The sequence below is a fragment of the Petromyzon marinus genome, chromosome 36 (genome assembly GCF_048934315.1).
Source record: "Petromyzon marinus isolate PM22_M1 ecotype Great Lakes invasive population chromosome 36, UKy_Petmar_22M1.pri1.0, whole genome shotgun sequence".
Classification (NCBI taxonomy): domain Eukaryota; kingdom Metazoa; phylum Chordata; class Hyperoartia; order Petromyzontiformes; family Petromyzontidae; genus Petromyzon; species Petromyzon marinus.
The window spans coordinates 1,463,325-1,520,595 of NC_133702.1; the positions used below are offsets into that span (position 1 = coordinate 1,463,325).

Genomic DNA, 57,271 nt, shown 5'->3' on the forward strand with positions numbered 1-57,271 from the left:
TATATTTACATTTGAGGTTACCGCAACCTTGATCAAAATTAATATCTCAACGGCGTAATCGAGTGTCACTGCGCGTGAGCACCTTCATCACCGGTTGCTGCTTCCACGCGGACTCAGGAGACCGCAGAGGCAAACACCAAACCAGGGGTGGGATTGTGGGATTAACGCGTTGGCTGCCTCCACCAGTACAATGATTCGTAATACATTTTTTGTCGTACGTATGCATGTTGAACTTCTTTCCCACCGTATGTCGCCAACTGTGATGTACGGTGTGAAAAAGCAGTTTTGTGTTTAGTGAGTGCACCCTCCTCCACGGGACGCAGCCAATTAGTAAAGTTGTCACGTGATGTGTTGGTGGAGCGTGAGCCACACACATTGAGCGATTTGTGTACGGACGTTTCGCTGGTAGTTGCAGCCGCCATCATCAGGCAGTTACCAGAATTGCAAAATTGTCGTCCAGTGTTGTGAATCGTCCGTGTTGGGAGGAGGAGGGGTGTACGACACACATTTTACTGACGAAACCCGATCCAAAACACCAATAACTCAGCATGGCAGGCGCCACCGGTGAGTACAGGTATGCACAGATATTTATGTATGTAAAAACACATCTCCGTGTGCAGACGACTGCCATTCAGGAACACTAACTCTAATAATTATTAATATAGCCTCTAAACTTGCTGCTGTAATATAATTTGGAACGAGTCCTAAAAAATAAGTGCATTTATATATTTATTTAAAAGAAGCATCTTTGGTGGAACACACGTGTAAGGCGGCAGTACAGAAAGCAGGTCACCCTATCAGTGTAGACTCAGGATTTGCCGCGGGTGCGCTGGCTCCTTCCCACACGGCCAACCAAACGGAGAGCCGACAGGCGTGGCAAAGTGTGGCCTGCCTTGAGAAATAGTCCTGAGACTCTGCCCCACAAGCACTGCTTGTTTGGATCAAAACTCAACGTGTTTAATTAAACCGAAACATTTTCAACACGTCGCCTTTCGTGGCCAATTATTCACGATGAACTCTGGCCATCGCCAGCGAAACGTCGTACTCGTTTGTAGATGTTGTGGGTTTGTTAAGGCACAACCGTGTGGGGTGCTGAAGTAGTAACCAATTGGCACGTTTTGTTCACGTGACAAACCTTACGGATAGGCCGTGCCGGGTGGCGTTGGGTGTACGACGCAGTTACATTTACGCGATCTAACCCAAACAACGTCACCATGAATAAACAGTACCTGGAGAACACCCTCGTCTCAGCAGCACTGCTCAGAACCAGTCCAGGATGACAATCAGCCTACTTGCTCTACTACCACCTGCTGGTCATCTCATAGCCATACATGGGAGAGAAGTCCTGCAGAATTGGCCATAAATATGCCCCGGGCAGGACCCTCCTGAAATTGAGTCTTAAGACTCAGCAAGGCCTTCCTATGTAAAAACGCCTTTTTAATGTAGAAATCGCGAGTGCAAAGTACAAACTAAAATGTAATCCTTAAAATTATAAAACGTTAAATGGGCTCTCAGTATGGCCAAAGAAACACAATGCACGCACGTGGACGCGGCTCGGAGATCAGAAGGCCGGGCAAGCGACCTACTTGCTGCACTGCCTCGAGCACGCACGACCTCGTCACCCTGCAGACGGACGCCTCACAGAGTCTCCATCTCTACACGGTCTACCAAGCCTGCGTCCACGCTAGCGGCACTGCGAGCGCGCGTGGCAAGTCAGCCCCCCGAGCGAGCGAGCGAGCAGAGTCAAAAACGAAAGCAGAACATCGACGTTAAACACCTGGACAGGCGCAGCGACGTCCCAGGGACGGGCCCTCGACAGACACGGGGGTTCTTCCAGTCATCGTCGCATCAGTCCCCGAGTGTCTGGTGCGAGGAAGGGCGAGCGGGCGGTGGAGGCGACGCCACCGGCACGGCTCTCCCGCCGTGTTCGTGAGCCGTGCCGCGTGCCGTTCGTCGTCGTGTCCGACGTTTCGCGACCGAAGCAGCGGCCAAGGCCGCGGAGGAAAACTTCGGGCCTGTCGAGCGCAACGACGACGAAGTGGGCAGTGCAACCTTTGGGACTGTCCACGGATCGGAGAGGAATTGAGGCTGTGGCCTCAATAGAGCCCTCGTTGAGATTGTGGTGTCAAGAGCTCTAAATTGAGATTGTCTCAATACAGCACATAGAGAATCCTGCCTTGATGGAGCTCTCATTGAGATCGTGGTTTCAATAGAGCTCATTGGCACTACTGCACCAATAGAGCTGTCGTTGAGATCACGAGCCCCGATAGCAGCTCTTCGTGAGATGATTTTAAAGGGAGACACAACGCAAGACAACAAATCTCCTCTGGCATACTCGTTTGTTTCGTTTTGCGACTGGATCTGAATTTTAAGGGTGCCCATGTGGGCGATCCAGCGATGGAGCGATGATGCAGTGAAGATGGTGCGGTGCAGCGATGATGGAGCGGCGATGGAGCGATGACAGAGGGTTGCAGTGATGATGCAGCGATGATGGACCGATGACGGTGCGGTGCAGCGATGGAGCCATGACGGAGCTAGCGTTCCGTTCGTTCCATCGTGGCGGGTGGGGCCTGCGGCTCAGCCGGCGCAGAACCCGCAGCAGACCTCCAGGCACTCGTCGTTCTCGCAGCAGGCGGCCGCCAGCTCGCAGTCGCAGCAGCAGCACGCTTGGCCGTCCTCGCCGGCGCAGCAGGCGTCCGCGCCGCACGCCTGCGCGCAGCAGCAGCAGCAGCACTCTTCGCACTCGCCGCAGCTGAGCAGCGCGTTGCACATGCTGAGGAACTCGCAGAAGAGGCACGCGAGCACGCAGCTGATGCAGCAGCCTGCGGGGCGTGACGGGGGGGGGGAGAGGGCAGAGTGAGATGACAAGGGAGTGAGAGACTGGAGATGGAGTGAGATGGAGAGAGTGGGACAATGGGAGTGAGAGACTGGAGATGGAGTGAGACGGAGAGAGTGGGCCAATGAGAGAGAGACTGGAGATGGAGTGAGACGGAGAGAGTGGGACAATGAGAGAGAGAGACTGGAGATGGAGTAAGATGGACAGAGTGGGACAATGGGAGAGAGAGATTGGAGATGGAGTGAGATGGAGAGAGTGGGACAATGAGTGAGAGACTGGAGATGGAGTGAGATGGAGAGAGTGGGACAATGAGAGAGATTGGAGATGGAGTGAGACGGAGAGAGTGGGACAATGGGAGTGAGAGACTGGAGATGGAGTGAGATGGAGAGAGTGGGACAATGGGAGTGAGAGACTGGAGATGGAGTGAGACGGAGAGAGTGGGACAATGAGAGAGAGACTGGAGATGGAGTGAGACGGAGAGAGTGGGACAATGAGAGAGAGAGAGACTGGAGATGGAGTAAGATGGACAGAGTGGGACAATGGGAGAGAGAGATTGGAGATGGAGTGAGATGGAGAGAGTGGGACAATGAGTGAGAGACTGGAGATGGAGTGAGACGGAGAGAGTGGGACAATGGGAGAGAGACTGGAGATGGAGTGAGACGGAGAGAGTGGGACAATGAGAGAGAGAGAGAGACTGGAGATGGAGTAAGATGGACAGAGTGGGACAATGGGAGAGAGAGATTGGAGATGGAGTGAGACGGAGAGAGTGGGACAATGAGAGAGACTGGAGATGGAGTGAGACGGAGAGAGTGGGACAATGAGAGAGACTGGAGATGGAGTGAGATGGAGAGAGTGGGACAATGAGAGAGATTGGAGATGGAGTGAGATGGAGAGAGTGGGACAATGGGAGTGAGATTGGAGATGGAGTGAGATGGAGAGAGTGGGACAATGGGAGAGAGATTGGAGATGGAGTTAGACGGAGAGAGTGGGACAATGAGAGAGAGGGAGACTGGAGATGGAGTGAGATGGAGAGAGTGGGACAATGAGAGAGAGATTGGAGATGGAGTGAGATGGAGAGAGTGGGACAATGAGAGAGAGGGAGACTGGAGATGGAGTGAGATGGAGAGAGTGGGACAATGAGAGAGAGACTGGAGATGGAGTGAGATGGAGAGAGTGGGACAATGAGAGAGAGATTGGAGATGGAGTGAGACGGAGAGAGTGGGACAATGAGAGAGAGAGATTGGAGATGGAGTGAGACGGAGAGAGTGGGACAATGGGAGAGAGAGATTGGAGATGGAGTGAGATGGAGAGAGTGGGACAATGAGTGAGAGACTGGAGATGGAGTGAGATGGAGAGAGTGGGACAATGGGAGAGAGAGATTGGAGATGGAGTGAGATGGAGAGAGTGGGACAATGAGTGAGAGACTGGAGATGGAGTGAGATGGAGAGAGTGGGACAATGAGAGAGATTGGAGATGGAGTGAGACGGAGAGAGTGGGACAATGGGAGTGAGAGACTGGAGATGGAGTGAGATGGAGAGAGTGGGACAATGGGAGTGAGAGACTGGAGATGGAGTGAGACGGAGAGAGTGGGACAATGAGAGAGAGACTGGAGATGGAGTGAGACGGAGAGAGTGGGACAATGAGAGAGAGAGAGACTGGAGATGGAGTAAGATGGACAGAGTGGGACAATGGGAGAGAGAGATTGGAGATGGAGTGAGATGGAGAGAGTGGGACAATGAGTGAGAGACTGGAGATGGAGTGAGACGGAGAGAGTGGGACAATGGGAGAGAGACTGGAGATGGAGTGAGACGGAGAGAGTGGGACAATGAGAGAGAGAGAGAGACTGGAGATGGAGTAAGATGGACAGAGTGGGACAATGGGAGAGAGAGATTGGAGATGGAGTGAGACGGAGAGAGTGGGACAATGAGAGAGACTGAAGATGGAGTGAGACGGAGAGAGTGGGACAATGAGAGAGACTGGAGATGGAGTGAGATGGAGAGAGTGGGACAATGAGAGAGATTGGAGATGGAGTGAGATGGAGAGAGTGGGACAATGGGAGTGAGATTGGAGATGGAGTGAGATGGAGAGAGTGGGACAATGGGAGAGAGATTGGAGATGGAGTTAGACGGAGAGAGTGGGACAATGAGAGAGAGGGAGACTGGAGATGGAGTGAGATGGAGAGAGTGGGACAATGAGAGAGAGATTGGAGATGGAGTGAGATGGAGAGAGTGGGACAATGAGAGAGAGGGAGACTGGAGATGGAGTGAGATGGAGAGAGTGGGACAATGAGAGAGAGACTGGAGATGGAGTGAGATGGAGAGAGTGGGACAATGAGAGAGAGAGATTGGAGATGGAGTGAGACGGAGAGAGTGGGACAATGAGAGAGAGAGATTGGAGATGGAGTGAGACGGAGAGAGTGGGACAATGGGAGAGAGAGATTGGAGATGGAGTGAGATGGAGAGAGTGGGACAATGAGTGAGAGACTGGAGATGGAGTGAGATGGAGAGAGTGGGACAATGGGAGAGAGAGATTGGAGATGGAGTGAGATGGAGAGAGTGGGACAATGAGTGAGAGACTGGAGATGGAGTGAGATGGAGAGAGTGGGACAATGAGAGAGATTGGAGATGGAGTGAGACGGAGAGAGTGGGACAATGGGAGTGAGAGACTGGAGATGGAGTGAGATGGAGAGAGTGGGACAATGGGAGTGAGAGACTGGAGATGGAGTGAGACGGAGAGAGTGGGACAATGAGAGAGAGACTGGAGATGGAGTGAGACGGAGAGAGTGGGACAATGAGAGAGAGAGAGACTGGAGATGGAGTAAGATGGACAGAGTGGGACAATGGGAGAGAGAGATTGGAGATGGAGTGAGATGGAGAGAGTGGGACAATGAGTGAGAGACTGGAGATGGAGTGAGACGGAGAGAGTGGGACAATGGGAGAGAGACTGGAGATGGAGTGAGACGGAGAGAGTGGGACAATGAGAGAGAGAGAGAGACTGGAGATGGAGTAAGATGGACAGAGTGGGACAATGGGAGAGAGAGATTGGAGATGGAGTGAGACGGAGAGAGTGGGACAATGAGAGAGACTGGAGATGGAGTGAGACGGAGAGAGTGGGACAATGAGAGAGACTGGAGATGGAGTGAGATGGAGAGAGTGGGACAATGAGAGAGATTGGAGATGGAGTGAGATGGAGAGAGTGGGACAATGGGAGTGAGATTGGAGATGGAGTGAGATGGAGAGAGTGGGACAATGGGAGAGAGATTGGAGATGGAGTTAGACGGAGAGAGTGGGACAATGAGAGAGAGGGAGACTGGAGATGGAGTGAGATGGAGAGAGTGGGACAATGAGAGAGAGATTGGAGATGGAGTGAGATGGAGAGAGTGGGACAATGAGAGAGAGGGAGACTGGAGATGGAGTGAGATGGAGAGAGTGGGACAATGAGAGAGAGACTGGAGATGGAGTGAGATGGAGAGAGTGGGACAATGAGAGAGAGAGATTGGAGATGGAGTGAGACGGAGAGAGTGGGACAATGAGAGAGAGAGATTGGAGATGGAGTGAGACGGAGAGAGTGGGACAATGGGAGAGAGAGATTGGAGATGGAGTGAGATGGAGAGAGTGGGACAATGAGTGAGAGACTGGAGATGGAGTGAGATGGAGAGAGTGGGACAATGGGAGAGAGAGATTGGAGATGGAGTGAGATGGAGAGAGTGGGACAATGAGTGAGAGACTGGAGATGGAGTGAGATGGAGAGAGTGGGACAATGAGAGAGATTGGAGATGGAGTGAGATGGAGAGAGTGGGACAATGGGAGAGAGATTGGAGATGGAGTGAGATGGAGAGAGTGGGACAATGAGAGAGACTGGAGATGGAGTGAGATGGAGAGAGTGGGACAATGAGAGAGAGACTGGAGATGGAGTAAGATGGAGAGAGTGGGACAATGAGTGAGAGACTGGAGATGGAGTGAGACAGAGAGAGTGGGACAATGAGAGACTGGAGATGGAGTGAGATGGAGAGAGTGGGACAATGAGAGAGAGACTGGAGATGGAGTGAGATGGAGAGAGTGGGACAATGAGAGAGAGAGATTGGAGATGGAGTGAGACGGAGAGAGTGGGACAATGGGAGAGAGAGATTGGAGATGGAGTGAGATGGAGAGAGTGGGACAATGAGAGAGAGAGATTGGAGATGGAGTGAGACGGAGAGAGTGGGACAATGGGAGAGAGAGATTGGAGATGGAGTGAGATGGAGAGAGTGGGACAATGAGTGAGAGACTGGAGATGGAGTGAGATGGAGAGAGTGGGACAATGGGAGAGAGAGATTGGAGATGGAGTGAGATGGAGAGAGTGGGACAATGAGTGAGAGACTGGAGATGGAGTGAGACAGAGAGAGTGGGACAATGAGAGAGATTGGAGATGGAGTGAGATGGAGAGAGTGGGACAATGGGAGAGAGATTGGAGATGGAGTGAGATGGAGAGAGTGGGACAATGAGAGAGACTGGAGATGGAGTGAGATGGAGAGAGTGGGACAATGGGAGAGAGATTGGAGATGGAGTGAGATGGAGAGAGTGGGACAATGAGAGAGACTGGAGATGGAGTGAGATGGAGAGAGTGGGACAATGAGAGAGATTGGAGATGGAGTGAGATGGAGAGAGTGGGACAATGAGTGAGAGACTGGAGATGGAGTGAGACGGAGAAAGTGGGACAATGAGAGAGACTGGAGATGGAGTGAGACAGAGAGAGTGGGACAATGAGAGAGATTGGAGATGGAGTGAGATGGAGAGAGTGGGACAATGAGAGAGACTGGAGATGGAGTGAGATGGAGAGAGTGGGACAATGAGAGAGAGTTTGGAGATCGAGTGAGATGGAGAGAGTGGGACAATGAGAGAGAGAGATGGGTTGAGACAGACAAAAACACGACCAGTGAGTGAGACAAAGGGTGAGATAGACAGAAATGTCAGTTAGACACAGGGACGGAGGTATACAGAAGCCCAAAGATGTACCCATAGACACGTCGGTGAATGATGATGAGTGGACATGATGGTGATGGTGGTTGGCATCGATGTTCGTGCCGAAGATGATGGTAGAGGTGACAGTGAATGTGATGCCGATTGGAAGCGATGGTAATGGTGGTTGGAGGTGATGATGATGGCAGTGGACGTGATTGTAATGGTGGTGATAGAAGTGTACGTATGATGTATCTTGACTCCTTCTTCCACACCATACATAGCCAACCCTGCGAATAGGAGGTTGGAAGTGATCGTGGCGATGGCTAATGTGGTGGTGATGGTCGTGGTGATATTGGTGCAGGTTGCTGTGGAGATTTGGATCGTGATGGAGGACTTGGTGGTGGCAGCGTTACAGGTGGTGGTGCAGCTCATGGTTGACTTGACGCGCCGTCTGGGTGGATCTCAGCGTGAGTGTTCGGAGTGCGCTGTGTGATGATGCAAAGCCCACGTTGTCTCTGCTTGCAGCGGCCAAATGGCTAGAACGGATCGGTGGAAAATACAGCCATGATCGAGCAGCATCATCATCTCGACAAGTGAAAGTCAAAATGTCTGTGGGATTGTGGATTTCTAGTACGGGTTTGTGGTCTCATGGTCCGGGTTTTTTGGGTTGCCAATTCAGGTTTGGGGTTCATAGTCCGAGGAACATGATTCTCAGTCCGGTTTCTGAATGGAAGAGGTGTTCATGGTGCAGGGTGCTGGATCGACGTTGTGTTCAAGTGGAGTGCACGATGGACACCGACTGATACGAGGAATTTATTGCGGTTTGAACAATTTGGCCGAATACGTATTTCATAATCCGTTCTATATTTTGAACTTCGCATATTTTTAACGATCGCGCACATCAATTTTTAATCACGTAACGATCATGTTTGCCCGCGAAGCGCTCCGTGACGCCGTTATTGTGAAGGGCGCCACGTGAAGTCACGTTGGCTAGCGCTCATCACCCGTTGGGCCTAGGCCACCAGCGGTGTGTGGCCTAGTCTCTCTCCAGCAGCACGGCGAGTCCGGTGCCTTCGCACAAGTCGGTGGCGAACTCGTCAACCCTGTGGACGACGACGACTCGTTGGGTTGACCCGTGACCACCGCCTGTGGTGGAGTCACCCCCCAACCCCCCCAACCACACCCCAACCCCCCCCCCAACCACCCCCCCCAACCACCCCCCCAACCACCCCCAACCACCCCCCCCAACCACCCCTCCCCCAACCCCCCCCCAACCACCCCTCCCCCAACCACGAAGCAGGCGTATGTATGAATGTGACACTGCTCACGAACTCAAGCGACTCGACACGGAAGTGTAAACACATTTTACTCGTTCTGTTCAACTTTCAGGGCGGTTTGCGATTGAAAACATTGCGCTCAGTTCACGTTGTCACCGTGCGTGCACATGCCGGGCGGGCGTCTCTACACACACGCAGCCACGGTGGCTAGGAGATGTTACCTACCTCGCCTGGTACACAGGAGGTCGTGAGTTCGACCCTGACGCCTGCTGCTGTATATTTGGAGTTTGCGAGGTCTCTCTCCCCGTGGTCGTGTGGATTTTTTCTCCGAGTCCTCCGTTTTTTTCCCTCCACATTTAGAGACGGACGCGCCTTTAAATTATTTGGCTGCTATAAATGCCCACGTGATAAGCCACTTCGTTGAGTTATCATTTGTGGCCAGGTCGCTTCTGAAAAAGAGCCACATTGGTCGGTGGGCCTTACCTGCTAAAATACAGTTTAGTTTAGGACACACACACAGCGTAACGACGCTAGCCCAACACTTAACAAAGCGACATCCTCACGGAGAGTTTTCATTGTTTATACCGACGGATTTAAAAACACGCACACACTCGCTCGCTCCGTCCCTTGGAGACCGTCTCAAAGCCGGGAATCGCTCACGTGAAGAATTACAGCGAACAGTCCCCGTGGACGGCAGCATCAGATGAAGAAACACACTCAACACTCTCTCTGCGTTTGTGTTGCGTGTGTTGTGTTTGTTGTGTACGTGTTGTTTGTGTGTGTTGCGTGTGTTGTGTTTGTGTGTTGCGTTTGTGTGTGTTGCGTTTGTGTGTTGTGTGTGTTGCGTTTGTGTGTTGCGTTTGTGTTGCGTGTGTTGTTTGTGTGTTGTGTCTGTGTGTTGTGTTTGTGTGTGTTGCGTTTGTGTTGCGTGTGTTGTGTGTGTTGTGTTTGTGTGTTGCGTTTGTGTTGCGTGTGTTGTGTGTGTTGTGTTTGTGTGTTGCGTTTGTGTTGTGTGTGTTGTGTTTGTGTGTTGTGTTTGTGTGTGTTGCGTTTGTGTTGTCTGTGTGTTGTGTTTGTGTGTGTTGCGTTTGTGTTGTGTATGTTTGTGTGTTGCGTTTGTGTTGTGTGTGTTCTGTTTGTGTTGTGTTTGTGTGTGTTGTGTGTGTTGTGTTTGTGTGTGTGTTGTGTTTGTGTGTTGTGTTTGTGTGTGTTGTGTGTGTTGTGTGTGTTGTGTGTGTTGTGTTTGTGTGGTGTGTGTGTTGTGTTTGTGTGTGTTGTGGTTGTGTTGTGTTTGTGTGTGTTGTGTTTGTGTTGTGTTTGTGTGTGTTGTGTGTTGTGTGTGTTGTGTTTGTGTGTGTTGTGTTTGTGTTGTGTGTGTTGTGTTTGTGTTGTGTGTGTTGTGTTTGTGTGTGTTGTGTTTGTGTTGTGTTTGTGTTGTGTGTGTTGTGTTGTGTTTGTGTGTTGTGTGTGTTGTGTTTGTGTTGTGTGTGTGTTGTGTGTGTTGTGTTTGTGTGTGTGTTGTGTGTGTTGTGTGTGTGTTGTGTCTGTGTGTGTTGTGTTTGTTGTGTTTGTGTTGTGTGTGTGTTGTGTGTGTTGTGTTTGTGTTGTGTGTGTTGTTTGTGTGTGTTGTTTGTGTGTGTTGTGTGTGTGTTGTGTTTGCGTGTGTTGTGTGTGTGTTGTGTGTGTTGTGTGTGTTGTGTTTGTGTGTGTGTTGTTTGTGTGTTGTGTGTGTTGTGTGTTGTGTTTGTGTGTGTTGTGTGTGTTGTGTTTGTGTTGTGTGTGTGTTGTGTTTGTGTTGTGTGTGTTGTGTGTGTGTTGTGTGTGTGTTGTGTGTGTGTTGTGTTTGTGTGTTGTGTTTGTGTGTGTTGTGTTTGTGTGTGTTGTGTTTGTGTGTGTGTTGTTTGTGTGTTGTGTTTGTGTGTGTTGTGTGTGTTGTGTTTGTGTGTGTGTTGTTTGTGTGTTGTGTGTGTTGTGTTTGTGTGCGTTGTGTGTGTTGTTTGTGTTTGTGTTGTGCGCTTGTGGAGAGAGCCGGCGTAGTGGCCAGCGTGCTGCGCTACGACACCGGCGACCCGAGTTCGAATCCCGCTCACGGACGGCCAACATCGGTGACGATTATCTGAACCGGTCCTGGGCCTTGCCCTAGGTCTACTCAGCCTCAAATGAGTACCTGGTGCGCTGTGTAGTAAACATCGCCACTAGGGGAGACAAAGGCTGTTGGGCGTGGCGCTGGCCACCCACCCCCTCGTGTGCCGTGCCGACCTTCATAGGCGCTGCTCGCTAACAGCACTTGCCTCTACAGTCTGTTAAGGCAACACGGGGGATCTCTGACTGGTGCCAGGCACACCACCACCTCGCGTGCTGTGCTGACATTAATAGGCACTGGCTAACTCACACACACTCACATACACACACTCACATACACTCACATACACTCACTCACACACACTCACATACACACACTCACACACACTCACACACACACTCACATACACTCACATACACACACTCACATACACACACTCACATACACTCACATACACACACACGCGCACGCCCCGACAGCATCCTTTCTATAATTGCACGCCACGTGGGTGTTTGGGCGAGCGCGCGTGCCAATGTTTCCTTTGTAAGTCAACGCACGGCAAACGGTGAAAGCACGAAAGCGATCGGAAGTGAGGCCGCGAATCGCGAGTCGGTACAGGCGCCCGTGCAGGAGGACTCGTTATTAAAAGTTGTAAATCTCATTACGAGCGAAGGCATGAATCATTCCGGGCGTTCAAAGCGGCCGCAGATCTCAGTTGGGAGGCATCGCGTAACTTGAAACGCGCGAGTCAGCGAGAGGACTCAACGGCGCGGTGGTTTGGGCAAATTCTGCAAAAGTCCTGCCGATGCGGCAGCGAGGAAGCCAAGAGGGCATTTCAAATGCAACCTAACAGCTCACCCCCACGGCGGCTGGCTCGGTAACAAAGGCACGCAAACGCTAACAGGAGAAAGCGGTTTTAACAGAGCGAGCAATATCACGGCGTAGCCTTCCGCGGTTGTGCTGTAACGCCTCTCTCCCAACGCGCGCTCGGGTCGGACCGCGTGACGTTCGGCACGGTGTCCGACGTTTCGCTCCACCCGCTGGGGAGCCTCCTCAGGAATTGTTTAATCATTATTTCATCGAGCCGAACGCCAAGCGGTACGACTCCAGGGACACATCGGAGAGAGGATGAGTAAGCGGGCTGTGTGCAGGACGGGTTGGATGCCCAGCGTACGGCCGGAGGTGCTCGCCTCGGGGTCATCTTGCCAGCGTCAATTTCGATTTGTGATACAGATTCCCACCGTATGGATGTTACATACACGGTGATTGCAGGTTTTTGTCAAATATGGCACTGAATGTTTCTTTTTTGCCTTATACCATGTATTATGCATTCAAACAATCGCCGCCAAATCACCCGGACATTTGGTATCCACGCAGGGGCTATCACGAAGGCGCAATGTTTCACAGACACAATGTGCAGCAGTTCCACTGTAGGGGGTGATGTTGCTATTTGGTTTTACCCGATTAAGTACTTTGCGAATAATTTGTAAAACTTAGCAAATTTGTACCGTGACCCCGGCACACACGGCCCGTTAGAATAATGCCACGGGGCGGGGGGGCTGGGACAACGTTCTCCTAAGTGAACATTAACCCCCCCCCCCCCTTGCATACTCACGGTGAACACATCCGGCAGTATTAACTGGGGCGGCCGACGGGGTTCGAACCACGAACCTGCACGACGAGTGGTGAATGCCCCACCGCCCGCCCGCCCGCCCGGTGGTGGCCCCACGTCGCAATGCGAGCGCACAGCGGCTAATTGTGGTGACACATTTCGGAGAGCTCGAAGCAGATCTCCAGGCAGTCCGCCACCTCCCCGCACGACTCCCCGCACGACTCGCAGGAAGCGTCCTCCGGGTGTCCGCAGCACGAGCCGGCGGCCCCGGCGGCGCCGCCCGAGAGGAGCGGCCCCTCCAGCACGAGGGCGGCCGCCGCGGCCCCTCCGGCGCCGCTGCCGGCGGCTCCGGCGCCGCCGCCGACGCCGCCGCAGCAGCAGCAGAGGCAGCGACAGAGGAGGCAGAGGTGGTCGAGGCCGGAGAGGCAGAGCGAGAGGGCGGTGGTCACGCACGCCAACGCGTTCGTTGAGCAGTGGCAGAAGAGGCAAGCCAGCAGCACGGACACGCAGCATTCTGGGGGGAGCGTGCCCTCCTCCGCCGCCGCCGCCACGCAGCAGCAGCAGTGGAGAGTGGAGAGTTGTTAGTGGGGAAACGAGCAGAGGAAGAAGTGTTAGTAGTTCAGGCTGCCATCGCAATAGTACCACGAAACCCAGCTTATTCGACTGTCTTGAACCAATGCTGCTGATGTTACGCGTTAATCAGAATGGCGTGTCGCTGAAGTTTTTTTAAACGTTTTTTTACGTGGATGGACAGATATGGAAAGGAGGCGTCTTGGCTTGTGCCGTGACTTAGACCCTCCACAGCATAGATTATTATTTGGGTTTATTCGTAAGCCCCGTGACGTAAGGATCAATCGTTGTGAGTGATGTGTCCAGTAACACCTGATGAGGTGGAAGGTTAAAAGTGGTCATCTTATGGATGATAAATCTCCAATGCACCCAGAATGCACCTGATCCCTAGTCTCATCACTTCTCAGAAGTTTATCTGGGGTTCAGCTTGGTTAGTGTTTGGATGGGCGACCTCTGTGCAAAACAGGCGTTAAGGACAACAGACACTTGTCAGACATCACAGGGCGGTGTAGCAAAATCATTTGTCGTGCTGTACTTCTATGCTCCTACTTTTATACTACAGTACCTGCCTTCGTCGACCCACAGTGACTAGTGTGGTTAAGTTCGGTCAAATAACCCCCAAGACCCACGCGGCATGAGGAGCCCCTCATTCAGCAGTGGTTCGACACAAAAAGGGCTGTACACGTACTCGTACAGGAACGGGGAAATCCCACCACCCCAAGCTCATTTTGAGCACGAAAACACTCTGACCGGAGTCAAGTATTACAGAGACAGCGGCTCAAGATTATTGCTAACAAAGAAATACTGAACAAATGACAAACGTACGCATTCATACAAGTGTATTTGTATATTTTTCGTTTCACCTTATGGGCCATCTGGAGACCGGGCGTCATCAGTAGAGTGGGGCTTGTGAGACAAATGCCGTTGGATTTTTAGGCGTCATTGGTAAGAGCACTCCGCCTAAACCGTGGGACCCCCGTGCCGACGCAGTAAAGCAATACGGGCGGGTGGCGACACGCCAACAGTGCGGGGAGCTGATCAAGGAGGCGACTAACAAGGCCCTCGTAGTTTGAGAGGACGCAGTTCAGACCCGGCGTGACACACCGGCACGACTTCACGAGCCTGCGAGGACAACGGGGGGGGGGGGGGGGGAAACTTCGAGCGCTAAAATCGGCCGCGAGTTTCTGCGGCTCCAGTCCAGGTTTCCTGAAGCCATTTTGGCACTGACAGGGTGTCAAATATATTTCATTTTGTGCAATTTTAAGAGCACGAGAGATCAATGTGGGGAAAATACAGAGACTGTATCTGTAAGTGGAGCAAGTTCTGGTAATGTGCTTAGATGTCATAGCTTATTTTATATATGTATATATTCTTCTGTAGCAATACTAATGCGATGGTAATTTCAAGCAGGTGTCATTATATTACAAACTCCATTTTGCGAGGTGAAATGTCAGTTTTCTTTATATCTACTAGGAAAGCTTTGAATATCCTAAGATCAACTTGACTCAATACATTCGAGAATACAATACTCTACAGGCCAATTTAATACGTATAATGTTTTATAAAGACAGGAAATGTATCCGTATTAGGAGTCTTGACTACTAAAAATGTCATCGTGTTTGTTTCTGAAATTATCTGAATACGATTTCCTTGTTATCTGAAAACGAGAGAATATTTAACCTGCGGAAGAACGGTCAGCCGCTCCGTCGTTGCTAACGTAAGATACTGCGATCTAACTTGTAAAAAAATATATTCAATTAATATGTTGGGTATAATATTTTATTAAGAATACATTTAAAGGCTGACATGAGCATTAAACATTCATTTCGGTGGCACTACGCGCTTGTCATTTGTAAAAAGGAAAGTACTTTAAAATGAAATGAAACTACATTTTCTTTTTAGACGTCCACCTTCACGATAAGTACTTAGCGCCGTTGCTCTTACAATCAACGTATCAAGTGATACGTTGATCTTACAATCAACGTATCAAGTGATACGTTGCTCTTACAATCGACGTATCAAGTGATACGTTGCTCTTACAATCGACGTATCAAGTGATACGTTGCTCTTACAATCGACGTATCAAGTGATACGTTGCGCTTACAATCGACGTATCAAGTGATACGTTGCTCTTACAATCGACGTATCAAGTGATACGTTGCTCTTACAATCGACGTATCAAGTGATACGTTGTCTTACAATCGACGTATCAAGTGATACGTTGCTCTTACAATCGACGTATCAAGTGATACGTTGCTCTTACAATCGACGTATCAAGTGATACGTTGCTCTTACAATCAACGTATCAAGTGATACGTTGCTCTTACAATCAACGTATCAAGTGATACGTTGCTCTTACAATCAACGTATCAAGTGATACGTTGCTCTTACAATCAACGCATCAAGTGATACGTTGCTCTTACAATCAACGTATCAAGTGATACGTTGCTCTTACAATCAACGCATCAAGTGATACGTTGCTCTTACAATCAACGTATCAAGTGATACGTTGCTCTTACAATCAACGCATCAAGTGATACGTTGATTTGGCAGCGGTTCCTTTCTCGGTGTGATCAAGCCGGGCTATCGTTAAATTAAACTGCCAGATTTCAGGGCATTCAGACAACAGAGAAGTGTTTGCGCCACAATTGTGGCAATCTTTGGCCGAGGAAGATTCCGTGAACCGCATCGCGGTCCTTACATACGACACCAAAAGTCTCAACAATGGCAAGAAAATACTGTACACAATGTACAGTACTTGATTGTGTGTGTACTTACGATGATACAAATCCTTGTATTTCAGATCTAAGGTCATGCGGCCTTGATTACAATTAATATTCTAATTGTATTCGTGTGCGACCGTGAGTGTGTGCGTGTTATTGTTTCAGTTGTTCAAGTAGAGGACAAAAGCCACAACCAGTTATAGAGTCATGCACGAATACAGATCTGGTATCTGTAGCAAGAAGCCTGCCTGCTCTAAGACGGGGAAAAATGTAACGACATTACAATGGGCAGGAAAAAAGTTTAGAGAATAGAAATTGCACATCGAAGCAATATATCTCTGTATTCTTCTGATTGGCTTAACATGTTCATGGTTGACACTGGGACACGACAATTATGATGCCTTGCCTGGGAATTGCTCTCGCACCTGATCATAGCAAGAGAGCCAAACTCCGACTGCGTTCAAGCGCGCGGGCAGTTTCTGCACCGGAGGGAAAGGCGCCCACGATCGGTTCGCTTGATGGCCGTGAGCCAGTGGCGGGAATTCGACATTTCTACGGCTGGGGACTCTCTCACAATCAGAAAACCGTGGATGATTTCTTACAAATCAGCACATTATATTGACCCCATAGAGATTATTTGTTGCTGTCTCATAATTAATCTGTGTGATTAACATTGCTCTGATTTTACTACCTTTTAAATGCACATTTTAATTATATTTACAATGAGTCCTGAAGACGTGTTGGCTATCTTATTTAAAATAAAACGTTCACATACAATAGAGTGTGACTTGCGTTAGGGACTCACCCCAATAATTGTGCACAAGCTACAAATAGGACTTGTTATAATTCATTATTATATTCTCAAATTGTTTTTTAAAGCACGCTCCAGCGCCCCATTGTCAACCACTGTCCAGCCCCAAGTCACCATTCTGACTTTCCCCTCCGCTCCGCAGGAAAGGATAACACAGGCGGAGGTGATGCCCTTTTGTACCTCACTCACTCGCACGGCAGTGTGAATAACAATGGTGGCTATGCAACTGCAGCGTGCCATCCGCTCCCCGCCCGCGCTTGTCCAACCCCAGCCACAGCCACAACCGTGACACTTCCTGTGACACTTCCTGTGACACTTCCTGTGACACTTCCTGTGACATTTCCGGAGGCACCGCACCACTTGATCCCTGCACGTGACATCACAACCGTGTGGGTGGAGAAGCCTCGATCTCCGGTGCCGAGGCACGGTCAGGCCGAAGGTTTGCCGCGCGCAATCAAGGCAGCCCAAACGCGCCGCTTTTCGGCGCTTAAGGGGCACCCCTGATTGGCACGGCTGGCTACGTACGGTGCGAATTTAGACACATTTTAACACATACGTACAATTTCAGATGTTGAGCCACACGCTCTAATCACAGTCACACCTGGCCCAGATGGCAACAAACTGCATTGATAACCGTGCATGCAATTAAGTGTACACATGCGCACAAACACGTACACATGTACAGTAATACCACGCCAAAAGCAGGGGGTTACGTTCCTGGAAAATGCCGTGTTGGGCAAGACCGCAATTGACGAATAATAGAGCTTATGGGTAAAATAGGGTTTGCGTTCCTGGGTCTGAAATGACCACCCTCCCTTCCTCTTTGTTTAATTAATTCGACAATATTTCCACCCGTATTGTACTAAAGGATGCCAAGTCGCTCTCAAATTCGTGTGTGTGTGTACACTCTTAATTTTTTAATTTCACCTCAACACAAAATTCCCATCTCCAATCCTTTTCCTATACCCGGGCACTCACGCCCAACGCTCGCCCATGACACTGAATTTACGAACCTCGTTCCCCATTCGTCTGTACCTTCATGAACCAATCAACGCTCAGGTTTGGCGCAAATGGGTGCGGTCTGTCTGTGTATATCACGGTCACTTGAAGAACGTTAACAATTCAGCTATCGAGGCGTCCATGTGACCGACGTCCTCATCGAGCAGATGGCAAAACGCGTGCGTGAACTTTTGCATTGTACGTGGCAAAGATCCCCGTATAGCCTTAAGAGACTTTTTGGGCAAGTGCCATTAGCGATCACCTACGAAGGCCGGCACAGCACACGACGGGATGGGTGGGTGGCCAGCACCACGCCCGGCCGCCTTTGTCTCCCCAGTGGCGACGTTTACACGCCGCTGTTTACACACTGATGTTTACACGCCGCTGTTTACACGTCGCTCCAGGTTCAGGCCGAGTCGACCTAGGGCGAGGCCCAGGACCGGTTCAGATAATCGTCACCGGTGTTGGTGGCCACGTCCGGGAATCGAACTCGGGTCGCCCGGTTCGTATCTCGGCGCGCAAACTGCTGCACCACCGCTCCCCACCACCGCCGAGCTCCCACTCACCGTCAGCCGCCTCCACCGGGAATTGCGAGGCCGAGGCGATGCTCTTGCCGCTCGGCTTCCTCTTCTTGCCGTTGGCCGCCACCGCTGTCGTCTTCCTTGTCTTCTTGCGGCCGCCCGGCAGGCCGGCGCCGCGCTGCTCGCCGGCGATGCGCTCCTCCGTGGGGGCGGACGGCGCCTCCGCCTCGCTCCCCCCCGCTCCGTCGTCCGCTCCCCCTCCGCACGGATTGGGCCGTCCTGACGCTCTCGGGGGGACGGTCACCACCGTCCCGTCGCCGCCGCCGCCGCCGCCGCCACCGCCCTCCACGCTCCCCAGGCTCGCCGGCAAGGCCCCCCCGTCGCCGGCTGCGACCGACAAGAGAGAGTCGATCGACGCCTTGTCACGGGTCCAAAGTCAAGGGGTCATCTCGGGCAGGGCCCATGGGTGCCGGACGTGCACAAGTGTCCAGCGATGAACGGGGCTGCCAAGTGTGCTGCGGAGAAAACTAAAAGTGGCGAAAGCGCGTTGCGTGAAGACCACACGCTTCGCTAGGACTCACCGTACGCGGGACGCGTGATGCACCTCTTTCTGGCTGTTGCTGCGGTTTAGCGTGCTTTTCTGCGGGAGTTGGAAATCCGGCAGTTCAATTCTCAGTCAGGGATTAACTCAGTCCTTTCTGCCGCTCAACAGTGGTTGTTACCTAAAGAGAGCGAAGCCCTCAACGTAAACATTTAATTTCCATCACTTGCTCATTTCGCAGTTGTACTACTGTAATAAAAAAAGCCTCTGTCATGTGTTTTCTTTGGGTTGTACCGAACGTTGTTCGGCACGGTGTCCGACGTTTCGCTCTACGTGCAGGCAGCTTCTTCAGGGACTGAGATGAGCAGCTCAATTCCGAATGAAAAAAGAAGCTCAAATACATTTCTGAAGAAAAACATCGCACTTCACAAAACCCGGGCCCTACAGCGTGAACGCTTCAACAATGTTGAACTTAATGCATTATTAAATTATTAAAGCTTTCGGGACTGTTGGCCTGACTGGCTGTGCTTCACATAATGTTTTTTCAGGTTTGTTGAATTCTCGTCTCTCATCTTTTTTGTTGTATTTACCTCCATGATTTGTTCTTGACACCTGATGAAGATCGCTTGTGTTGTGATCGAAACGTCGTGATTGGTTTGTTTTAATATAATTTTATTGTATTTCTACATACGTGACTTTACCGAAAAAAATAATGTTTAACTTGCAGTATTTGCTCGTGCCAAATAAACTTCCAACTAATATTGATGAAGGGATTTTGCTCGCTGTGTGTGTTTTTTTTCCTGGCCAATGACTCATTTGTCTATTCCAGAAGTTACACAGTGAATGCTTGCAACACAAAAATATTCAAGAGCCAATCCAAACGCTTTGATGGAAACATTAATCAAACGACGGATGGGATATTTTACTGCGGTGGCGCTGTTTCCTTGGCACGGCCCTTAAAGGAAGCGGTCGTGTTTTGAATTTACGTCAAGGAATCTGTTAAGATTAGAGATAATGCAAAAATCGGACACAGCTGCAGCTGCAGACGCACGCATTCCACCGAAAAGCACGGCCACGCATGCGTATCAGAGACAGCGGTCTGTGTTTTAGCCTCTTGGGCAGGGCAATAATAAGCAGGACTCCATTCCGTGGCCCTGCGGGAAGTTGCTAAACGTGTAAGAAAAGAGGAACGCTCCTGTGGGAAGGTGGCATTGATGGAGAAAAAAGTAGAACTCTGTTCCGTGTTTACAAGATATGAATACAATTGTGTTTAGTTCATCGGCCTGTTGGATTTCCAGACAATTATTATCCAAATTTGACTAAGTTTGACCTTCTGTGTCTCATAGGCCGTCAGGAACGGTTCAGATAAATCATCACCGATGTTGACCGTGAGCGGGAATCGAACTCGACTGGTCGCCGGGTTTGTCGCGCAGTGCGTCAATCTCACTCAACAAAGACAAAGATCCCGCGTACAGCCTGAACAGACTGTTGGGGAAAGTGCTGTTAGCGAGCACCTATGAAGGCTGGAACGGTACACGAGGGGTCGGTGGCCAGCACCACGCCCGACCGCCTTTCTCTCCCCAGTGACGATGTTTACACACCGCACCAGGTACTCATTTGAGGCCGAGTCGACCTAGGGGAGGCCCGGGACCGGTTCAGATAATCGTCCCTGGTGTTGGCCGTGAGCGGGAATCGAACCCGGGTCGCCAGGTGCATAGCTCAGCACTCTAACCGCTACACCACCGCACCCACACACAGAGACACACACACAGAGACACACACCCTACACCCACACACACAGAGACACACACCCTACACCCACACACACAGAGACACACACCCTACACCCACACACACAGAGACACACACCCTACACCCACACACACAGAGACACACACCCTACACCCACACACACAGAGACACACACCCTACACCCACACACACAGAGACACACAGCCTACACCCACACACACAGAGACACAAACCCTACACCCACACACACAGAGACACACACCCTACACCCACACACACACAGACACACACCCTACACCCACACACACAGAGACACACACCCACACACACAGAGACACACACCCTACACCCACACACACAGAGACACACACCCTACACCCACACACACAGAGACACACACACACAGACACACACCCTACACCCACACACACAGAGACACACACCCTACACCCACACACACAAAGATTCACCATGGACCATTTCACAGACCGTTGGAGCAAGTGGTGCTTCGTGAGCGCGAGGGGGTGGTGTTCCAAGCAACCACGCCCAGCCGCCTTTGTATCTCCAATCTTGGGTGTTTATACACCACAACAGGTACTCACTGACGCCTCGGGTGACCTCAGGGAGGTCGACGACCGGTTCAGACATTTGCCACTCATGTGTGCCACAAGCGGGATGTTAAATTCAGGTCAACGTGTTCGTCGTGTCAGCACGCTAACCGCCGCACGGGCGCCCTTCACACTGCCCACACGCACGCTTGCACGCAGGCACACGCGCACACAACATGCAGACGTATGCACGTGAACGCACGCAAGAACGTTTTACATATGCCCACACTCAAACCCAGCCATGCATGGATGAATACAAACACAAAGATTCCCCATATAGCCTTCACCAGACTGTTGAGGCAAGTGCTGTTAGCGAGCACCTATGAAGGCCGGCACGGCACACGAGGGGGGTGGGTGGCCAACACCACGCCCGACCGCCTTTGCCTCCCCAGTGACGATGTTTACACATCGCACCAGGTACTCATTTTGAGTCGATCTAGGGGAGGCCCAGGACCGGTTCAGATAATCGTCAACCTGGTGTTGGCCGTGAGTAGGAATCGAATTCGGGCTGCCGGGTTTATAGCGCAGTGCACTGACTGCCACGCTACCGCTCCCCGTCAACATACACACACAGGCATGCACACGCCGCTTTCACGAATAAAATCAGTCTTCCAATGTTAACTTTAAACGGGTGGAATAAACTGGAATCTTATCCATGAGACCACACACGAATGATGCCTCCTCCCCTCTCTAACGAGCCACTCACAAGACGCGTGGCTCGAATGGAGATTGTCGACGCTGCAAAGGGGATTCACTCTCCAGTCGTGTGCAGCTCCCATCATCATTCCCTAATGCCGGATAATCAAAGTAAATAGCAGACGTCCTTCTACAGGCACGGACACATCGGACCTTGGTACAGCACGGTCCACGGTACAGCCTGGCACAGCTAACACCGCACAAATTCGCTCCATTGCTTTTTATTATTACGAGCAACTCGCACGTGCTTTGGATGTGATCGTCACTTCATCCGTCTCTCCCAGCCAGCCAGCAAAACTTTTATTCTGATATAGAGCACAGTCTCTCCGCACCTTTCTCTTGCCTTCTCTGTGCTGTATGTCCCAGTGTATCTCGATGTATCGCTCTATCTCAATTTCTCTCTTCCTCCGTCTCCTCTCCATCCCTCCCTCCCTCCCTCTATATTCCTCTCCATCCTACACATTCAGGCAGCAAGCCGCCCCAAAACAAAACGTTTTTCAAACAAATTATAACTCTTGAGCAAATTTCCAAATCATTAGCTTACAATATACACTTTCGGTAATTGTTTAGATTTCTGGGCAAGCTTCTTTGTCCGTACGGAGGTAGTCACACAAAGAAATCCCCTTGTCTGGTGTTGCTTGAGCGCCAACTGAGGCTGCCAAGGCTGGAGGTGGCGGTGGGGTGGCCAGCACCTCCACGCATGCACAGCCACCCTCGTCACCGCGCTCTTATGTAATTGTCCTCCATTACCGCCCCAGGTTTCTCGTCATTATTTTTGGCCGGAGTTAAACTGGCCGTGAGACGCTGCCACATCGGTGTTTAAGAATTAGCAGCGCACTGCACTCGCAACCAGATTCGATACCTCAAAGACGTTGGCACGCCCAGTAGTGAATGCACTATGCGCTGTACTATAAACCCGGCAACTTGAGTTCGAATCTTGACCATGGCTAACATTGGCATCGGGGAAAAACTGAAACGAGTGTTGCCCCTCCCCCCTCTCCCACCTGTCTTCACAAACCCAAGATGGCCAGCATGGTGAAGTATGGTCGAACAACACAAAAAAAACGTACAAGTGGAGAAGCCTTCATCCAGCAGTAGAGCTTTAACTATTACTTTATTTTGACAAAGACCCTTCCTATATAGCCACGAACAGACTGTTGTGGCAAGTGCGGTTAGCGAGCCCCTATTAAGGCTGGCATGGCACACAAGCGGGTTGGCGGCCAACATCACGCTCGGACGTCTTTGTCTCCCTCGTCGCGATGTTTACACACCGCACCTCGGGGAGGCCCAGGGCCGGTTCAGACAATTGTAAACTGGTGTTGGCCTCGAGCGGGATTTGAACTCGTGTCGCCGGGTTCGTAGCGCAGCATGTTAACTGAAGCACCACTGCTCCCTGCCTCCACAGACACGTGCAGACGAGAATATAAACCAAGCTGCATTGCACTGTGGTGGGGTATTGTACGGTGTATCGGTTTGGCAAGTAGACATGTAGCCACAGGAGAGGCAGCTATGCAGAAGCTATCAATTAACGACTGTGTTAAGACAAAGCGCTATTCAAAGAAATCTAAGAGGGCCTTGCTTTGGGAACAGCGTTGCTCTATTGGACTCCTGGCTGGGACCCATCACAGCCCCACACATTCCTCCACGTTGCACAAGATGTCTGCGTGCGTGTGTGTGGGGGGCCTAGAAGCCTTGATGCCGGCTACAGTTGCGCTGCTAAATGACCCAATTCAGAGAGGGCCACGCAGTCACCCAGCCCACGCGGCGCTACGGCTCACACGGCCTCACAGCTCGCTACCACGATACCAGGCAACCAGCGAAAACACCATAGCCGTGAATTTCTTAACATGCCCGAACGACAATACCGTACTTAACTCTTAGAACAACAACACAAACTCAAACAAAATCGTCAATAACACTGTGGCCTTAAATAGAAATGGACCTTCTTCACGGTAAAATTATTAAATGTTCCCGGCACAGTGCAAAGCAAAATCCACCATCGGAATACATTTGTGGACCCAATAAAACATTTTCCAAGGAATTTAACTGCTCTGCATTCCTGGGGTCTGTATTTGTTAAATTTCGCTTGCGCACCACCACTGCTCTACGCATCGCCAATGAGTTTTATCCACAGCGAGGAAAGAGACCAAAATGACGAGGGCTGTGTCAGACCTCGACAATTCTCAGAAGCTAAGCGGGCGTTGAGCCTGGACAGTCCATGGATGGGCGGACACCGTGCATAAACCAGGTTGTAAATACGTAATAAAAGTTTTTGGGTTTGATCACGTAAGTCTAAACGTGTCGCAATACAACCTTTGTTACGAATAATATTGGTCGCGAAAGCCTGCGTGTTAAACTGGGTTGTTATAGGCTGCTGAGGGACTAATGCACTGCTATGTTTCCATGTCTATGCTCATAGCCAACCCGCATTGACTAGTGGTGACGCATGATAGGATGTTACCCCCACTGTGAGTGTAATGTATTATTGTTGTTGGCCTTAATCCTCGTTTGTTCTTCATTCTATCGATGTTGTGAGTGTAGGAGTCATAAATGTTCTTGCAGTATTATTAAAATACTCGTAAGTGTTGTTTTGTTTTAAAGTGCTTTGAGATATAATCAATATGAAAGGCGCTTTATAATATTATTATGTGGCAAAAGCATACCCCATGACCTATGCCACGTGGGGAGGCCCTCATCCAGCAGTGGATTGACAAAAGGGCTGTACGCACACACCCGTTGATAGCCAATTGAGACCAGCAGCCTCTTCTTCAAGGGCGCAATGTGTTGGCGAGTGCAATGTGTAAGACGTAATGTGATAACAAAGCACATATAGCAACACGCTCCTTCTTCACACCTATGAAGAGGGGGCCATGGTAGGGAACGATGCCTTTTTATCATATTTTATTATGTTTTCCATTTGAAGGCCATAGTGTTGCTGTACGTACGGAGGGTGAACTTTGTTCACGCGCCGTACGTAGCCAACCGTGCTGATGGGAAGGTGCGCTTCGTTATTCGTCATCCGTGCTTGTGTGCACCACTGCCCAATGCAGCAGCGGGCAGCATCGCCAAACAATTCGATGTTGTAATCGGACGAACAAAAATAGCTTCCGGTAATCTCGTACTGCATTGCCACCGAGTGAGTATTCAGCAAGCAATGGCATTATAATTACCTAGCATGGACTGGCCACGTGCATGTTGTGATTAATCTGAAAAAAACTTTCATAAAAACCAAGAAGAAGCAATGATAGTGGCAACAGCTTGGCTTAATCTTATACAGATTTACATAGCGCCTGAGTAAGGTCAGTGGGCAACGAATCCATGGAGACCTCACCACAACAGCCTGCAGTCACAGCACAGCCACAGACGGTAAAGGTGCAGCCCTGCAAGTGCTTGCTCTCGCCACCGCTGGTGGACGGGTCTCAACGAGAGGGAGCTCTACACAGCCCCCCTAGCAGGCAAGACATCTCTGAGGAGGTGGGTAGTACCCACACGGCACCCCTCCACAAGCGCGACTCACCGTGGCGTAGCCCATTTATGCTGCTGGGTGCACAGAGGGGAAGTGACTGAAGAAACTTTTCTACTTCATCAGCTGCCGCGCCGGGAGATTGAATCAGCCACCTCTGGATTGCAAGTCCAGTGCGCTAACCATCACACAATGGCAGCAGCTCTAATGATCAGCAAGATAGCATCTGTATATAAAACAGATGCACTTCATTTATAACCAGACGACGCATGTCTGGTTTGCAAGAATAGCCTGGAGTACGTTACAAGTGGAAACAAAACAAAATAAAATACGACGTATAGCATTTCGAGAAAAATACAACTGTTGCTGGGGATACTTGACCAACGGAAAACTGATTATAATGTTGCGAGTGTTTTTAAGGCAAAGCACCTGAGGCGTTAACAATCTCACGAGAGAGAAAACGCATTTATCTTTTAGCTGAAGAGAAAAAAAAGAGAGACAGGAATTCACACGGCCACTTAAAATAACTTGGCTCAATCCCATGTTTGGACTTGACATCGGAAAATATTTCAAAGCAAAGGAACAAAGTCTCACGGATGAAGAATCGCCGGTCCAGGTGGGTGGATCCGACGCAGATTAACATACCTGCTGCTCCGCGTACGTGGAGACCTTTTCCCGTCGTTGTTGGGAAATTAAATGGGATTCTGAGTCCCACCGCCGACAGCACAACACTCCCCGGTTGCCTGTCGTGCAGGGGGACCGCATCTTAGCCCTCTCTCCGAGCAACACAAAGCGTCCCGTCGTTAAAATGAGTCCCAGGGAGGGCTTTCTCGTGGCTCTGAATCGGTGGTGGAAATTTCACATTCCTATGGCAGAGATCAGTTGCGGGGCAAAGGTGCAGCCCTGCAATGTCTTGCTCATGCCACTGCTATTGGCAGGAGGACCTCCACGAGGGGAAGAACCCTCCTAGAGCGTGGTTCTGGGAGACGTCTCCATAGCCTCACCCCACCTCACCTCAACTCGCCTCTCATATCTTCTTCCACTTTCCCCCCTCTCGTCCTTCCCAATCGTCTCTCTGTCCCTCCTTCTCCCTGTGCCCAATCTTCTTTTCGGCCCTTCTCCCTCCTTGCAGCATTCCACTGGAATCAACGTCCCCTGTGCATTGAGCAGCACTGCCCATAGCCACACCACTGCCCATAGACTCAACACTGCCCATAGCCTCACCACTGCCCATAGACTCAACACTGCCCATAGACTCACCACTGCCCATAGACTCAACACTGCCCATAGACTCAACACTGCACCATAGACTCAACACTGCCCATAGACTCAACACTGCCCATAGACTCACCACTGCCCATAGACTCATCACTGCCCATAGACTCAACACTGCACATAGACTCAACACTGCCCATAGACTCAACACTGCCCATAGACTCAACACTGCACATAGACTCAACACTGCCCATAGACTCAGCACTGCCCATAGACTCAACACTGCCCATAGACTCAACACTGCCCAGACTCAACACTGCACATAGACTCAACACTGCCCATAGACTCAACACTGCCCATAGACTCAACACTGCCCATAGACTCACCACATAGACTCAACACTGCCCATAGACTCAACACTGCCCATAGACTCAACACTGCACATAGACTCACCACTGCCCATAGACTCAACACTGCCCATAGACTCACCACATAGACTCAACACTGCCCATAGACTCAACACTGCACATAGACTCAACACTGCCCATAGACTCAACACTGCACATAGACTCAACACTGCCCATAGACTCAACACTGCCCATAGACTCAACACTGCCCATAGACTCACCACATAGACTCACCACTGCCCATAGACTCACCACATAGACTCAACACTGCCCATAGACTCACCACATAGACTCACCACTGCCCATAGACTCACCACATAGACTCAACACTGCCCATAGACTCATCACATAGACTCAACACTGCCCATAGACTCACCACATAGACTCACCACTGCCCATAGACTCACCACATAGACTCACCACTGCCCATAGACTCAACACTGCCCATAGACTCAACACTGCACATAGACTCAACACTGCCCATAGACTCAACACTGCCCATAGACTCAACACTGCCCATAGACTCAACACTGCACATAGACTCAACACTGCCCATAGACTCAACACTGCCCATAGACTCAACACTGCCCATAGACTCACCACATAGACTCAACACTGCCCATAGACTCAACACTGCCCATAGACTCAACACTGCACATAGACTCACCACTGCCCATAGACTCAACACTGCCCATAGACTCACCACATAGACTCAACACTGCCCATAGACTCAACACTGCACATAGACTCAACACTGCCCATAGACTCAACACTGCACATAGACTCAACACTGCCCATAGACTCAACACTGCCCATAGACTCAACACTGCCCATAGACTCACCACATAGACTCACCACTGCCCATAGACTCACCACATAGACTCAACACTGCCCATAGACTCACCACATAGACTCACCACTGCCCATAGACTCACCACATAGACTCAACACTGCCCATAGACTCACCACATAGACTCAACACTGCCCATAGACTCACCACATAGACTCACCACTGCCCATAGACTCACCACATAGACTCACCACTGCCCATAGACTCAACACTGCCCATAGACTCAACACTGCACATAGACTCAACACTGCCCATAGACTCAACACTGCCCATAGACTCAACACTGCCCATAGACTCAACACTGCCCATAGACTCAACACTGCCCCTAGACTCACCACATAGCCTCAACACTGCCCATAGACTCAACACTGCCCATAGACTCAACACTGCCCATAGACTCAACACTGCCCATAGACTCAACACTGCACCATAGACTCAACACTGCCCATAGACTCAACACTGCACATAGACTCAACACTGCCCATAGACTCAGCACTGCCCATAGACTCAACACTGCCCATAGACTCAACACTGCCCATAGACTCAACACTGCCCATAGACTCAACACTGCCCATAGACTCAACACTGCCCATAGACTCAACACTGCACCATAGACTCAACACTGCCCATAGACTCAACACTGCACATAGACTCAACACTGCCCATAGACTCAGCACTGCCCATAGACTCAACACTGCCCATAGACTCAACACTGCCCATAGACTCAACACTGCCCATAGACTCAACACTGCCCATAGACTCAACACTGCCCATAGACTCACCACATAGACTCAACACTGCCCATAGACTCAACACTGCACATAGACTCACCACATAGACTCAACACTGCCCATAGACTCAACACTGCACATAGACTCACCACATAGCCTCAACACTGCCCCTGTACATTAAGCAGTCCCCCTCCTGAACCGTTCCTCTCCTGAAGCCCCACCTCTTCTCTATTCCCCATTCTCTTCCTCTTCCATCCCCTCGCCCCTCTAACTTCTTCCCATCCCTCCCCTACCTCTATCGTGGTCACCCATTATTCAGCCCTTGCATGCCTCCGGCAGCTAAATCATTCTATTATGTTAACCTGTATTAAACTACGTTAGGCACCTTGAGCAAAGATGCTCTACAAATGTAAAATAATGTCGGATTATATAAACAAAAGCTGGTGCTGACGATACGCGTTCTCACAACGGACAACGATGTCTTCAAAGCAAGACTAAAAATTACCGAGTAAATAATACCACTGGCAAATCTGAGCTGAGCCAGCATGGGCCATCACGGTCCTGTTCGTGAAGCCAGAACCAAACCGCAACACACCGGCCTCCCAAAGATGCCCCGATCTGCCTCGCGGGCCCCAGCGGGGCCAGGGGCGGGTGTTGACGACGCGCTCATTTGTGCGTGGCCGTCAGCCGGGACTCCGTGAGGCCGCAGCGTCGCCGCGTCACCGACTTGCGTGCGGTCACCGCGTGCGACGTCAGCGGCGTCGCCTCTCGCGCTCCTCCCGAGCCGCGCTGAGCTGACTCGACACGGCCCGGCTCACTTGTGCGGTGGAAAAGAGCTCTACGCGTACCCTACACGACACTCTCTGGAACGCTGAGACAGATATGAATCTGCGTGAGCTTTAATCAATTGCGCATTGCTCGCTTTGAGAATACCCTGGACGGCCTTGCAATCGAGTCGTTCCATCCCAAGCGAGTTTATAGGTGGCATGTTTTTATAAATAAATCAAAATAAACATTTCCTTGTGCAAGCGCGACTACATTGTACGGACAAACTTGCCGCACAACTTCTTAACCTGTTCCCACCTCATTGCTCCTTCACGCTACATTCATTTTGTGACATGGCGCATACACACACACACACACACGCACGCCAGCCAGTCGGCGTTCAGTGTCAGTGCTTTTGTTAACTTTGTTATCACTGCATCAGGCTGCTATGCATGCGTGCCTTTGCAAGGTTACCTTCTGCACTCGAAACACAGCAGTGGTGCATGAGCAACTTTGCCATAGCGTGTGCGTGCATACGTAAGTCCACTTGTGCTACGAACCCGGCGATCCGAATTCGATTCCCGAGGCCGTGCGTGCGCATAACCAGTGCGGTGAGCTGCGTCGCAAAGCGAACAGAGCCAAGGTGATGGAAAAAGAAAAGGCTCTGCCCTTTCTGGCAACAATACAGGAGGTGTTGTTTCAGATGTTCAAACACCAAACAGACGCTTATTGCCAGGCATCATCAGGTCCGCATTAACCACGCGTCAGGTCCGCACTAACCACGCGTCACGCGTGCGGCGAAGCATCTCACAGACGGAGGCAAGGTGGCCGTACCTTCTCCATTGAGCTCAGGAGCGGGCTCCGACTTGCGCTCTCCTCCCCGCTCATCGTCAGCAGCGGCGGTGGCGGTGCCCTGCCCCCGCTCCTCGCCGGGCGTGCGCACGAACTCAGAGCTCTCCCCTCCCGGGGAGCCGGCCTCGTCCGCGCCATCGTCGGCTCGCTCCGACGGCAGGCGCGCTCCGTCTACCGCTGCAACCCAAACATCAAGTTCGCGTTTGATTCTGTTGAGCCGGGCGAGGTGCTCGACGTGCACGGGTGATGACGAGTCTCGTTTGCAAGAGTGACCTGGCTCGCTGAAAATGACAAAAGCCAAAAAAATATATATATATTTAATAAAAGAACAGCGACGAAGCAAATACAAATAGGAGCGGAAAGAACCGCGCTTACAGGAGGAACTGAAAATACCGCACGACCGTGCATCGATGAAGAAGGCCACTTGTGTTGTGGCCGAAACGTCGTGAGAATTTAATTGTGTTATTTTATTTTATTATTTTATTCTCATTCTACGTGACATTAACAAAAGAACCAAAGAAGATGAGTCCTGTAACACGTTGGCTTGGAAAAAATACTTTGAAACTGTGGAACAATTTAGTTTCCAGAAACATTTATACGAATGCATGGTGATTATTGCACGAATGGTGTGCAACAAAGAAGAGGCATTGCCAAAAACATTACCAATTATATATTATTTTCCATTTAAGGCCAATGTTTATTGACAAATTAGTTGTTAAAGATCTAAACTAACAAGGATATATGTATATCAAATAAAATTGCAAGTAAAGTTCACAGCATACATGCGTGCGTGCGTGCGTCTGTGGGAAATGTGAGCAGCAATGTGGCAGTGGTTAGCGTGCTGCACTGTGAACTCAGTGAACTGAGTTCGATTCCCGTTCACAGACAAAATCGGTGATATCTAAACCAGTTCTGGGCCCCCTAGGCCGACAGAGACTTAAATATGTACCTGGCAATGTGTGTTAACATCGTCACAATTGGGAAGATGAAGGCGGCCGGGAGTAATGCTGGCCAAATCACCCCCTCGTGTGCCATGCCGGTCTTCATAGGTGCTCACTAACTTGACCCAACAGTCTATTGTGAAGGCTATATGGGGGATTTTTGTGTTTTTATATGCACATTTTAAACACATATACAGGCTTGGAATGTCTTCCTAAGTTTGTTGAATTATATTATTAAATATATGTTTTTTACATTAAATGCATTGTTTTAATGATGGAATGATGTTAAACATTTTATTAAATGTTTATAATATTTGACATTATCACAAAATGTTAATGCATTAATTTAATGAATTTTTATTGAAATGTATTATATTTTAAATAAAAAAACGCAAAAAATTAAACAGATATCTCACAATCTATTATCGGAAAAAATTAAACTCATCTCGAATAAAGTTGTATACCGTACAAGTCAGTGTGGCTCCCTGCTCACATATACAGGTAATCAATCCAGAGCTAGCAACGAACAATCCACACTCCTATGATGTGAGTCAGTCTCTCTACAGCATGTCCACTGTGGACTTACCACAAAGTAGTCCTCGGTGTAATGATATCAGGGGGATGATGAGCCGAGTTGACTCCCAGCCACAAGTTGAACTCACGATATTCCAACTGTGAGGCAGTCGAGGTCACGTCGCCATCACGGCAAATGTTGTTGATGTCGTTGCTAAGTTCCTCCTCTGAGACCTCAGAGTTGCTCTAACGCTGACACCTAACGACAAACTACGCCCTTATAGGATCCTACCATCAGAGGCTCTAGGTCAGGGGTCGGCAACCTGTGGCTCCTTAAGGACCGCTTCTGACGGTATTTATTAAGGTCCACCGTCTCACATTCACGATGCATTGTGGCTCTTGAAATATTTTTGACCGAATTTGACCGAAAAAAATAATTCACTTCTTGTTACTTTGGCTACCGACCCTTGCCCTAGGTCTCTCCTCCTCTTCCTTGTGTCGCCAAACTCTTGGTGCTTATCGGACGCCTGCCTCGGTAACATCTGTCTTGTTCAGCCAAAGATGCACAGCGTTTACAAGTGTGTACAGCGCCGTGCTGATCCATTACAGGTGGCAGGTTTCTGACCTTAAGTTCAAAGAAATATTTAGTCTGACGGGGAACGGCATTTTAATTTGTTGGGTTAATTCTTCTTGACATTCGCGTGTCAAACTCGTTGGGCGCTGTTGGAATGCGCCGGTATTGTCTGCACCACTCCTTGTGTTTCACAAGGAGGGCTTTTTCTTTGTTCTACTTGTGTTTCTCATCACGGAAGATTTTATTGCGCGAAAATACATTTCGTTTCAAGGTAAATCGTTAACTTTTGAGCGAGCAGCAACCTGAAAGCCAATGAAATGAAAAACAGGTGCCGGGCGAAATGTTTAAAACCCGACGAAATTCCTTCTCCAGCAGCAGCTGCAAACATCACCAGCAGGGCATCGGCCATCAGTCCAAGTGGCCCCATGTTCAGCTATGCAGCCACGGTAAATTTCACCGCCAACTGTGAACCAGTGGTGGGCACTCCACATTCTTATGGTAATCCTTTGGCTTTATGGCTTTTTAGACCACTATGATCAAGCAGCATTTGTTTCAGCATGCAAACTCTGGCCTGGTTTTGAGCCTCTGGGCTTCATACGAAGCTCAGTTTTGACACAAGCAACACATGGTTACATTACACTGATCGGGGGAAGGCAATTTCTGATACAAGCACAATAACTACTTTAGTTGTAAGTCTATGGGCTTGCGTTTCTGGTGTTCCTATTTTATTCTACCCAGGGAGATGATGGGCACAGTCGAACACGAAAAGGTACGCGGTATTTCCACCACAGGGCTCAAGGCCAGCAACGCGGATAGTAAACATTGCCCCATCCCTTGTTGGTGCAGGAAGACGATTGGACTTGTTTTGAAACTCCGGTATGGACGAGATATGTGTGTTTGTCGTCATTCCTGCGCGGGAGGGCTGAGATCATCGACTCGCGACACGGGAGAACCCGGTTCGACCACAGGTGGGCTGGTAACAACCCACAAACAAGCACCCCTCCCCCCCCCATTTAAACACAGAATTCCAGCATTGCTGGTCCAATCCCTCGGCAATACCATTCAGAAAGTCTTTCAATTCACCCAGTCAACTCGTGTGTTTTTGCAATTTTAAATGCACATTGATTTCGTCTTGAGAGTCTAATGCTTACAACCGTAAGACTCCACTCAAATGACAACAGCTGATCTTGTTTGGGAGCATCAATAGCCCACTAAGCTAGCTGCGGAAGTGCCTTGGCAGTGGTACAGACAGGAGCCCAGCATCATCATCATCAAAGCCTTCATTAAGGAATCAATGCAAAGCCTTTCATGCATGCTTAACCCCTGAATCGCTAATGACTTACCAGCTCCAAAATGCACTCCAGCAATTGACCATTAAGTAGTCCATCTCTAGCCAAAACAAATAACATCAAAGTGAGAGTGCCTCCTTGTCTCCTCCGTCTAACAGCCCTCAGCCATTGGTAGAAATTCAACATTCCTATGACGGGGGCCTTTTTTTCTCCGTAGGATAATTACTTCATAATTTTCGCAAGGTGGTAGTAATTTCAGTGACCATGTATGGATGATGATGATGATGATGATGAGTTGACCCTTGACCAGGATTTCATCTCGTGACCTTGTGATTGCGAGTTGAGCCGCCACCCAATCGGATACTATGATAAAGAATAATCACTCAACAATAATAATCACGCGTAGCCCCGTTCAGCCAACACACTGTGGGATGGAGGACTCTCGACTATGCCACATCAGCGAAGGGGATTGTTTGACCATACTTCACCTAGCTGGCCAGTGCGGGCTTCATTGTGTAGCAAGTAAGTAGAGTACGTGGGTTTTAGAAACAACCATTTGCTCAGCGTTCAGTTTACTGCAGGCAAGTACGATAAAAATCAATGTTGGGATAAACATTTTCCCGAGAGCTGTTGTTGATTGGCTCTGCGTCATTTCCTTTGGCTTTGCAGGAAAATAAAAGAAAGCCGGCTTGTGGTGGTTCTCCCACTAGTTTCAGAATTCTCGATAGATTCCCTGAGTTGGGCTCTCCCGAGTATTAAAATGTTGACCTGAAGCCTACCTTGTGATACCATATAAATATAGATACGAAGATAAGATCAGTTCGGCTGAGGGAACACCGTTTGTAAATGTATTTTTCCTTTTCATTTAGGATAGATGTAGCTATAAATTATCTGGTCCATTACATACCATTACAGTGTTAAATACATTCTTCTGTTTGCAGCATTACATCTGAATCGTATTCTAAAATCGAGATTCATTTCCCATGATCTCATCTGCAACGCGGAAACCGTGTTTCCATTCGCGGGGAGAACCTCTCCACGATTCAATGGATTCGTCAACGATCGTTACCTGGAAGCAAACTGGGGGCCCACTGAGACCAACAACGTCTTGTGTGTGAGGCAGACGGGCGCGGCACGCGAGGCGGTGGTGCGTCCCACGACTCAGACGTTCAGCGCAGAATAAAAGGCAAAGGAGTGAAGAAAGAAAACCCCCCAATGTGGCAACAAAACGAGAGGGCAAAAAAAGACATAAAAAAATAATGTGCTAGACACTGGTGACTCTAAAATTAAATGGCTAATCATTTCAACAAAAATAGCACTGTAGTAGTGGTAGCGATGATAAAGCACATTGCAATAACAATTCAAATCAGTTTGGAGCTGCCGTTTTTGCATTATCGATGGTGTGAGATCATTTTTGTTTGGATCAGTGAAGCTCATTACCACAAAATATCCCTCGCCATAGGAATGTTGAATTTCCACATGTGTCCGAGGAAGGCCAGCACAGTGCTAATTAACCAGGGGGACACTTTGGACAGTCAGACATTAGATTTAATTTTTACCTCTGGGTGGAGGGAGTGGTGGTGCAGTGGTTATCGTACCCCACCGTGAACTGGGAGACTTGGGACAGATTCCTGATGGCAAGTGATGTCAACCCCCTCTTCATGAACTCGCACTGACCAGCATAGTGAAGTATGGTCAAATTATTAAACTTTAGCCAGCAGCGGCCAGTGCACGCAATTGCAGGGCTGCACCTTTACCAATCCAACTTCTAACGAAATAAAAATACCGATACATTACATCGCCTATGGTACAAGGCTTTGTTATTCTTAAACTAAATGTCTCGTATTCCGTACACTGTACTCTAGCCGTTGGGCATGCATGCCAAGTTGAGTTTGTGTACAGCGCTCTGAGACACCTCCAATTTCTGTCTCGTGGGCTATCTAAATATGAGACGGAGCGAAGTGCGTACGTTGACGAGCAACCCAGGCAAGGGAGCGAGCGAGTGAATCGCTCCGTGTACTCGCCATTCAGAAGAAGCGGCCTCTTCTCTTGCGTCTCACGGTCGTCGCGCTCTGAACAGTCGCCGGGCTGTGTGTCTGGACAAGCTCTCGAGCCTGACATCTACAGACCCATCAAACAGAACGGAGCAGCGGCGGCAACAGAATCAGAATCTTTATTTATACTGCAGGAAGAATCCGATGAGCTATGAAGCTCCGTCACACACATGGGCAGGTCAGCAAGCTACAGCAGCAAACAATACAAACACACCATAGGAGTGTATGCATAGAAAACAATTGTAAGCAAGTCACTCCAGAAAAATAAGAGCGATTCATAAAACTTGGGCAAGGGAGCAGAAAACAACAAAACAGTCCCAGATCACGTCCCTCAACGTAATGGCACCATGACATTTACCCAACGATACACAGGTAAAGATCAAAGTTACAAATCACATTTGCAAATGTGACTGCTGTATCCTGCACCATTCCTCTGCTTCGAGATATTTTTTTGAAGGAGGATTTACGACGTTAAGGGAAGGAACGACGTCGTTCCACGACGTTGGTGCCACGACAGCAAAGGAGGCTTTTGTCACCTTTTACAATTCTCGTTCTAGGGATAGTTAAATGGCAATTAGATGCAGGAGATCTTGCTTGTTGCCGTTCCTATTGTCAATGGCCGCATTTCCGTTTACTACAACGGAAAGAACACGATCCAAGGTGCATTTAATTTGAATGCATAAACACAAACAACGACAACAACAACATTATCGGCTGCCATTCCGCTCCTGAAGCGGCAGTGATGTCCCCTCGGCAATTGTGTGTGCCAGGCGAGGTGCACTTAAGGAGGCCACACATGGCAGTGTTGGTCATATGCAACGGGACAGAAACAAGTGTACACCCAGTAGTTTCATGATGCCATGTGAAGGATTTTTCTTCAGACGGCTGATGTTCGTGTACAGCGACGGCGATATTTTTACATTGGAGGATGTTGAGGCAGTTAAATCGCGTCAGCAGTGGCTGAGTGATGAATCATCGCTCCGATGACGACGATGCCTCCTCCTCCTCCTCCGTGTTTGTGAAACGGGCGTGTGTAGGGTAGTAATGCACAAATACACAGGCCCGTCTCACCAACAAAGATCTTAAAATCACTTTCAAACCTGCCACCTCACTGGCTCTCTGGACCAACGTTTCCTGAACCTTTGAAGCGGGCCCCAAACTTTGTTCGCAAAAGGGTTTTGCCGATAAAAAATTGGCAACACAACAAATGAGTGATTAAAAAAAGACCAGTTTAGCTCTCTGCGTGAAAACGGGCCCCACCGTGTCAGGCTTTTGTGTATTAGGCCTCACTCTGCTGATGAGACTCGGTTAAGTTAAAGCCGGCCCACACGTCTCCTGCACAAATGCTGCTGTAAAGCAATCATTTGGAATATTCACACATCATGGTCTGAGAGACGTAAATGTGTGCGATTCCTTTTAAGCAGCGAAACAAGCCCTTGTCTGTGTAATAATAATACTAATTTATTATTACCCTGAACCCACTAAAGCAGCGAACAAGACATGTGCAGGCCACACTTTCCACAATGGAGAGAGCAACACTGCCCAACGTGTTTGCCTATGCATGAGGAGACACTTTTGTGAGGTTTTTTTTTATTTAAAATCCTACATTTCGTGACCCGGTTTGAACTCCGTGGATGGGCAAGACTTATTATTTTATATCTTTGCAATTAATCCACCTTGAAGAAATGCTTTTCAGAGGGGTTAACATTTCACACCGGCTGAGTAATGAGTGGACGAGACGGCTCCAGTGGAAATAGCCCCGAGGCGAAGTCTTCGCTGAGAGAGTCTGCTGGACGCGGGGAACGTGCGCGCTGCCACTCGGAGCCGCCCGAGTAACGGGCCAACGGCCAACGAATGCCAAACGCATTAAGGGGGCCTGTCCAGACGAAAGAATGCCGGTGGTTGTGTTATCAATAATATATTCAACGCTCGCAATCGGGAGGTTTGCGAGTTCAAATCCTGGTTGGCGGTCGACTCGGCCCATCATCGCTCTTGGGGTCAATAAAACGAGCACCAACTTGTCAACGGTCCTTTTCCTATGACTCAACCCCCCCGCAATAGGAATGTGGAATTTGCACCACTGGCTAAGAGCTGCATACAGGCGATGAGTACCGACTCAATGCTACTTTGAGGAATGAAATCACTTGGAATTTTTGTTTCCCCCAATGCGTCCACCCCGATACAGGAGGAGAGCTCCTCCTATCCGCGACTCCTGTTACCCGCAGCAGCTGAAGGGTCCACAAAATCTCCGATTGTCCTTGGCCCCAATCTTTCTATTAACCACATCCCCCCACGGATGAGGAGTAAATTCACGGGAAACCCTGCGAATAATAGGCTCGGCGAAACTGGTTGCACACAATTCCGCGGATAAGAGGTTCTCCTGTAGTTGGGTGGAAAGAGCACTCGGCTCACGAGCGGACTGCTCCGAGTTCAATCTCCATCTGGTGTGGGTGGGGGGGCCTGTGGTTGTGGTGGGGGGGGGGGCTGAACTCAGCATATCATTCCTCGGCGGTGGTAAACCGCGTATCATTTTGTGGGAGGTCAACCGTGATTGCCTCATGAAGCGACTGGCATGTGCACAAAGGCTACATAATTTCCCACACTGCCTGAGGAGCACCAATGGGGGTTTCCAAGTGTCTTTATTTTGTTTAACTGGGTGGGAAAGAATACGGTTGAGCAGTGATTGAGTCGGCTCGTCTGAGCGTGAAGGCACTTTGATAACAGGTAAGAGACAACTGCACGTGGCATTACCGCTTGTGCGGGTTACGTGTTAATTCAGGATTTGGACGGTGAGAACAAATCCCAAGTACTGTATGTGCAAGTGTTTGCGCCAGAGAACGAGTCACACGGTGAGGCACTGTGGAAAAACTGAGCTGCTGAATAAACAGAGACGGACGTTGGTTTTAGGATGAGGTAGTGAGAATATGCTGGTAATGATTTACACCACTCCAAATTTCAGTCTCTTGCAATTTCTCTTTTTAGTCAATATAGTTATTTGTTTAGTCGTGAATGCCTCAGCTGAGCACTTATTAAGGATGGCACGCACACCACGAGCAGGCGATGCAGTTGGCACCACGTAAGCCCATCTGCCTTCAACTCCTCAGTGCTGACGTTGGCACAGCACTGCAACTGGTACTCACGTGGGACTGAGTCAACCTACAGAGGGAGAGTCCAACCAGATTTAGATGCCACATATGGCACGGGCGTTGTTAATTGTAGCCAGGAATTAAACCTACGTCACCACGATTGTAGAGCAGCGTGTGACCTACTTCCTTCACCACGCACAAACACAACAGTAGACATTTCCTACTCACTGGTGGTGATGTTACCATAGGGCTTGTGCCAGGCTCGGTGCACTTTGATCCAAATACATTTTCTGTAAAATACTGCAATGGGCAACGATGTGTGTAGCCACTTCATGAGATATCATCAACAAGTCCATGACTGACATAGAAAGTAATGACTGCCCTGATGAAACTGGATTTATGTCTACATTGTACCTACGTAGTCTAAATCACTCCTTTCATAATTGTTCCAAGGCTCTAACCACTGCCCAGAATAATTGAGGCTACTCATCAGATGTGTATTTTCCTCAGACCACTAATTCCCAGCAGAAATAATTAACATGCCAATTAAACACTGGTTTATCTTTAAGGCATCCATTAACTGTGGAAAAGCCATGTCTAGTGAGGATACATTTTCCAAATATTTTTCATCAGATTTGTGTGGATTTTTCAAGATGTCTGAATTCCTCAATTCTCACACCAACACTGGGAAGTGATTTCAACTGCTTGTAAAACATTACATTAACTTCATCACCAATACAGTTGGTTATCCTTAAAAACGACCCGGTGAACTTTGAAAACAATTATGTACTTTTACATAACATATAGATTGTGTTGTTACAACCACTCCTGCATGTCAGGCCATATAATTCCTTAATCATCCATTGTACACCACCATAGTGATCGGTAGGTAAACCCATAATAATAATAATAAACTCAAGTCAATATTCAAACCCAGGCCGGGGATTTGGCTGGGCCCATCATTAAATGGTTCACCTAATAATTATGCATCAGTGTTCCTCTGTACCACACATGTGCTGCCCAATCCATTACATTCTATGCAGCTGCTGGTTTTGCCCGTGGGCCAAGGCAGCTCTTGACTGCAGCGTTAATACAGATGCCTCATTACGCTGTGCCCCCCCCCGCCCCCTCTAACGTCCTGACAACGTGTAATTCGTAATTACGGTGCCGAGTTATCAAACGCGTGGCCCATCTGCTTAGCGAGTGTTGACATAAAATACCGCACGTTCACCATGTTCACAAGAGCAGCCCCATTATGTGACAGCGGTTGTAATAAAATAGCAAAGCCTCCCCTCCTCAGTCCCTTGCAATAAATTGAGTAATTGTACCTGCATTAAAAACCGGGCACATTCCCGGGGCCAATTTGCCAAGAGGAAATATTTGCCACTTTTTTATAATAAATAGTAGTATAAAATAATTTACAGCCCTTTGCAAAATCCACTGCGTAATGAAAGCCTTGTTGTGTTGGTCATGGGTTGTTTTATTTTTACTTATCAAACCTCACCATTATTGGATCAGTGTGAGGACTGGTTAAGAAATTACTCATCTCTGGTTAGCATTGGTCACAAATCAATCTCAGGTCACCATGTTCATCGCGCAGCACGCTACGTGACGTTGCTCCATTCCATTCATTATTATATTATGATTATATAGCATACTCATCTGGTTGGTAGCTCTGCAGTTATGAGTCCTGGCCTCACAATCAAGGTTTTGAATTCGTTCAGTTCGTTAATTATCTGTCCAGGTCAATAAAATAGGTACCTCTTTGTGGTAAATCTTCTAATCAAGTCACTGGCCCATGGAGATTCACAACACCCCACCATGGGAATGTGGAATTGTCATCACTGGGTCATGATTGCTGCTCCATTGCTCCCACCAATATACAGACACTTAGCCTTCACCTTTTGACTATGCAGCCAGTCGAAAGGTGAATCAAACTCCTCCATGTGTGTTTTCCCAAAGTAATTTGATGAAACAAATTATATAGCGCCTGAAACATTGGGATGTTGCAGAGTGCTTTACACACGATAAGCGACTTGCATCATTTCGCATATGTGGAAGGGCACCCCCAGTGGCAGCTGTCCCTGTGGGTACAAAGTGACTTGGCACCTGGCCTGCAAACTGGCATTCGTCGTCCGCCAGTAGGGGTCAATGATTGCTGTACGCAATTCCAATTGATTAATTTGTGGGTAATGTTTCGAATTTGGCAATATTTGGACGATGACGCTGTCACACAATGGCTTATGACAGCAGAACTCCAATAGTCTGAGCTTTTATAATCCGCAAACTCCTGTAATTTTTGACCTAACACAGACCCATATAGCAGATTCGTGCCATTTGGGTCTCAGAAAAACGCGTAACCTCGGAATCCACAAGTTTATCGCGAATAGATTTAGCTGCAAGTTCCGTGTCCACGCTACTCCTGTAATCGGCGATATTTTAGCGGATGGAGTCAGCAAATCCCTCCCCTAATCCGAGCACACCGCAGCGGTGTGACTTTTAATGGATGATGGATCTCCCGCAAAGTGCCGCGGGTTTTGCGATACGGTTCCACCCCACCCCCAATATCGCCGCAGATTATTGGAGATCTGCCGGAGGTTCGAATTGCGTCAGGGGATCTTTAACGCCCACTGTGAAGTGGAGGTCACGTAGTATTTAATGGTTCTTACCTGCCCTGGTATTAACCAGGGTGGCCGGTTGGCTCGAACCGCTAATCTCTGCGACAAGCAGAGAATGCGCTACCGCTGGGCCACGTCACATAAATGATAATTGATAACAGTTCATAACAGAAATGATGTGCGTACTGCTAAAGGTAATTGTCTTTTAAGATTTGTCATTGAAACGTGTTAAATTATGAAGATGTGTTTAATTTCCTTAATATGCAGTTACAGACATCTCCATGTGCAGTGACATACTGTCAGTGGCATTCACGCGAAGTGTTCTGGACAGCAATACCGACCCAATTTCATTGTGGGGTAGCAACAATGAAGAACCTGATTAGTAGTCAAGCGTTAATACCATCTCGCTGTTGAGATCCACAAACGTGCAACTTAGAAGCTCAATGTCTGAAACGTGCACAATCACAGGTGTGTCATGCAAAGCCTGTTCAAGGGACACCTCGGTGCAGGACTGAGCGCAACGAATGTCACGTGCTGCTGTACAAAACAGAGCCACACAGGACGACACGTGATGACTCACAAGGGAGGGGCCGCAGTCACCGTGGGTGCGTTGTGGCTGTCTGGGCACTGCCAACATTGTTAAATATGCCTAAGAGACGACCACATTTTTGGACAAAAATAGTATTGCGAAATGTTTCTGTTTTGTTATTATTTTAGTTATGTCATCGGTCTGTGCAGTGCACACGACCCCAGGAACAGGACACGGGCGTCCGTATGCATAGAATGTTCACCTGTAGATAGCAGTATCGCAGCATTCCAGCTTCCTCCGACTATTATACACAAATTGTGTTGATCCTAGATACAATTCCATCCTATGTCATCCTATAATCCGCGTTGGTCCTCACTTCTGATTGGTCCCCTTTTTTCACTCCACCCCAAATACCAATACCCCGCCATTCGCCACCAAGTGACGGTGACGTCAACACGGCGCCTGTGCCAGGCTAGGTGCACTTTGAGGCCACATGTGTTAAAGACTCGCTGACAGCAGGCCTCCGGACAGACCCTGGTGCTATGGGTTGGCCGACTGAGATGACTGGGAGATGCACACCAGCTGTGCCCCCTGTGCCAACTTCAGTATTCTATCCATCCGGCGCTCGTTGTTGTGAGCGTCGCTCCTCTGCCCTCCGTTGTTGCTGGAGGGCGACTACCTCCAACTGCCCAGTAGCGTCCTTCACGAGCCTCCTCCACAGAGGCCGATCTTGACACCGCTGGTACCAGTCATCGGCCAGTCCACTCAGCTCCACGTCCTCCCGTACCGTGGTGAAAACACCACAATGAGCTCGTGCCAGAGACTCCACCCCGACCCCCTACAGTCACCGCTGGATAATAATTCATTGTCTCTACGATCTGCATGTCTACTCACGGATAAGAGGGGTTTCTCGGAAAATGCATCCCAATTTAACACATAACATGCTCAGCACCATGAAGAAAATACCCCAACGCAGGATACAACAAGCGACGTGCCTTCCTAGAACGCGTAACACACCTGTAAGACAACATACCTGCTCACAATATAATACTCCACATTTGAAAATGACTCCGCCGTGGGTCTCTCTGTGCCTTATATTCGCGCGTTTTTGTGAGCATTAATCATCTTTAACAGCACAAAGCCACGAGTATATTTCTCGATGAACATACAGAATTGCAGAGTACACGCCTGTACAAGATCACAACACACTCATAAATAACCCCAAATAAGACACCAACACAATATCACCACACGGTACTCTGTGTATACATAGCATACCTGTTAACCCCTGATCAGTCCCTACCTTATTACAGACAAATTCAGACCGTATTGATAACGTCGTTCATCCTACAGCGTCCCACCAAAAGGGAGAAATACAAACACATAGACAAAAAAATAGTTGTTATTGTTGCACGTATTGAAACGGCTGTACGCCGTCTGGATCTGAAAACTCAAATGTCCCTGGACACGAATGCGAGTAAACCGAGCGCGTGGGTTGACAGCTCTGACGGAGTGTACCATAACTTGTATGCTGAACCTCTTTCACACCGTACGTCAGCCAACCGCGCTAATCGGAGGTGCACCATAACATGAAACCCAACACGCCTATATACATTAATAAAATAACACGTAAATCATAGCGTATGTAATATATACCTGTACGCAACACATGAACCTGTACAGTTCTGTACTTAAAAACAACACTCCTCTACATCAAACGCAAACATAACTGGCCTTACAATAACACACCCAATGATGTACTTAAACTGGCAGCATTATCTACCTTGTGCCGTAGATAAATGACAAAGGATAATACCACACGCACGTGCATAAAGTACGATAAGACTCTTAGCGACAAATATTATGTACGATTCATAATTTACATATATATTTTCTGGGTCTCGGGAGTGAAATGTGTGTGTGTCGTCCAACCTCCTCCACCCGACACGGCCATACACAAGCCCTGCCGCCACACGTGCCGAGTGTCCTGCGTGACTACGATCTGGGCACAGCGGTCCACACGTGCGCGTGTGTGGGTGGGCGCGCGTTGAGTCACGTAAGCGCCAGCATGCATGGACATGTGTGTGTCGGGTGGAGGAGGGTGTACGACACACAACCTGGCCATACAACATTGCGCATTCTGGACACAAGATATAACTCGCCTGTACATAACATTGATAAAAAACACACACACAACACACACACACGGCATGACACACACACAACAGAAGAGCAACCAAACCTTTAACGCTGCAACAGGGCAGCATTTATCACGCGTGTACTCCATTAAATAACAACAATGACGACAAATAACTTCGACATGAATAAACTTCACGTACGAGACGACTCACCTGTACATAAATCAAGGCAGGGCTCTCTCAATTCACTTCGGAAAGAGCTTCGAGACGACGTTTGTCTCAAGTGTGAACCCGAGACGCGTTCATTCTGTGACCGTTCTTGCTTTGTGACTCAGAGCTATGCCAACTACTCCCGATCTTAAACTTTGCTTCGCTTCCGTCTCGTCTTGCCGTTCGTCTGTTTCACCTCCCCTGTACGGCGTGTCTCTGTCTGTCCAGCGTGTCTCTGTCTGTCTAGCGTGTCCTTGTCTGTTTAGCGTGTCTCTGTCTGTCCAGCGTGTCCCTGTCTGTCCAGCGTGTCCCTGTCTGTCTAGCGTGTCTCTGTCTGTCCAGCGTGTCTCTGTCTGTCTAGCGTGTCCCTGTCTGTCCAGCGTGTCCCTGTCTGTCCAGCGTGTCTCTGTCTGTCTAGCGTGTCCCTGTCTGTCCAGCGTGTCCCTGTCTGTCTAGCGTGTCTCTGTCTGTCTAGCGTGTCTCTGTCTGTCTAGCGTGTCTCTGTCTGTCCAGCGTGTCCCTGTCTGTCCAGCGTGTCCCTGTCTGTCTAGCGTGTCCCTGTCTGTTTAGCGTGTCCCTGTCTGTCTAGCGTGTCTCTGTCTGTCCAGCGTGTCCCTGTCTGTCCAGCGTGTCCCTGTCTGTCCAGCGTGTCCCTGTCTGTCCAGCGTGTCCCTGTCTGTCCAGCGTGTCCCTGTCTGTTTAGCGTGTCCCTGTCTGTCTAGCGTGTCTCTGTCTGTCCAGCGTGTCCCTGTCTGTCCAGCGTGTCTCTGTCTGTCCAGCGTGTCTCTGTCTGTCTAGCGTGTCTCTGTCTGTCCAGCGTGTCCCTGTCTGTCTAGCGTGTCTCTGTCTGTCCAGCGTGTCTCTGTCTGTCCAGCGTGTCTCTGTCTCTCCAGCGTGTCCCCCACGCCCCCCCACCCCCCGTGTGCCTCCTCTGGGTGTGCTGCTGCTGCTGCTGCTCCCACCCAGCCCGACTCCGCCACACTCGGGGTTTGTGCACCCCGTCCGCCTTAACAGGAGCTCGCTAACAACACTTGCCCCCACCGGCTTCGTGTTGGCAAGCTGCTGCTGCTGCTGTTGATGATACTGGAGTTGAAGAGCCGCAGTGGAGGGGAGCCGTAGCAGCAGCAGCAGCAACCTCGCTAATTCTCTGCGACTCTCGCCCCCCCCACTGCACAACTCACGGCGCTGAGGCTGCGGCTGGGGGGGCATCGTCGTCGTGGTCGGGGCTCGCCCGAGTCCATTCCCCTCTCGAGACCCAGCCCGGCCACTGCCGTCACATCCGGAGCACCGCGCGTGTGTGTACACGTGTGTGTACACGTGGGCGTGTGTGTACACGTGTGTATGTGTGTGTGTGTACATGTGGGCATGTGTGTGTGTGCACGTGTGTGCTTAGTCAGAGATCAATTGATGTGTACACGTGTTTGTGTGTACACGTGTGTATGTGTGTGTACACGTGGGCATGTGTGTACACGTGTGTGTATGTGTACACGTGTGTGTGTACACGTGTGTGTACACGTGGGCATGTGTGTGTACACGTGTGTATACACGTGTGTATGTGTGTGTACACGTGTGTGTACACGTGTGTGTACACGTGGGCGTGTGTGTACACGTGTGTATGTGTGTGTGTGTACACGTGGGCATGTGTGTGTGCACGTGTGTGCTTAGTCAGAGATCAATTGATGTGTACACGTGTTTGTGTGTACACGTGTGTATGTGTGTGTACACGTGGGCATGTGTGTACACGTGTGTGTATGTGTACACGTGTGTGTGCACACGTGTGTGTACACGTGGGCATGTGTGTGTACACGTGTGTATACACGTGTGTATGTGTGTGTACACGTGTGTGTACACGTGAGCGTGTGTGTACACGTGTGTATGTGTGTGTACACGTGGGCATGTGTGTGTGCACGTGTGTATGTGTGTGTACACGTGGGCATGTGTGTGTACACGTGTGTATGTGTACACGTGTGTGTGTGTACACGTGGGCATGTGTGTGTACACGTGTGTATACACGTGTGTATGTGTGTGTACACGTTTGTGTACACGTGTGTATGTGTGTGTACACGTGTGTGTGTACACGTGTGTGTACACGTGTGTGTGTGTACGTGTGTATGTGTATACGTGTGTGTGTACACGTGTGTGTACACGTGAGCATGTGTGTGTACACGTGTGTATGTGTGTGTGCACGTGGGCATGTGTGTGTGTACTCGTGTGTATGTGTACACGTGGGTGTGTGTGTACACGTGGGCGTGTGTGGGGTGCGGTAATGTAGCGGTCAGCGCTATGCTGCGTTACGAACTCAATTCCAGCTCACGGCCAACACCAGTGACGATTACCTGAACCGGTCCTGGGCCTCCCCAAGTTCGACTCAGCCTAAAATGAGTACCCCGTGTTTAATCATCGCCACTGGGGAGACAAAGACGGCCGGGCGTGGTGCTGGCCACCCACCCCGCCGTGTGTCGTGCCGGGCTTCATAGGTGCTCGCTAACAGCGCTTGCCCCAACAGTCTGTTAATGCCACACGGGGGTCTTTGTCTTTGTGTGTGTGACCCACTGAGTACACTGTTTATTTTACCCTCTTTCACCAATGCGTACCTTCCTAACCCTTAATGTTACGCCCCACACACCACTGCAAGTGGGAGGCGGTGACTGAGAGCGTCTGTGATGCAACGAGCTGAACGGCTGTGTGCAGGAATGTGTGTGCACTGTACCCATGAACCCTGCACCATCGTCTTGCGCTCCGCACACGCGTGGGATCAATTATCCCGGGCCAGCAAAAAACCACCACGCTCGCAACACACAGCAAGCAGCCATGTGTTGTTGCGGCCGCTCCATCACTGCCTGCCTCGCACATTCATCGCAGAGAAGAAGGGTTATGATAATTAATCGAAAGATCTTTTTTTTGTGTTTCTAAAATGTGAAGGGGCCGCATAATTGTTTTTTTTCTTTCCGAAACACAGGCATCGCAGGGTTACGCACAGAGAAATGCAGTCCGATTTTTTTTTTAAATCAGGTGCCTAATGTGTGTCACATCCTACTTACATGTGACTCACACAAAGACCCCTCCCACCCAACCCCCCATAATATGGCCTTTAACAGACTGTTGGGGCAAGTGCTTAGTAAGATCGGCAGGGCCCACAAGGGTGTGGGTAGCCAGCACCACGCCCGGCCGTCTTTGTGTGTATACACCGCACCGGGTGGCCTCGCGTGCACACATACACATACACACACATACATACACATACACACATACACACACATACACACACATACGTACACACACATACACACATACACACACACATACACACACACATACACACACATACACACATACACACATACACACACATACACACACATACGTACACACACATACACACATACATACACACACATACACACACATACATACACATATATACACACATACATACACACACATACACATTTTTTCATTTATTTTTCATTTATTTTGGTCTAGCCCTGTGAGCCATTCGGCTCTTGAATCGGGTGCAACCACAACAAACAAAAAACAAAAACACGAACAAGAAAACATCTTAAAGTGACTATGTGACTGTGCAAACAGAAAATCCATGAAAAAAACAGCAAAATATTCCTGAAAAAAGCACCGTACACCAACGCTGTGTGCAAAAAATCCCAGTGGGATGCAAGTCAAACAACAACAACCACAATAAAACTTAGATTAAGGCCATCAGTCTAACTCCGTACTACAACAAAACAAACATGTCCAAACCAAAAAACTTTTCGAAATGGCCAAAAAATAAAGCCATAATTGCAACGTAACAGTGATCATAGGGACTGTGACCGAATTTTTACAATACACTCCATAAATAACATGTAATACCAAATCCTAGAGCCATAGCTGGCTGCATGAGTTACTCAACAACAACAGAAGCATCAGTCGGAGTATCAATTTTTTTTTCAATCAGCACGCTAAATCAAAATACAGATAATACTTTGCAGCGTCATCCGGAGCGAATATTTTATTTTATTTTACGCCAATTAATAGCAGTGGCAGCTAGGGGTGTACAACTCCTCTAGAGCAGTTTTGAGAGAAGATCTCATTGGTAGCGATTCAAGTTGCAGTTTATTGGCAATAGCATTCCAGACCCTGGGGGCATCAATAGCAAAGGCCCTTCCTCCAGTTTGTATACGGCAATAGGGAATGTGAAGCTGGTAAATGAGCGAAGACCTGAGGTCAAATTTGTTCTTTGAAACAGAGAGGAGATCCAGCAGGTAGTCTGCGGTTTTTTTTGTAAGTACATCGTGAATAAATACATCGTGAATAAATATACCCACCACACGGCGATAGAGCAGAGTTACTTTTGAGAAGTAACTGCAGAAGTAATCCGATTACTGATGCCGTATTCTCAGGATAATCAGACGCACAAACCCGTGCCGGTCCACACACACACGCGCACAGCTACCGGATTATAAGACGCACCGCCAACGTTCCTTTAAAATACAGGGAGGGGTGAAATGTGTGTTTTATTATTAATCGGCGTAATACGGTAGATGTAACAACGCAATCTTACATTGAATAACTGGAATAAAAAAAATAGCCACTGGATGTTTGTGTATGTGCGTAAGGTCCTATTTAAACAAATTCACTTCCCCTCCATCCCTCCCCCATTGGGACGAGTCGAGATACGCCTTTGCTCACATGAACCGAAAACGGATGACACCATCGATTCCTCCTTTGTGAATGTTAGACTTACATTTAAACACAAAACGTAATGCATGAGTAAGTGCACGCTTAGTAAGAGGAATCTGACTACACACGACTGTCACGATACGGGATGCAGATGGTCCTATGAACATTGCAACTTGAGATTAATTTCCGGCCACAAGTTAACATCTGTGGCGAGTGATATTTGAACCGGTTTTGGGCCCCCTTTTCACCAACCGGCCCCACACTGAGTGGCATCGTGAAGTAGGGTCAAACAACCCCCACGATATGACTGGCAGTGGACTGACAAAATGACTGCAAATTATTTGCATTTTGATCTAAGTGCGATTGTTGGACGGCCATTATGTTGCAGTATAGTTATTGGTGCGTCGGCAATTTAAGCAAAAGGACGATCTTTATTTTACGGAACGAACAGCATGAATGAGAACAGTCGAATCTCGATTCAATTTGGCAGCTTTGTTGTTTCTCTGGAGACGAGGCCCCCCCACGATTATTTATGAATTTTTGTCGTGTAGTTTTTGCCACAAACCACAAGGACGTTAACGTCGAGTTTTGCCAACTTTGTAGAGGGGGCTTCAAACGTTGCAGCCTGCGTGTAAGGCCCATAACATGCCTTAAAAACTGTTTGTAAAACAAAAAAAAATATTTTCTCTTCTTATAGTTACGTAACTACTGGCCCACAATTAAACGATACTATGGGGGGGGGGGGGGGGGAGTTTTGCTGGCTGACTTTCTGCCTGGATTCCTGCCTGGCTGGATGGTGCGCGAGTAATTGGGCGCGAAAAGCAAACGTTACATCACCGTCACTTAATGGCACTTTTGGTTTAACAAAACGCATACGTGATGTCACTTCCTCGAACATTATGCTATAGCATCAACTCGAAATTATATTTTCTTCAGACCATCGTAAATGTCGGATCTAGGCCCAATTATCTCGATGTTTCAGCTTAATCCGAAAACGGTCATCACATCCGTCGTGAGCGACATTTCACGAAGAACTTGCTAGCCAAACTTCTACCGCATAAAAGCGTGGCCAAATGCTCACAAAGATTTTGCTATGCGCGGTAAAAATGTGGGCGCGTGTGTGTGATTCAGAGATTTGTTGTGATTGGGTGCAGGGCTAGAAGGGAAGGGGGGTGGCTGAGGAGGCAATGGTGCAAGTGAAAGGTGCCGAGGGGAACACAGTCGGTAAGAATGTCTCTTGTCACCCCACGTCATATATGATTGATGCAGCGAATTGACGGATTGCCAGGGCTGTCCGTGTTTACTTTAATGGAGACAGCTGTGACTGCCTGAACGTCTGTCTTTATGAATGAATGAATGAGACCCAACAGCTTGTTAAAGCTTCCAGAGGCGCGTTGACTCTGTGTGTAGTCCCTGGTGTATAAAACGCACGAACGTTGCAAGCTGTTGCTTTCAGAATGCGAGCATTAGGTTTGACGCCATGGTTGATTTAGCTATCAATGGCGGAGGATAATAGCGTGTCTTATTTGGTTAGTCGTATCCTGCAAATTGGTGGCAAAATGTTTTATGAAGTTACAGAGGGGAGATTGCTCGGCATAAAAATTGTCAGTTATTTCTTAAATATATTGTCACTACGTAAACATGATGAATATTGTCGTACGAGTATAAGCAGTACTTATATGGTCGCATAAGTAGATACATTCATTATCTGTCTCTCTCTCTGTCCTTCCTTCTCTGTGTGCACAGTCTCGTTTCGATCTTTCTCACTCCTTGCACCCTACCACTCGAATAAACTTCCCCCGTACATTAAGCAGCACTGCCCATAGACTCAACATTGCCCATAGACTCAATATTGCCCATAGACTCAACACTGCCCATAGACTCAACACTGCCCATAGTTCAACACTGCCCATAGACTCAACACTGCCCATAGACTCAACACTGCACATAGACTCAACACTGCCCATAGACTCAACACTGCCCTTAGACTCAACACTGCCCATAGACTCAACACTGCACCTAGACTCAACACTGCCCATAGACTCAACACTGCCCATAGACTCAACACTGCCCATAGACTCAACACTGCCCATAGACTCAACACTGCACATAGACTCAACACTGCCCATAGACTCAACACTGCCCTTAGACTCAACACTGCCCATAGACGCAACACTGCACATAGACTCAACACTGCCCATAGACTCAACACTGCCCATAGACTCAACACTGCCCATAGACTCAACACTGCCCATAGACTCAACACTGCCCATAGACTCAACACTGCCCATAGACTCAACATTGCCCATAGACTCAACACTGCCCATAGACTCAACACTGCCCATAGATTCAACACTGTCCATAGACTCAACACTGCCCATAGACTCAACACTGCCCATAGACTCAACACTGCCCACAGACTCAACACTGCCCATAGACTCAACACTGCCCATAGACTCAACACTGCCCATAGACTCAACACTGCCCATAGACTCAACACTGCCCATAGACTCAACACTGCCCATAGATTCAACACTGCCCATGGACTCAACACTGCCCATGGACTCAACACTGCCCATAGACTCAACACTGCCCATAGACTCAACACTGCCCATAGACTCAACAATGCCCATAGACTCAACACTGTACATAGACTCTACACTGCCCATAGACTCAACACTGCCCAAAGACTCAACACTGTCCATAGGCTCAACACTGCCCATAGACTCAACACTGCCCATAGACTCAACACTGCCCATAGATTCAACACTGCCCATAGACTCAACACTGCCCATAGACTCAACACTGCCCATAGACTCAACACTGCCCATAGACTCAACACTGCCCATAGACTCAACACTGCCCATAGACTCAACACTGCCCATAGACTCAACACTGCACATAGACTCAACACTGCCCATAGACTCAACACTGCCCATAGACTCAACACTGCCCATAGACTCAACACTGCCCATAGACTCAACACTGCCCATAGACTCAACACTGCCCATAGACTCAACACTGCCCATAGACTCAACACTGCCCATAGACTCAACACTGCCCATAGACTCAACACTGCACATAGACTCAACACTGCCCATAGACTCAACACTGCCTATAGACTCAACACTGCCCATAGACTCAACACTGCCCATAGACTCAACACTGCCCATAGACTCAACACTGCCCATGGACTCAACACTGCCCATGGACTCAACACTGCACATAGACTCAACACTGTCCATAGACTCAACACTGCCCATAGACTCAACACTGCCCATAGACTCAACACTGCCCATAGACTCAACACTGCCCATAGACTCAACACTGCCCATAGACTCAACACTGCCCATAGACTCAACAATGTACATAGACTCAACACTGCCCATAGACTCAACACTGCCCATAGACTCAACACTGCCCATAGACTCAACACTGCCCATTGACTCAACACTGCCCATAGACTCAACACTGCCCATAGACTCAACACTGCCCATAGCCTCAACACTGCCCATAGACTCAACACTGCCCATAGACTCAACACTGCACATAGACTCAACACTGCCCATAGACTCAACACTGCCCATAGACTCAACACTGCCCATAGACTCAACACTGCCCATAGACTCAACACTGCCCATAGACTCAACACTGCCCATGGACTCAACACTGCCCATGGACTCAACACTGCCCATAGACTCAACACTGTCCATAGACTCAACACTGCCCATAGACTCAACACTGCCCATAGACTCAACACTGCCCATAGACTCAACACTGCCCATAGACTCAACACTGCCCATAGACTCAATACTGCCCTTAGACTCAACACTGCCCATAGACTCAACACTGCACATAGACTCAACACTGCCCATAGACTCAACACTGCCCATAGACTCAACACGGCCCATAGACTCAACACTGCCTATAGACTCAACACTGCACATAGACTCAACACTGCCCATAGACTCAACACTGCCCTTAGACTCAACACTGCCCATAGACTCAACACTGCACATAGACTCAACACTGCCCATAGACTCAACACTGCCCATAGACTCAACACTGCCCATAGACTCAACACTGCCCATAGACTCAACACTGCCCATAGACTCAACACTGCCCATAGACTCAACACTGCCCATAGACTCAACACTGCCCATAGACTCAACACTGCCCATAGACTCAACACTGCCCATAGACTCAACACTGCCCATAGACTCAACACTGCCCATAGACTCAACACTGCACATAGACTCAACACTGCCCATAGACTCAACACTGCCCATAGACTCAACACTGCCCATAGACTCAACACTGCCCATAGACTCAACACTGCCCATAGACTCAACACTGCCCATGGACTCAACACTGCCCATGGACTCAACACTGTCCACAGACTCAACACTGCCCATAGACTCAACACTGCACCATAGACTCAACACTGCCCATAGACTCAACACTGCCCATAGACTCAACACTGCCCATAGACTCAACACTGCCCATAGACTCAACATTGCCCATAGACTCAACACTGCCCCTAGACTCAACACTGCCCATAGATTCAACACTGTCCATAGACTCAACACTGCCCATAGACTCAACACTGCCCATAGACTCAACACTGCCCATGGACTCAACACTGCCCATGGACTCAACACTGCCCATAGACTCAACACTGCCCATAGACTCAACACTGCCCATAGACTCAACACTGCCCATAGACTCAACACTGCCCATAGACTCAACACTGCCCATAGACTCAACACTGCCCATAGACTCAACACTGCCCATAGACTCAACACTGCCCATAGATTCAACACTGCCCATAGACTCAACACTGCCCATAGACTCAACACTGCCCATAGACTCAACACTGCCCATAGACTCAACACTGCCCATAGACTCAACACTGCCCATAGACTCAACACTGCCCATAGATTCAACACTGTCCATAGACTCAACACTGCCCATAGACTCAACACTGCCCATAGACTCAACACTGCCCACAGACTCAACACTGCCCATAGACTCAACACTGCCCATGGACTCAACACTGCCCATAGACTCAACACTGCCCATAGACTCAACATTGCCCATAGACTCAACACTGCCCATAGACTCAACACTGCCCATAGATTCAACACTGTCCATAGACTCAACACTGCCCATAGACTCAACACTGCCCATAGACTCAACACTGCCCATAGACTCAACACTGCCCATAGACTCAACACTGCCCATAGACTCAACACTGCCCATAGACTCAACACTGCCCATAGACTCAACACTGCACATAGACTCAACACTGCCCATAGACTCAACACTGCACATAGACTCAACACTGCCCATAGACTCAACACTGCCCATAGACTGAACACTGCCCTTAGACTCAACACTGCCCATAGACTCAACACTGCACATAGACTCAACACTGCCCATAGACTCAACACTGCCCATAGGCTCAACGCTGCCCATAGACTCAACACTGCCCATAGACTCAACACTGCCCATAGATTCAACACTGCCCATAGACTCAACACTGCCCATAGACTCAACACTGCCCATAGACTCAACACTGCCCATAGACTCAACACTGCACATAGACTAAACACTGCCCATAGACTCAACACTGCCCATAGACTCAACACTGCCCATAGACTCAACACTGCCCATAGACTCAACACTGCCCATAGACTCAACACTGCCCATAGACTCAACACTGCCCATAGACTCAACACTGCCCATAGACTCAACCCTGCCCATAGACTCAACACTGCCCATAGACTCAACACTGCCCATGGACTCAACACTGCCCATGGACTCAACACTGCACATAGACTCAACACTGCCCATAGACTCAACACTGCCCATAGACTCAACACTGCCCATGGACTCAACACTGCCCATGGACTCAACACTGCCCATAGACTCAACACTGCCCATAGACTCAACACTGCCCATAGACTCAACACTGCCCATAGACTCAACACTGCCAATAGACTCAACACTGCCAATAGACTCAACACTGCCCATAGACTCAACACTGCCCATAGACTCAACACTGCCCATAGACTCAACACTGCACATAGACTCAACACTGCACATAGACTCAAAACTGCCCATAGACTCAACACTGCCCATAGACTCAACACTGCCCATAGACTCAACACTGCCCATAGACTCAACACTGCCCATAGATTCAACACTGCCCATAGACTCAACACTGCCCATAGATTCAACACTGCCCATGGACTCAACACTGCCCATGGACTCAACACTGCCCATAGACTCAACACTGCCCATAGACTCAACACTGCCCATAGGCTCAACGCTGCCCATAGACTCAACACTGCCCATAGACTCAACACTGCCCATAGATTCAACACTGCCCATAGACTCAACACTGCCCATAGACTCAACACTGCCCATAGACTCAACACTGCCCATAGACTCAACACTGCACATAGACTAAACACTGCCCATAGACTCAACACTGCCCATAGACTCAACACTGCCCATAGACTCAACACTGCCCATAGACTCAACACTGCCCATAGACTCAACACTGCCCATAGACTCAACACTGCCCATAGACTCAACACTGCCCATAGACTCAACCCTGCCCATAGACTCAACACTGCCCATAGACTCAACACTGCCCATGGACTCAACACTGCCCATGGACTCAACACTGCACATAGACTCAACACTGCCCATAGACTCAACACTGCCCATAGACTCAACACTGCCCATGGACTCAACACTGCCCATGGACTCAACACTGCCCATAGACTCAACACTGCCCATAGACTCAACACTGCCCATAGACTCAACACTGCCCATAGACTCAACACTGCCAATAGACTCAACACTGCCAATAGACTCAACACTGCCCATAGACTCAACACTGCCCATAGACTCAACACTGCCCATAGACTCAACACTGCACATAGACTCAACACTGCACATAGACTCAAAACTGCCCATAGACTCAACACTGCCCATAGACTCAACACTGCCCATAGACTCAACACTGCCCATAGACTCAACACTGCCCATAGATTCAACACTGCCCATAGACTCAACACTGCCCATAGATTCAACACTGCCCATGGACTCAACACTGCCCATGGACTCAACACTGCCCATAGACTCAACACTGCCCATAGACTCAACACTGCCCATAGACTCAACACTGCCCATAGACTCAACACTGTACATAGACTCAACACTGCCCATAGACTCAACACTGCCCATGGACTCAACACTGCCCATGCACTCAACACTGCCCATAGACTCAACACTGCACATAGACTCAACACTGCCCATAGATTCAACACTGCCCATAGACTCAACACTGCCCATAGACTGAACACTGCCCATGGACTCAACACTGCCCATGCACTCAACACTGCCCATAGACTCAACACTGCACATAGACTCAACACTTCCCATAGATTCAACACTGCCCATAGACTCAACACTGCCCATAGACTCAACACTGCCCATAGACTCAACACTGCACATAGACTCACCACTGCCCATAGACTTAACACTGCCCATAGACTTAACACTGCCCATAGACTCAACACTGCCCATAGACTTAACACTGCCCATAGACTCAACACTGCCCATAGACTTAACACTGCCCATAGACTCAACACTGCACATAGACTCAACATTGCCCACTGTACATTGAGCAGCACCCCTCCTTAACTTCCTTCCGTTCCTCTCTCAAAGCCTTGCCTCGTCTCCATCGCCCATTCCCTTCCTCTCCCACTCGCCCCTCCACTCCGTCCCGTCCCTCCCCTGTAGCCCTTTCGTGACCCCGTGTGCCCTCTGCCACGGTCACTCATTCCTCGACCCTTGCACGCTCTTGCTATCTAAATCGCTCCAGTTGTTGTCACGCTTTTAAACGTTGTTATAAGATCGCGATGAGATTAGGCGCTCTATAAATGTAACGAAGGATAACATAAAAACACACACACACACACCTACAGCGTACACATACATACAGTACAAGGGCACACACACACACAATGCTGAGACAGGTAAATATACACACATATCCCACTACAGCGATACAGACTCTTGTGGCACGTGATGTTAGTTAATAAAGTCAGCACGATACGTGTATATGGACCATGCAAGTATATAATAATAATATTAAATCTACTGCTGGATAATAGCCTCGACTCGCTGTGTCAGTCATGGGGGTTGTTTGACCTTACTTCACCATTATGGTTTAGTGTGGGTTGAGGAAGAGCGGGTTCGGTCCAGAACCAGTTTCAATATCCTCATCGCTGCTGGTAGCTGTGGCTGGGAATCAAACTCAGGTCTCCTGGTTCTTAGCGTAGTGCCTTAACCAATGCACCACTGCTCCATCC

General features: G+C 49.1%; 1 protein-coding gene across 4 annotated transcripts; it reads right to left on the reverse strand.

Annotated features, from left to right (window-relative positions):
- Positions 1 to 681: 681 nt before the first annotated feature.
- On the reverse strand, positions 682 to 45,513 carry LOC116949421 (uncharacterized). 4 transcript variants are annotated; one of them, XM_032966749.2, is made up of 5 exons: positions 45,386 to 45,510; positions 35,594 to 35,690; positions 30,235 to 30,429; positions 18,418 to 18,759; positions 682 to 2,822 (listed from the first exon to the last, which is right to left on the reverse strand). In XM_032966749.2, exons 1-5 carry the CDS (start codon positions 45,443 to 45,445, stop codon positions 2,578 to 2,580), a joined length of 939 nt encoding a protein of 312 aa, XP_032822640.2. In that variant the 5' UTR covers positions 45,446 to 45,510; the 3' UTR covers positions 682 to 2,577. The 4 variants fall into 4 exon arrangements, with proteins under 4 accessions (XP_032822640.2, XP_075928115.1, XP_075928116.1 ...); XM_076072000.1 differs by lacking the exon at positions 682 to 2,822 and adding an exon at positions 9,126 to 13,262 and having other exon boundaries at positions 45,386 to 45,513; XM_076072001.1 differs by lacking the exons at positions 682 to 2,822; positions 45,386 to 45,510 and adding exons at positions 9,126 to 13,262; positions 44,208 to 45,379.
- Positions 45,514 to 57,271: the final 11,758 nt, after the last annotated feature.

Bases quoted from the DNA above. Each gene is read 5' to 3' on its own strand.
- LOC116949421 (XM_076072000.1), bottom strand. From the start codon at position 45,445: ATGGACTCGGGCGAGCCCCGACCACGACGACGATGCCCCCCCAGCCGC. The intron at 35,691-45,385 runs GTGAGTTGTGCA...ATGGGTCTGTAG, and splicing joins CCAGCCGCAGCCTCAGCGCC to ATGTCAGGCTCGAGAGCTTG. The intron at 18,760-30,234 runs GTACGGCCACCT...TGTCGGTCGCAG, and splicing joins TCCTGAGCTCAATGGAGAAG to CCGGCGACGGGGGGGCCTTG.